The sequence below is a fragment of the Apodemus sylvaticus genome, chromosome 1 (genome assembly GCF_947179515.1).
Source record: "Apodemus sylvaticus chromosome 1, mApoSyl1.1, whole genome shotgun sequence".
Lineage (NCBI taxonomy): Eukaryota > Metazoa > Chordata > Mammalia > Rodentia > Muridae > Apodemus > Apodemus sylvaticus.
The window spans coordinates 187,851,429-187,916,023 of NC_067472.1; the positions used below are offsets into that span (position 1 = coordinate 187,851,429).

Below are 64,595 nucleotides of genomic sequence, written 5' to 3' on the forward strand. Positions count from 1 at the left end.
GTCTGTCTCTCTCTCTCTGTCTCTCTTTCTCTGCCTACTTTCTTATAGTATGCAAGACCACCAGTCCAGGGGTGGCTCCACCCACCATGGTCTGGCCCTTCCATCCTCAATCAGCAATGAACACAGTGCCCTATGAGCTTGCCCATAGCCCTGTCCTATAGAGGCATTTTCTTATTTAAGGTACACTCTTCTCAGATGACTTAGTTTGTATCACGTTAACATAAAACTGTCCATCACAGCTGGGGAGGACATAGCTCCTAAGATAGAAGCTGTTACTCTTATTTTCCTAAATTACCTTCTAACTATTTCTGCTTGTATCTATAAACCTGGGCTGCTCCCGGTGTTGGTCAGAGAAGGTTCTTTGTGCAGTAAGTAGCAATCAGCGTAGAGACTCATAATTGATCAAAGGGCTGAGAATAAGAGACTAGGTTCTCAGCCCTAAATGGGCCATCTTTATCAATCACCCCCCCCCAAGGCTCATGGAAGAGGGGTGTGGTGGTTTGAAAATGCTTGGCCTCTGGGAAGTGACACAGAAGGTATGGCCTTGTTGGAGTGGGAGTGGCCTTGTTGGAGGAATGTGTCACTGTGAAATTGGGATTTGAGTTCCTATGCTCAAGCTCGGTGTGGATGAGACCCCCACCACCTGGCTGTCTGCAGAAGAAAGTCTCCTGGCTGCCTTGGATCAAGGTTCCTCCAGCACCAAGCCTGCCTGCATGGTGCCATGCATCCTGCCATGATCATAACGGACTGAGTCACTGAAGGAATCTGTAAGCCAGCCCCAATTAAATGTTGTCCTTTAGAAAAGTTAGCTTGGCCATTATGTCTCTTCTCAGCAATGAAACACTAAAACAAAGGGTAGAAAAGATGTGTGGTGATTTAAATATGTTTGTCCCATGGAAAGTGACAGTATTGGGACATGGGTCCTTGTTAGAATAGGTGTGGCTTTGCAGAAGGAAATGTGTGCATCTAGGAGTGGGCTTTGAGGTCCTGTGCTCAAGCTCAGGCCAGTGTGGAAGGAGAGCCTCCTCCTGGCTGCCTGTGGAAGACAGTCTTTCTTGGCTGCCTGTGGATTAAGATGTAGAACTCTTGGCTCCTCTAGCACCATGTCTTCCTGTACACTGCCATGTATCCTGCCATGATGATAATGGGCTGAATCTCTGAAACATTAAACCAGGCCAAATCAAATGTTGTCCTTTATAAGAATTGCCTCAGTTTACAGCAATAAAACCCTAACTAAGACAGGATATAGGAGGCAGAGGATGGGAAAGAACAATGAGTTGCAAAGTTCTGGATATGGCATGGCTATCAAACTAATAAACTGACAGAAACTATGGACAAGGCTCACACAAAATCAAGTCACTGAAATTTGGCATAAAAAATGGAGGTGCTCACTCAGACCTCTTCTGTGCCTTACTGAGCAGCTATTGGGAGTTGATAGCTACAGGGGAAGGGACAATTATTATTTTTGATTGTGTGGTATGGTTTCCCATGCCCTAGTGGACATATGGGTAACACTAATTGTATTCTGTGGATAATCAAAAATATGAAGTTTTGAGGAAAATAGGCTACATGATTGACAGATATGGAAGGAGCTTGAGGAGGGACATGGACAGTGAATGAGATCATATTTCATCATATATCTACATTTGCATGAAATTCTCAAGAAGAGAAATTTTTCTTAATTGCCTGACTTAATTATATCACCATCCATCTAGGCACATCAATACTTGAAGTTTGAAAGCAATGGTTTGTAAGGTGAGAAACCAACACCAGCAGAGTATATATTAGCAAATGCAGGAAAGCAAATAGCATAACATCTGAATCATGAGATACTGCAAATGCAGAAATATCAGCTTTTGGAACGTAGACACTGTGTTTGAGTTGGCTATGTCTTCCGGTCAAGGTCAAACAAGGCTCTAGGAAGCTTTATTCTGTGTCTTTGCTATCCTCCTGCAGCTCTGATACAGAATCATAGGAAGACTCATGAGAACGTCTCTAATATGTGTGAAGAGTTTTCTTATGCTCTGCTTGTAGCAAGAAGGCCAGAGGAACCAGAAACCTTTTTCTTCTTATGTTCTCATGGATAGACATGTGAGAGAACATCAAACTAGTGAGTTCAGTGATCACTACAAAAGACCTATGGACAGGTATGTGAGCATTTCAGAAGCTATTTCCGAAGAAGTACCTGGGAAGAATGTGGCTGTAATTCCAGGAGTGTGGATGACCCCCCCCCCCAACAGCTGCATCATTGCAGAGCTTCATCCATCAGAGATGGTAACCTCATTGTTGTGTAACACTCTTCCTATAGAGATGTCAAGAGCTGTCTATTTATCTAGATAGATAATTGATGAAAAGCAAGAGTCATGAGACCATCAAAGCCAAACTTGGTGAACCACTGAGTTCACATATTAGTCACATATAGGAGTACAGGTGGAAAGCACAAGAGATGACTCAAAGGAAGCTACATCATTGAAAGCCCAGCCTGGCATGGGTGATGACTTGTATAAACTAGAACCCTGGAGTTCTCTGCATGACCTACAGGCATCTCCATAGGTTGAAGATTCTTCTCTAGGCATCTCAGTTGGTCTCTGTCTCCTCAACAGTCCTCAATGCTTTTATAAACTGAGATAAAAAAGATATAAAAGAGAAAAAAAGAGCCTTGTGCATCTGTTTAGTTTAACTGTAACTTTTGAGTTATTGAGTTAACTACTGAGTTTTTTTTTTAATATATTTTTGAAACAGACTCTCACAGTGTAGACCAGGCTGGCCTTGAACTCACAGAGATCCACAGGCCTCTGCCTCCAGAGTGCTGAGACTAGAGGTGTGTGCCACCACAGCCAACTACTGAGTCTTAATGACTTTTGTTTTAGAATGTTTGGAAGCTTAAGGAGTTTCTTTCCAGGACAGAACACTTTAATTCAGAGGAAATTGCTGTATATCATGGAAGATGTACTGTGAAGTTCACCTTTTGATTCACCTCTCATTGACTTTCTGTATTATTTTTCCTTTCCAGTTCATTAATTTCTGACCTGATCTTAAACATTTCTTCCCATTTACTGCTTTGAAGTTTGATGGATTGATTGATTATTTTTACAGAGCTTTAAAGTACATTATTAAATTGCTTATGAGTTCTTGTTAATTTTTATTATTAAGTACTCTTTGTTTTTTTTTGACATTTTTTTATTCGATATAATTTATTTACATTTCAAATGATTTCCCCTTTTCTAGCCCCCCCCCTCCCCGAAAGTCCCGTAAGCCCCCTTCTATTCCCCTGTCCTCCCTCCCACCCCTTCCCAGTTCCCCGTTCTGGTTTTGCCAAATACTGTTTCACTGAGTCTTTCCAGAACCAGGGACCACTCCTGCTTTCTTCTTGTATCTCATTTGATGTGTGGATTATGTTTTGGGTATTCCAGTTTTCTAGGTTAATAACCACTTATTAGTGAGTGCATACCATGATTCACCTTTTGAGTCTGGGTTACCTCACTTAGTATGATGTTCTCTAGCTCCATCCATTTGCCTAAGAATTTCATGAATTCATTGTTTCTAATGGCTGAATAGTACTCCATTGTGTAGATATACCACATTTTTTGTATCCACTCTTCTGTTGAGGGATACCTGGGTTCTTTCCAGCATCTGGCAATTATAAATAGGGCTGCTATGAACATAGTAGAGCATGTATCCTTATTACATGGTGGGGGATCCTCTGGGTATATGCCCAGGAGTGGTATAGCAGGATCTTCTGGAAGTGAGGTGCCCAGTTTTCGGAGGAACCGCCAGACTGCTTTCCAGAGTGGTTGTACCAATTTGCAACCCCACCAGCAGTGGAGGAGTGTTCCTCTTTCTCTGCACCCTCTCCAACACCTGCTGTCTCCTGAATTTTTAATCTTAGCCATTCTGACTGGTGTAAGATGAAATCTTAGGGTTGTTTTGATTTGCATTTCCCTAATGACTAATGAAGTTGAGCATTTTTTAAGATGCTTCTCCGCCATCCGAAGTTCTTCAGGTGAGAATTCTTTGTTTAACTCTGTACCCCATTTTTAATAGGGTTGTTTGGTTTTCTGGAGTCTAACTTCTTGAGTTCTTTATATATATTGGATATTAGCCCTCTATCTGATGTAGGATTGGTGAAGATCTTTTCCCAATTTGTTGGTTGCCGATCTGTCCTCTTGATGGTGTCCTTTGCCTTACAGAAACTCTGTAACCTTATGAGGTCCCATTTGTCAATTCTTGCTCTTAGAGCATACGCTATTGGTGTTCTGTTCAGAAACTTTCTCCCTGTACCGATGTCCTCAAGGGTCTTCCCCAGTTTCTTTTCTATTAGCTTCAGAGTGTCTGGCTTTATGTGGAGGTCCTTGATCCATTTGGATTTGAGCTTAGTACAAGGAGACAAGGATGGATCAATTCGCATTCTTCTGCATGCTGACCTCCAGTTGAACCAGCACCATTTGTTGAAAAGGCTATCTTTTTTCCATTGGATGTTTTCAGCCTCTTTGTCGAGGATCAAGTGGCCATAGGTGTGTGGGTTCATTTCTGGATCTTCAATCCTGTTCCATTGATCTTCCTGCCTGTCACTGTACCAATACCATGCAGTTTTTAACACTATTGCTCTGTAGTATTGCTTGAAGTCAGGGATACTGATTCCCCCAGATTTTCTTTTGTTGCTGAGAATAGTTTTAGCTATCCTGGGTTTTTTGTTGTTCCAGATGAATTTGATAATTGCTCTTTCTAACTCTGTGAAGAATTGAGTTGGGATTTTGATGGGTATTGCGTTGAATCTGTATAGTGCTTTAGGCAAAATGGCCATTTTAACTATATTGATTCTACCGATCCATGAGCATGGGAGGTTTTCCCATTTTTTGAGGTCTTCTTCCATTTCCTTCTTCAGAGTCTTGAAGTTCTTGTCATACAGATCTTTCGCATGTTTGGTAAGAGTCACCCCAAGATACTTTATACTGTTTGTGGCTATTGTGAAGGGGGTCATTTCCCTAATTTCTTTCTCAGCCTGCTTATCCTTTGAGTATAGGAAGGCCACTGATTTGCTTGAGTTGATTTTATAACCTGCCACTTTGCTGAAGTTGTTTATCAGCTGTAGGAGCTCTCTAGTGGAGTTCTTTGGGTCACTTAGGTAGACGATCATGTCGTCTGCAAATAATAATAGTTTGACTTCCTCCTTTCCAATTTGTATCCCTTTGACCTCCTTATGTTGTCGAATTGCCCGAGCTAGTACCTCAAGTACAATATTGAAAAGATAAGGAGAAAGGGGGCAGCCTTGTCTGGTCCCTGATTTCAGTGGGATTGCTTCAAGTTTCTCTCCGTTTAGTTTGATGCTGGCTACCGGTTTGCTGTATATTGCTTTTACTATGTTTAGGTATGGGCCTTGAATTCCTGTTCTCTCCAAGACTTTAAGCATGAAAGGATGCTGAATTTTGTCAAATGCTTTTGCAGCATCCAATGAAATGACCATGTGGTTTTGTTCTTTGAGTTTGTTTATGTAGTGGATTGTATTGATGGATTTCCGTATATTGAACCAACCCTGCATTCCCGGGATAAAGCCTACTTGATCATGGTGGATAATCGTTTTGATGTGTTCTTGGATTCGGTTGGCAAGAATTTTATTGAGTATTTTTGCATCGATGTTCATAAGGGAAATTGGTCTGAAGTTCTCTTTCTTTGTTGGATCTTTGTGTGGCTTTGGTATCAGCGTAATTGTGGCTTCGTAGAAGGAATTGGGTAGTGTTCCTTCTGTTTCTATTTTGTGGAATAGTTTGAAGAGTATTGGTGTTAACTCTTCTTTGAAGGTCTGGTAGAATTCTGCACTGAAACCATCTGGTCCTGTGCTTTTTTTGGTTGGAAGACTTTCTATGACTCCTTCTATTTCTTTAGGCTTTATGGGACTGTTCAGATGGTCTAGTTGGTCCTGATTTAATTTTGGTATTTGGTATCTGTCAAGGAAATTGTCCATTTCCTCCAGATTCTCCAGTTGTGTTGAGTACAGGCTCTTGTAGTAGGATCTGATGATTTTTTGGATTTCCTCAGTTTCCGTTGTTATGTCTCCCTTTTCATTTCTAAGTTTGTTAATTTGGATACTTTCTCTGTGCCCTTTGGTCAGTCTGGCTAAGGGTTTATCTATCTTGTTGATTTTCTCAAAGAACCAGCTCCTGGTTTTGTTGATTTTTTGTATGGTTCTCTTTGTTTCTACTTGATTGATTTCGGCCCTGAGTTTGATGATTTCCTGCCTTCTACTCCTCCTGGGTGAAATAGCTTCTTTTTGTTCTAGGGCTTTCAGGTGTGTCATTAAGTTGGTAATGTATGCTCTCTCCATTTTCTTTTTGGAGGCACTCAGGGCTATGAGTTTTCCTCTTAGCACTGCTTTCATTGTGTCCCATAGATTTGGGTATGTTGTGTTTTCATTTTCATTGTGTTCTAAAAAGTCTTTAATTTCTTTCTTTATTTCTTCCTTGACCAAGGTATCATTGAGTAGAGTATTGTTCAATTTCCACGTGTATGTGGGTTTTCTATTGTTTCTGTTGCTATTGAAGACCACTTTTATTCCATAGTGATCAGATAGGAGGCATGGGATTAGTTCTATCTTCTTATATTTGTTGAGTTCTGTCTTGTGACCAATTATATGGTCAATTTTGGAGAAGGTACCATGAGGTGCTGAAAAAAAAGGTATATTCTTTTGTTTTAGGATAGAATGTTCTACATATATCAGTTAAATCTAATTGGTCCAAAGCTTCAATTAGTTTCATTGTGTCCTTGTTTAGTTTCTGTTTTCCTGATCGGTCCATTGAGGAAAGTGCAGTGTTGAAGTCACCCACAATTATTGTGTTAGGTGCAATGTGTGCTTTGAGTTTTAATAAAGTTTCTTTTATGAAAGAGGGTGCCCTTGCATTTGGAGCATAGATGTTCCGGATTGAGAGTTCCTCTTGTTGTATTTTTCCTTTGACCAGCAAGAAGTGTCCCTCAGAGTCTCTTTTGATGACTTTGGGTTGAAAGTCAATTTTATCTGATATTAAAATGGCTACTCCAGCTTGTTTCCTGAGACCATTTGCTTGTAAAATTGTCTTCCAGCCTTTTACTCTAAGGTAGTGTTTGTCTTTGACCCTGAGGTGTGTTTCCTGTAAGCAGCAAAATGTAGGGTCCTGTTTACATATCCAGTCAGTTAGTCTGTGTCTTTTTATTGGGGCATTGAGTCCATTGATGTTAAGAGATATTAAGGAATAGTGATTGTTACTTCCTATCATTTTTGACGTTATTTTTTAAATTTGATTGCTTAACTTCTTTTGGGTTTGATGAAAGGTTACTATCTTGCTTTTTTCAGGGTGAAGTTTCCCTCCTTGTATTGGTGTTGTCCTCCTATTATCCTTTTTAGGGCTAGGTTTGTGGATAGATATTGGGTGAACTTGGTTTTGTCGTGAAATATCTTAGTTTCTCCATCTATGGTGATTGAGAGTTTTGCTGGATATAGTAGTTTTGGTTGGCATTTGTGTTCTCTTAGAGTCTGCATGAGATCTGCCCAGGACCTTCTAGCCTTCATAGTCTCAGGTGAAAAGTCTGCTGTGATTCTGATAGGTCTTCCTTTATATGTTACTTGGCCTTTTTCTCTTACTGCCTTTAATATTCTTTCTTTGTTTAGAACATTTGGTGTTTTGATTATTATGTGACGGGAAGTATTTCTGTTCTGGTCCAGTCTGTTTGGAGTTCTGTAGGCTTCTTGTATATTCATGGGCATCTCTCTCTTTAGGTTAGGGAAGTTTTCTTCCATAATTTTATTGAAGATATTTGCTGGCCCTTTAAGTTGTAAATCTTCACTCTCATCTATGCCTATAATCCTTAGGTTTGGTCTTCTCATTGTGTCCTGGATTTCCTGGATCTTTTGGGTTACAAGCTTTTTGCATTTTGCATTTTCTTTAACTGTTGAGTCCATGGTTTCTATGGAATCTTCAGCATCTGAGATTCTTTCTTCTATTTCTTGTATTCTGTTGTTGATATTTGCATCTCTGTCCCCTGATTTCTTCCCAAGGCTTTCTATCTCCAAAGTTGTCTCCTTTTGAGTTTTCTTAGTTGTTTCTACTTCTGATTTTAGATCCTGGATGGTTTTGCTTAGCTCCTTCACTTGCTTGTTTGTGCTTTCCTGTAATTCTTTAAGAGATTTTTGTGTTTTTTCTTTCATGATCTCAGCCTGTTGACCAAAGTTCTCCTGTATTTCTTTAAGAGATTTTTGTGTTTCGTCTTTCATGACCTCAGCCTGTTGACCAAAGTTCTCCTGTATTTCTTTAAGTGTTTTTTGCATTTCCTCCTTGTTGGCTTTTGTATTCTCCTGGATTTCTTTCAATGATTTTTGTGTTTCCCTTGCAAGGGCTTCTAACTTTTGATCCATTTTCTCCTGAATGTCCTTCATGTGTTCCTGTACCAGCATCATGACCAGTGATTTTAAATCCAAATCTTGTTTTACTGGTGTGATGGGGTATCCTGGACTTGCTGGTAGAGGAGAATTGGGTTCAGATGTTGCCATATTGCCTTGATTTCTGTTAGTGACGTTCCTGCGTTTGCCTTTTGCCATCTAGCTCTCACTGGTGTTACTTGGTCTTGTCAGTGCTGGACTCACCAGTGCAAGCTGCCCCTTCCCCGTTGGCCTCTGGTGCACAGCTTACACTCTGCACTGCCTGTAGACAGGGTGCTGTTGTCCAGGCTGTTCAGATCCCGAAGCAGGCACCTGAAGGCTCCCGCTGGGGCCTGCAGGATTTATTGGAGCACACCGACTTCTCCCAGCTGGCCGCCCGGAAGCCCCCGCTAGCCTCTTGATGGACCTGGAGATGTGGCGGCCACCCAGGCTGATCTGAAGCGGAAAGAGTTGACCTGAGGGCTTCTGCCTGAGGCCTTGCCCCAGATTGTGTCTGTGGGCCAGATGGAACCCGTGTGCACCCCCAGGGAGCTCCTAAGGTGTATGTTGCTGTGACCTCCCCTGTGTTCCGCTCACTCCGCTGGGCAGCCGATTTCCCCAACCGGGCTGGCGCACACTAGGTTAGCCTTGTCGCACAGGCCCTGAGTCCAGGCAAACGCCTGGGAGGCCAAGGTCCGAGCAAAGTTCCCCTAGGGCTATGACTGTTATTTGGGTCCGCCAGGTGACCAGGATGGCGGGCGTGTGTGCCAGCGCTCCCCGAAAGCGCCGGGAGAGTCTGCTGTGCTAACAGCCTCCTGGGCGGGTTGACACACAGATGGCCCAACAAGCCGCCCAGTTCTTGGGGTCAGTCCTGTGCCTTTTGGGGCCTAGACCCCCGTTTTGTTAGCCTCAGGCTACGCTTGTTAGCTGTCTCTGCCCTCCTGAGTACTCTGGCTCCTGTAGGCAAAATGGCGGCGCGTGCACCGACTGGGGAAAAAAAAAACCTCCTGGCTGGGTTGGCGTCCTGATGGCCACTCGAACAGCCCAGGGCCTGGGTGCAGGCCAACGCCCGTCTGGCTCAGACCCCTGCGGTGTTGGGCCTAGGATTATGTTTGTGTACCTCAGTCTGACCGATCTCTGGAGCCCGGGATCAAGATGGAGGTGAGTCTCTCCTGACTGGTGGGAAGCCGAGTTCTGAAGTGGCTTCCGTGCAGCGAAAGGCTCCGCAGAACCGCAGCTGCTTGCTGCCCGGCTGGTCAGCGAAGGTCAGTGGTCGTGGGCGCAGGGCCTAACTGGACCCTGTGTCGCCTTGGTTCCACCGCTGATGGCCCTTCAGCTGGAGCAGCCACTGCTACCGCCGCTGCCGCCGCCGCCGCCGCCGCCGCCCTGTTTTTTTTTTTTTTTAATGTAGGACTTATACCTGTAAACTCTACTGTTGAAACTATGTTCCTTGTGGCTACAGATTTTTATAAGTTGTGTTACATTTTGATTCAATTCACTTTAATTCAGAGGAAATTGCTGTATATCATGGAAGATGTACTGTGAAGTTCATCTTTTGATTCACCTCTCATTGACTTTCTGTATTATTTTTCCTTTCCAGTTCATTAATTTCTGACCTGATCTTAAACATTTCTTCCCATTTACTGCTTTGAAGTTTGATGGATTGATTGATTATTTTTACAGAGCTTTAAAGTACATTATTAAATTGCTTATGAGTTCTTGTTAATTTTTATTATTAAGTACTCTTTGTTTTTTTTTTTTTAATGTAGGACTTATACCTGTAAACTCTACTGTTGAAACTATGTTCCTTGTGGCTACAGATTTTTATAAGTTGTGTTACATTTTGATTCAATTCTAGAATTGTTTTCATTCCTTTTATGATTTTGTCAGTGATGTCCATTGTTTCCTTCACTGTTAATTTCTATCTTTAATCCATTATGGTCAGATAAAATACAAGAAGTTATTTCAATTTTTCTATGTTTATTTTTTCTTTTTCTTTCTTTTTTTTTTCTTTTTCCCTCCTATGTTTATTACGAAATGCTTTGTGTCTCAATATGTAGTCCATTTTAGAGGAAGCTCTATGGCTGCTAAGAAGAGCGCTTCTTCTATTGTGTGTGTTTGGAATATTGTATAAAGTCAACTAGGTCCATCTGATCTATGAGGCTAATTTCAGTGTTTTTCCACATTTTTTTTTGTCCAGATGACATGTCCTTTGATGAGAGTCTGGCTTTTTACTACTGCCTTGGGATTAATTATAGCAGAGGACTTTAGCAGAATCTTTGTAACTGCAATTGACTTGCTAAAGGTACCTTTTGTATAACAATAAAAAGAGCTTCAAGGGGGCTTTCTGGAGTTCAGTCCCACAGAGGCTGTTCCTCTGCTGCTAAGACACCTGAATTCATCCTTTAGTGGTTCTCTTTCTTTGACTGATTGTCTTCCTGTGGAACTCACCAACACCAACAATTAATCTTTAATTAGATCTAACAGTAATTTTTTTATGGAATTGCTTGCACCCAAACTTGATCTGTATATGTTTAGAATAAAAGTTTCTTCTTGATTGATTGTTCCCCTGGTCAATAAGAAGTGACCTTATTATCTATTCTTAGTTATGGCTCAAGTCTATTTAGTCAGTTATAGAATAATAATGTCTGGTTCCTGGTTCCAGTTACTTGAAATGCTTCTTTCCCCCTAATGCAGTGTCTATCTTTTATAATGGGATGCATTTCTTGTAGACAGAAAAATATGGAAAGATGGATCCAGTTTACCATTCGAACTGCTAGCCTATATCATTTGATTTGAAAATTAAGGTCACTAATAATCAGCTACTATCGAAAGGCATGTGTTAACTCTTGTCATTTTATTAATTTCATAGTTTGGGGCCTTCTTAATCATTGATTGCTAAATATCTGCTCTACACCACTTTTTTATGTTGGTTGGTTGGTTGGTTTTGTTTTTGGTGTAACCACTTTTAGCTTCCCATCTATACTGATCCCCTCTTCTCTCCTCTCTTCTCATTTCAAGACAGGTTATCAAGAACAGGCTCTGGAGCCCAGATGGTTTGAATAATTGATCTTTCTTGCTTCTGTCTAACTAGTGCTTAAATTACAGTGTTCTCTCTCTGTCTCTCTGTCTCTGCCTTTCTCTCTCACATACAGATAAACAGACAGACAGACAGTGCCTTTACTTTTAGTCTCTCTGTTCTTTTTATCTCTTATTCCGGACATGGAACGCAGTGGCTTTGCACATGCCAGACAGATGCTCTGTTGCTGAACTACATATAACCCTGCCCATTATTTGGTCTCTCAATTATCTCTGCAAATTGCCTTTGTTCTGGTAGGTTAAATCTGCTTATATTTACAATATTGAATGTTGGAATTGAAAAATCCTAAAAAATATTTGCTGATTTATTGAAAGATAGCAGTAGTGATGAAAGAATTTCATAGTTGCATAAAGACTATCTCAGCATCACTGCAAACATTTTGGCTTTGTACAGAGAGAGGAGGAAGGGCATGGAGTGGGACATAGGGCAAAGAGTCAAGGAAGCATGGGTGGAGGGGAAGGGAGGTAAGGGATATCCTTGGGTAAAGTCCAAAATTATCTGAGGTTATAAAAGAAAAAATAAAAGATAAAACTTGGAAAATAGCCCTTGCTTGGCTTTGATTATAGTTTCTGAGTGTTTGTAGGAACTGAGAGATGTTGAAATGTTGACAGAGTCCACTCAACTTTGATGTTCTTAATCATTAATGATCTGTCCATGGTTAGGAAAGTTATTCTTTATTCTTCATGTAGTCTTTCCAAACATTAAAGATTATGATCCTCACTAGAGTACTTCCCATGCTTTGTGTTGAGTTTATCAATAATCTTCACTAGGCATCTTTTATCAGATGTGCTTGGTCCTACTTAGCATCTAATTCTCTGATATTTTATCTACCCAAATGGAAACTAAAATAAATAAATGAAAGCTTTTTGCTATTGTTTTTGCAAAATTGCTTAAAATTACTTTCATATTTTCTGAAAGAGAACCTGGGGAGAGCGGGAATCTCAGAATAGATTTTTTTTAAATATAATATCATACTAAAATAGTTAGACAAGTTTGAAAATTTGAATATGAAGATGGGTCAAGATAGAATTTAAGTCAGATCTTCCCTAATTTCAGTTCTATGAATAAGTTTTCTTGGGTAAAACTATTGGGTAAAAGCACGTTGAAATTGTATATTTTATGGAGATCCCTTGAGGTTTTGTCAAATAGTATGCTGTCAGCAAGATGAACACGTTATTATCCAACAGCTCTGATCATTTCCCTGTATTTTCACAAAGACCTGTGAGTGTTGTGCCAAGTATCAGGTAAGATTAGGATAAAGTGGCCATTCATAATTTCAGGTATGATATGAAATGTTTAATTTGCCATAGCCTTTCTTCTTTAGTCTGAATCTAGCATCTTCTAAAGCTGTGTATCTGAATTATTATATAGGGTATTATTTATATTCTTTGAGAATTTCATATAATGTGCTATGATCAAATACAGCCCTATTCCTTCCCCTCTGATTTATTTCTACCCTCCCCAATTTATGTATTTTTTTAATCCATTGAGTCCATTTAGTGCTACTAGTATGTGCATGGCTACTGGACATGGCTAGTGGAACATGATTAGCCTCTTGGGAGCTACAACCTTCGAGAAAACTAGCTTTTCCTTTCCAAGCAGACATCAATAGTCAATGGCTCCTCTGATGGGGTGGTCCTTTTTAACTACCTCCTACTTCCATAGTAGGTTTTTGCCTGGCTTGATCTTTCAGTTCTTGTGCATGTTCTTACAGCTATTGAGAGTGTTTATGTACAACTGCTCTGTCATGTCCAGAAAACAGGCTTGCTGTAGCCATTCATTATCTTTGGCTCTCACAATCTTTCTACACCATCTTCTACAATGATACTCTGAGCCTTGAGAGGAACATAGATTATGCACGTAGAGGTGCACTTTCAGAACTGAGCTTGATACAATAAACCTCATGGAGCTAGAACACTTCTTAGAACCAAGAACACCGTGATTTGAGCAAAGACATAGCTCACAGAATGAGAAAAATCTTTACCAGCTAAACCTTTGACAGTGGTTTAGTGTATACTATATATACAAAGAACTAAAACGTAAACACCAAGAAAATGTATAATTTGATTAAAAATTGGAATATAAAATAATGCAACATGGGACTAAATGGAGAATTCTCAAAAGAAGCTACAGATAGCTAAGAAATAATTTAAATTTTTTGATAGTTTTAACTATCATAGAAATGCAAATTAAAACTCTTTTGAGATTTCATCTTATAGCAGCCAGGTGGCTAACATAAAAAGTGACAACAAATGCTTATGTGGCCATGGAGTGGTGGTGCACTTAGTCAGTGCTGGTGAGAGTGCAAACTGTTGCAGCCATAATGGAAATCAAAGTGAAGTGTCCTCACCAAGCTGGACAGTGAGCTACTGCATGGCCCAGTTATACAATTCTTGAGCATATGCCCAAGGGACTTTCCATCCTACTACAGAGATACCTACTCGCTCATGCTCAATGATGCTCTATTTGCAATAGCCAAAAAGTGGCAACATCATAGACTAGATTGCAAGAGCCAGAGGCCCAGAAGGTCTGATGTTAGAGAGTGCCTTCTAGACATGACAGAGATGCTGTACCCATGGCATCTTAACAATGTGGTTACCTGAGTAAGACCTGCATATGACAACACCTGTTGACACGGGTAGACATCACAAAACTACACTCATAGGCAAAAAGCTATAATCAACGTGGCTACAGAGGGAAATATGTTATTGCCATGGAGGAGTCCCCTGATTGGTGTGGGGCTTTTTGAAAATGTGCCAAAGAGATGTTTTATCATTGATTCATTGAATTGTCCCCAAAGACTCCCAAAGATCAGTGTGTATTTTTTGAATCATTTTCTGGTGGAAATGCCAAGGCTTAAAGTGCCAAAGCTCTATTCTTGGGGACTCTTTAGATTATGTCATTTTTAAAATAGTGACTTATGCTACTGGCCCCCCTCCCCTACTGGTTGAATCCTTGACTATGTGCAAGGTCTGAGCTGAGAGATTTGCATTCAGGTCACCATAAGCTACAAGCAACTCTGTAGACAAGATATTTACTGAGCTTTTTATAGATTCTGAATCTTAGCTTCTTGTCAGCTGTCCTGGATAGTTTTATGTCACCTTGACACAAGCTAGAGTCATCAGAGAGAAGGAAACCTCATTTGAGAAAATGCCTTCATAAAATTGTACTACAGGCAAACTTGTGGTCATTTTCCTAATTGGTGACTAATGAGAAAGGACCCAGCCCATTGTAGGTGGTGCTGGCTCTGGACTGGTGGTCCTTGGTTCCACAGGAAAGAAGGCTGAGCAAGCCATGAAGAGCAAGGCAGAAAGCAGCACCCTTCCATGGCCTCTGCATCAGCTCCTGCCTCCAAGTTCCTGCTCTTTCTGAATTCCTGTCTTGACTTCCTTCAATGATGGACTACAGTGTGGAAATGTAAGTCAAACAAAACTTTTCCTCCCCAACTTGCTTTTAGTCATGGTGTTTCATCACAATAGTAGAAACCCTAAGACAGATGTTAAGTTGTATTTGGGGAGGGGTGATTTTGAAGGGTGCCTCTTAAGTTCTCTTCAGTATTTCCTCTGCTGAGGAAAAAAGTGTAAATGTTATTAGATATGATACCATTTGTCTATTTTTTAATTTCTGTTGTCTCGGATTTTCGGCTCATAGTCAACTAGTCATTGCTCAGGTCAATGTTCTGAGTTTTCTTCAAATAATTCTAAAATTCAAGTGTTTTAATTCCAACTGAGTTATTTGTAATTGATAAAAGACAAAGGTCTATTTTCTTTCTTTCTTCAGGATGCAAGTACCTGCTCTTTCTGTACCGTTTGGTAAAATGATATAGTTAGGAGAATAAGTCCTGGTGGTCTTTAAGCGGTAAAGTGATGATGGTGAACAGTAATTACTTGAATATCTTAAAATAGATAGAAGAGGGTTTTTGAGTTTACTTATCTTAAAGAAATGAAAGAAGATTAAGGCAGTTGTGAAATATAATGTGGGGGGAGTAGGGGTAACTGATAGTCCCATGCCAAGTTGTCCCTCTGAGAAGTCATTCCATACAACAGATCTAGTATAAAGAAGATTTATTTGGGGGAATGTGAAGGAGTGAGGACTTGGAGGAGTGGGAGAGGCAGATGAATGAAAACAGAGCAATGAGGGCAGAGAAGGGGGAACAGAGGAAGACAGAAAGACGGGAAGGAAGGAAGGAAGGAAGGAAGGAAGGAAGGAAGGAAGGAAGGAAGGAAGGAAGGAAGGGGAGAGAGAAAGACCAGTTGGGAACACATGGGGACAGGAGAAAGGGAAGGAGGGAGAAAATGAGAGAGAGAGAGAGAGATGGGGTAGTGAGCAGTTCTTTTATGTGCAAACTACGCCTAAAGGCAGTAGGTAATTACTTAAGCTACTACTAGGTCCCTGGAAGGAGAGCCACTTGTAAGCCAACAAAGGTGATGGATTCATAACCCCTACGTGGCCATCACCCAGTATATACATGAAGGAACACTGAATTTTATCCTATACATGCATGGGCAGCTATGATGCACCCATAAATAGAAACTAAAACAAAAAGAATGTCCCACTGTTTTCCTAGGAAATGCTTAAAGGGGAGGCTCACTTCAGGACCATCAGTCTCCAAGACCACATGATCTTCTCAAGCAGGAGAGGATACAGTCCTCATGCCCCCAGTCCTTCATGGCTCTCATCAGCTGATGAGTCATCTCACTGCTGAGTCATCTCACTGCTGAGTCATCTCACTGCTGAGTCATCTCACTGCTGAGTCATCTTGCCACTCTCTCTTTTCCTTCTCCAGTTCTAACTTTTTATTACCATTTCTCCCCAATCAGGGTTGACTTTTATTCAGGGAGGAACAAAGGGAGCTGGGCCCCTCTTGAATCTTTTCTCAGTGACATCACTTTCATGATCTCCATCTCAATGTGAGTTTTTCCCCCCAATTCTACTTCTACTCTGTTTCTTTGGATTCTCTATTGGCTTCTTGTCCTGCTTGGCATTTACTCCTGACTCCTGGAAAATCTCAGCTCAGTGTTGTCACTCTAGTTTTGTTTCTTCTGCCTCTATCCTCTTGGTTTCTTTGGGTCTTCTCTTTCTGTTAGGAGCCAGTGAAAGAACTTATTCTAAGTACTATCATTTCATTTTCAGACTCCATTTAATCACAGGGAGAAACTAAATTCAGGGTCCCAGACCCTGGGGAAGCAGGGGACTTCCCTATAGCAGAACAGTTTCAGTTGTAAACAGTTATCTGAGTCTAGACATCTCAGGGACAACTTGTGAGGAAGCAGTTGTCTGAGTCCAGCCCTCTCAAGGATAACTTCTCCATCTTTCTGGCAGAGTTATCCAAGTTCATGTTCCCAGGCCTAGGAAAGAACATCAACCCCACTTCTCCTAATGTTTTCTTAATTGTCTGGTAATCAGTAAAGAATATAGAAATCCCTGCTACCTAAACCAAGGTACATACGTTATAAAATATATAATCAATTGCCTGTCATACCTAACATGCACTTGATCTGCTCATTTATCATTCTGAGCTCTGGAACTAATATCTACAAGAATAAATTGAGGACCTTGAAGCCAGGTGCCCTGGATATGGCCCAGTCTCCCTTGCTTAACCCATAATGTCAAAATACAATTGGATAACACTGAAGCTCACCCCAACTCACCCTTTGCTTTGTGTTCCCATCTTTTTAAAATGTACAATCTCCCTTTGAGGATGAAGTTCAGATCCCAAACTGGCAGCTTCCCTTAGTCCTTAGGAAATAAAGCTTTCATTTTTAAGCCTCCATATCCGAAGTGAGTTTTCTCAGCTTCCACCCAAACCAACATTTCCTTATACAACCCAGGACCACCTGCTTATGGGTGGCATCATTCATGGTAGACTGGGTCCTGCTGTGTCAATTAATAATCAACAAAACAGACATGGCCCAGCTATACCACTCTTGGGTATATACCCAAGATATCCCACCATGCCACAAGGGCATGTGTTACAGTATGTTACAATATGATTTACCTGAGTGAGGTAAATCAGACCCAAAGGACATGCATGGTATGTACTCACTAATAAGTGGATATTAGCCAAAAAAGAAGATTAACCAGTCATAGGGCCCAAGTGAGGGCACCTCAATCCCACTTAGGAGGGAGAAGAAAGCAACTGCAGGAGGGGGAGGGATAGAGGAAGGGACCTGAGTGGGAAAGGAAACAGAGAGGGGAAGAGGGGAACATGATCAGGTATTGGTTATGTCAGGAAACAGGACTAAAACCCTGAGAGCCAGCAGAAAGAGTAGGAACAGGCAACCTCTGGGAGGTAGGAGAGGGGGGACCCTCTAGAATGTACCAGAGACCAGGGAGGTGAGAGACTCTCAGGATTCAAAGAGAGGGACCTTACATAAAATGCTGTATAGTGAAAAGAGGAAACTTGTAGAGCCCACGTCCAGTAAAAAGATAGGGCATCAAGTGGAGCGATGGAGTTACTATCCCACAGTCAAAATCTCTGACCCAGAATTGTTCCTGTCTGAAAGAACTGCAGGAACAAAAATGAACAAGAGCCTGAGGAAAAGGAGGTCCAGGAATGGGCCCAAATTGGGATCCAGCTCAAGGGGAGGCCCCAATACCTGACACTATTACTGATGCTATGGTGTGCTGACAAAAAAGGGACCTATCATGACTTCCCTCTGAAAGACCCAACAAGCAGCTGAAAGAGTCAGATGCAGATATTTACACCCAACCAATGGACAGAAACTGGTGACCCCTGTGTTTGAATTAGGGAAGAAGCTGAAGAGGAGGGTGACCCTATAGGAAGTCCAGAAATCTCAACTAACCTGGATCCCCGAGATCTCTCAGACAGAGCCGACAACCAGGCAGCATACATAAGCCGATATGAGGCCTCCAACATATATACAGCAGAGGACTACTGGGTCTGGACTCGGTCAGAGAAGATGCAACTAACCCTCAAGAGACTTGAGGCTGCACGGAGTGGGGAAATCTGATGGGTGGAGGTGGGGGTGGAGACATCCTATTGGAGACCAGGGTTGAGGGGAGGATGTATGGGATGTGGAACAGTCAGAGAGTGGACTGGGAGGAAAATAAACTCTAAGCTGTACAAAAAAAAAAAAAGATTCAAGAATAAATAAAAAAAGAAAAGGAAAAGACCCACATAACCAAGGCAGTGCCCCAAACTCCCAGACTTCTACAGAAAACTCTGGGCTGTGTCAACTTGATAGTTGGGGCTAACTAGCAATCAGGTATCCTGAAATCATTACTTTGCTTTAATTTTCTTCTAGTTGTGAGTTCAGTCCCCCTTCTACTCCTGAATATCAATCAAGAGAAGAGCTGTGTCAAGGCTGATTTCTCTAGATACTGTCTTGTCTAATTGACTAGACACAGCTATCACCATGCATGTCCACCCATACTTTGTAGCAGATTTAAAAGACTATACCTGTGGTGCATGAGTGCGTGCGTGCGTGCGTGCGTGCGTGCGTGCGTGTGTGTGTGTGTGTGTGTGTGTGTGTGTGTGTTGGAGATAATCATTAAAAAGAGGCAAAACAAAACTAAGAATCAAGAGAGGGGGACTAGAGCTGGGTGTCACCTTATGAAAAACATCCTTGGGCCTGAAACAAGAGTCCTGTTTTCTTTTTCTTTCTGAGATTGTACAATCTCAATTAATATTATGTATTTGAAATCCATTCATTTTCCTGCAAATTTTGTGGTTTCACTTTTCTTTTAGGGCAGAACAGGATTTGATTTCAGGTACATAGTGGATTGTCACTGTCCATTCACCTGATGATAAACTTGGTTTCATTTCCTTGCTACAGTGTATAACAGGACTTTTGTGTGCCTGTGATAACGACATACAGGCTTGCTAATATTTAAAGCTTAGACCTTAGCTGAGTCGCCTCTCACCCACTCTTACCAGAGTAACCCTGACTCTATGTCCTGCCATTTGACTCGGTCTATCTCTCTGCTTCACTCTGGTTTGTCTACCTCTGTGTCTGCTGGCAAATCTCCTCTGATTTCTTCTCCCACAGATCCTCTTTCTGCCCAAAAGATCTCACTGCCCAGCTATTGGCCATCAGGTCTTTATTGCAGCCCTATGGCTCAGCTATTTCACTCCCGAGCATCTGCCTGGTGGACACATACAATCAGATACAATTCTAGATTACCTTAGACAGGTGAGGAAGAATGTAGATTTACAAAATATGAGACTGGTGATGCGACATAGAAATAACAATACCGAGATCCAACTAGCATTTATTTTAGCTCTCTGCCAATGACTATACAGAGACGGACCCTCACACAAGGTACCCCAACAATAATGGCTAGAGCAGTAATGGGCATGTAGGTGCAAGTCTCTATAGTAAACTATGGGGTTCACTGGGCAGATGCCCAGGGGTGAAATAGCTGGGTCCTATGCCATCTTTTGGTTTTTGCTATTGTTGTTGTTTTGCTTGTTTTGTTTTGCTTTGTTTCTGAGAAACCTCCAAAATGATTTCTATCATGCATGCATATATATATATGTATATATATATATATATATATATATATATATATATATATATATATATATATACATATATATATGCAAATGTACACACATGTGTGTAGTATAACGTGTAGAAGGTTGATGAAGAAAGGGTAATATTAGGAGATGAGGAAGGGCAGAATACAGCTAAAGGACACTTTAGTCCTGAAAAAGAATGTCAAGCTGATTTCTTTACTGGTTTCTTTAGAAACAAAGATCTCCTATAGCAGCCCCAAGGCAAAGAAAGTGACATATTCACTCTGCCTAGAATTCCCAGCACTTCTCCTGGACACAGGACACCTCCTCGGCTTAGCCAGCTAAACCTTCCTCATTCTCTCTGCTGAGTTCTCTTTACATAGGCCCAGGCCGGCCCTAAATCCTGCTTTAGCTGATGAGATTACAAGTATGGGGCCATGCCTGACTCCAGCTCCATTCTCAGAACTTGCATGTAAATAAAGGGGACTCCATTTCCAATGTGAGAACCCAGACATCTGAGAAGAGTGTCAGACCCATGTGACAGTGCCCATTAGACAGAGAAAGAGAACACTAGCCCGTGACTGTGGAGACAGGAAAGAAAATTTTGCAGATATTTGGCACAAAAAGAACTGGAAACTGCTTAGATTTTTAAGGACAGTGAATGTTAGGCACTTTCTCTAATGGTGACTCTTATCCATAAGGCAGGGTTCAGAGGGGTTATCTGCATCTTAGACATAACATCATGGAGTTTGCATAAATCAATATAATCTAATCTTATATCATTATTTGTATCTAGAGTAGATAAGAATTTGTATAAAATCCTATAAAAATGGGTTACTTCTTTTATAGTACTTTATTGAATACTTATATGTATTTCTATCAAATCCATGCCCATTGTTCACCCTCCTCTCTCTCTCTCTCTTCCTCTTCCCCACCTCTCTCTCACACACACAGACACATACACACACACACACACACACACACACACACACACACACACACAGTCTGTTTGGAATTGCCCAAATGTACATGGGTATGAGACCATCTACTGGAGCTAGGGCAGCCTCTCAGAGTCTGCATCCCTGCAGAAAACGGACTCTCTTCCAGCAGCCATCAATTATCAATAGCTCTTCAGGGAAGGATAGAAGTTCATGAGACACCCCATATGCACACATCCATGCTGGCATGATTTTATGCAAGCTTTCTGCCTCGAGTCCTAGCCATTGTGAGTTTATGAGTACAACTATGGCATGGCTAGAAAATACTCTCTCACTGCACACATCTACTCTGTCTGGCTCTTCTCCCTCTTCTGTGATGACTCCTAAGCCTTGAGTGTATGTGTGTGATATGTTTGTCCCATTTAAATCTGAGCATTTCACAGTCTCTTATTAACTTCATATTGATCAGTTGTGAATCTCTGTATTAACTGCCATCTATTACAAGAAAAAAGTTTATTTGATGAGGCTCAAGAGAGGCACTAGTCTAAGGGTATAAAGATAAAAACTTAGGGATCACCTTTTACAATTACTATGCCCATCTAGCAAAAAGATAGCAGCAGGTTCTCTTCTATGACCCATATTTTAACTATTAATGGGTCTTTGACCCAATTAATGCTGCCATGCATAAGTTTCATTCTGTGATGAAATCTGATCAAATCTTAACATTTGTCCCACTATTGCACCAGTGAGCCTATCTTGCCAGGCCAGTCATTGGCCAGGAGTTCAGAGTTGGGAAAAACTATTAATTGCCTTTCTCCCCAATAGCATACATAGAACCTTCCAAAATTATGAAAAATAACCAGTAAGACTGAAACTTCTAGGCAGTACCACCTTACTACCTGCAAGTTCTGTAACTCATGGATACAGTGCTTGTAGGGACGGGAGGAAGCCCCTAGGGAGGGAAGTCCTGAGTGACTTTGTATTGCTGATGTGGGCACACGGCATGTACCAAAGCCTCAGATGCATGGAAAATTGACAAAACCTTTATCTATATGGTACAGGCTTCAAATTGGTTAAAATTTTCTTCCCTTGGTCAAAGTATGAGTATTTATGGAAAACTGATCAGTGTGTACAAAAGCTAGTAATAGCAGTTTCCTCCTCCGAGTTGCTTATAGCCTGAGACAGCTCATCCACACAGAGACCTTCTACAGAGACTAGCTAAACCCTCCCCTGCACTGTACATAAGAAACACACTAAGGTTCTGAGTTACGCCATGATAAGTGCAGCTCCCTCATAGCATGCACACCCCACCTGACTCCAGCTTTCTGTGTGTGTGTAGGTATGCCAGTCCATGCTTCATCGCCTTGCCTCCCCTAATCAGGGTTCAAGACCTGAGACATATGGGTCAAGATGCAATGCCTTCATTGCAGGGTTTCACAGTTATTCTTAGGAGGGTACCCAAGGCAATGACAATAGCCTGTAATGTTTGGGCGAGTCTATGACACCATTGACAAGAACTCCAAAGAGATTAGTCACACCTGGCATTCTCTATGCTTGGTTTTGATACCTTATGGTGTCTGGGGAGGCACTGTCCTGCTAATATAGGTACTCCATTTAGATGTCCTTTTATCCATGTATATGTGTCTATCTTAGGAAGTGTCTACACTAGTAGATTAGATTTCAGTATAGTGTTTTCAACCATCTGTAACTTACTTTCATTGCAATCCTAAATTTTCAACTTTATTTCTTTCTGTTCTCCCTCTCTCTCTCCTTCCCTTCTTCCTTTCCTTCTTTTTTTTCCTTACCACAAACTAAAGTATGAACAGAATGATTCACTCCAGTAATTTGAGACAGTAAAAATAACAGTATTCCTATTTGACAGTGGGTGAAGTTAAAGGCCCCAAATAGATGGCTTCCCGGTGAATAAAAATGGCTAAAACTCAAACCCAGATAGTCCTTAAATGTTTGAACTCAATGACCGATGTTTGGTTGTATCTCAACTGTCTAGTGAGCAGTGTCAAGGAATTGAAATTGAATTTGAGATTCAACAGAACCAGGGGACTTACCACTCCAGAGTCCACCAGTGTTCTCTGGTGGAACCCTTAGCTTTATTCCAAGAGAGCTAAGGGTTCAAAGCTAGAACAGACAAAAAATGACAAATACAGAAAGTAATCCTCATCACTTTTGTCAAAGATGTTCACAAAGAGGGAAGGCTCAGGGCTGAGTGGGGGGACGTTTGCATAATGTCCTTGGACTTGCTAAACTGAGGAATGAAACATTTTGCCCCTGGCATTCCTTGGCAGGTGGAGGCATTTCTCCTAAGGCAAAAAACCAAAGTCTAAGAGAGGAAGGTTCACGCGGCAGGATAATGTAGGAAGGTCTATACTTTATGAAGATTCCCTATAAACTGATGCCACAAAGACTGTGAAGCTGAGGGACAGGTGGGAAAGTTGACTATGAAGAAAGGAGATAGCCCCTCGGGGGGTTTTCCTGCATGAAATCAATATATCTCTGCACAGGTGAGAGATTGCATAACTCTACACCTCCCAAACAATTTGTCTCATGATGGCATAATATTGGGATAATTGGACTCCCACAGGGTTCAGATTTCAGTATAAGCTGATCTCCTAGAAGCTATTTAGGCAAGCTGTGGATCCCAGAACACAAGCCCTCGACCTAGCACCATGGCGCTGGGAGGGGCCTTCAGTATCTTTATGGCGCTCTGCCTGTCTTGCCTGCTCATCCTGATCGCTTGGAAGCGGACCAGTAAGGGAGGAAAGCTGCCCCCCGGCCCCACACCAATACCGTTTTTGGGGAACCTGTTACAAGTCCGCATTGATGCCACATTTCAGTCCTTCCTGAAGGTTAGTGTGTTCCATTTCTTCTTACAGTGATAAAGGCCACAAATGGCACAGCTGAGGTCACACGGAAACTCATGGATTCTAAATGCAGTTTCAGAAGCAAACTTTAGGAAACATAGGATTCTGAAATTGCAGAATCTTAAAAGCAGAGGGGAAAAAAATCTTAGAAATTTTTGACTACACTAGGCAGAGACCCTTGCGACTTTAGCTCATGATCTGAGGATTGGGGGAACCTCATTTCATCAAGTACAACTTTCATCTTCAAATTGTCTTAGAATTTTAAGATGCTAGAAACCTAGCATCTCAAAAAGAGTGCCTGTAGATTTCAGAGTTCAGCAAGTCCAATTATTTCATAAACAAAACTAAGATGTACAAAATATTTGCGGTCCAAGGTCACAGGAGTCATTCTGATGTTTTCCCCCCAGTGGCCCTTCCAAGCTCAGGACCTTCCTCTAGTCTACATTTTCATTCTCCTAGAATCCCTGCCTTCTACACTGGCGTGGCTTCTATCCCTGACATGGCTTCTGCCATGCTTCAACTTACTCCTTCCTTCAATATCTTCCTTCATTCCTAGCTCCAGAAGAAGTATGGCTCTGTGTTCACCGTGTACTTCGGTCCAAGGCCAGTGGTTGTCTTATGTGGACATGAGGCAGTGAAGGAGGCCCTGGTGGACCAGGCAGACAACTTCAGTGGCCGTGGTGAAATGCCTACACTAGAGAAGAACTTCCAAGGTTATGGTAAGTAGCAGCAATAATCACAGAAATGATTGCCACGGACTCCGTGTGTTCAGGGGTCTCTGATAAGCGACTCATGAGAACTGCCTACACTGACTCCCTTGAGAAGGCTGTGACTGCTCTGCCAATTTTGGAAGTGCAAACACTGATGATGAGAATGGTTAGATAGTATCACACAGTATGTGCTTTGTTTTGGAACTCCAGAAATTGGACTCTATACTGCCTGCAGTGCTATTTTTATGATTACTTTCAATGAAAGACTATGTGATATCATTTATGTACTTCCCCCATAAACTTTCACAGCCAAGCATAGTTCCTATCTTCCCATGCCCATATGCATATCCACCACAGGAATATGTTCCTATCTTCCCATATCCATATGGCTTATCCACCACAGGAATATGTTCCTATCTGTCCATTTCCATATGCATAGCCACTACAAGAATATGTTCCTATCTGCCCATATCATATGCATAGCCACCACAGGAATATATTTCTATCTGCCCATATCCATATGCATATATAACACAAACAATTCTTGTCTAGTGTTATCCATGAATCCACTCATAATTGCCTACATATTTCAAATGAAGGAAGACTCACCTCCCTCTTTTCATTTATCTATGTATCTATGTATCTATGTATCTATCATCTATCATCTGTCTTAATATCAATACACACTTTCTCAATTATACCCATTTGCCCATAAATCCACCAACATATATTCATTATCCTTTGTATGCAAATATCTTATTATTCATATATCTTTTCAATGTTCTATTTATCCATGAATCCACCCATAGTTCCATTCATACAATGAACTTTATATCATTCACACACCTATTAATCTTGCTATCCAGCCACTCTTCTATCCACCCATCTATTTATTCATTCACCTTTTCTTCCAACCATTATCTGTTCATTTTAATCCCTCTATCAACTAACACTTTACCCAGCCATTGACTTTTTTAACCTCATAGACATACAGACAGGCAGACAGACATTTACCCATGCATTCACCACATTATACGCCAGTCCAGAGCACTGACTGCTCATCATTGAGTGCCAGCCCTCATATGGGGCTCACGACTATCTATAGATTCACTTTCAGGAGGTCTGATGCCCTCAGCTGACCTCCACTATTCCACTCTTCATTTCACTTACCAGTATATTCTAAAATGATCTTATTAAATTTCCAAGAAGTTCACCAATCCATCCATCATGTGATTTCCGCTATAATCTTCATGCAAGGTTAGCCCTCATCACTCACAGCTTGTTATCCTATAAGAAAACTTTCTTGCTGTCCCTGGTTATTCCTAGCCTTATTCCCTATTCTTTCACCCTGGGATAGTTTGCAAAGAATCTTGATTTCCCACTGAAGTCTTGAAGGTTGAACTTTCAGAATCTTGTCTGCCACAGACTGGAGAGCAGAAAGTAGAGAGGGGACAGAAGCCTGATCACTGACTTCCCGGCAGGTTTAGTTCTGTCCAATGGAGAACGATGGAAGATTCTTCGTCGTTTTTCCCTGACCGTCCTTCGAAACTTTGGGATGGGGAAGCGGAGCATTGAGGAACGGATCCAGGAGGAGGCTGGCTACCTACTGGAGGAACTCCATAAGGTCAAGGGTATGAAGATCGTGTTGGGTGACTGGGTGTTTACAGAGAGGTCAGTTATGAGTAGGCTAGCCTTGGTGGGAGAAAGACCTGAAATAGGAAAAGATGAGAACCATTAAGAGTTCGTAGATTAAGAATCTCCGGTGAGATTCCATGTTAAAAAAATAAACTGAAAGATTCTGAGAGAGAGCTTGGCCAGAAATGCTCATGAGCAGATCTCAGTGGTTTGTAACTCAAGAAACCATACGTAATTCTAGTGTGGTAGGTGAGCTTGTGTCAAATGTGGTGTGTTATACGTGCTTTGTTGTGATGAAGAAAACAGCATAGAACTTCCCATCTTCATCATTTTTTAAGAGTATGTAGAATTGGTGGGGCTTGAGAAGTGGCCCAGCTCTTTTGAGCAGTGGCTATTCAACCAAACGATCTGAGTTTGATTCCTAACACCCACAGGAGACTCACAACCATTTACAATTCCAGTTTCAGGGGAAGCAATGTCTCCATAGGTAGCAGGTACACATATGGTACAAAGACATATGTGTCATAAAAAGACAGACAGGCAGGCAAAACACCTACCCCCATATAAGCATTCAATTAAATCAAAATTTTAAAGAGAGTATGGTTTGTCAGTGGTAAACACATTTAAGTCACTCTGAAACAAATACTTAGAAATTTCTCATTGTAAAGGTCTTTAGTCACACCCATCTAATTTCTTTTTGCAAAATTACAATATATTTATACCACATTCTTTCCCCTCCCAACTCTTCCTAGATCATTCCCACTTCCATACTCATTCAGCTTCATCTAATTTCTCTCAAAATAAAATAAAACAGCAAAAATCAAACCACTCCTAATGGTAACATTATTTGCAATTGAAACCTGCTAGAAAGGGAAATCAAGTTTTCTTCAATGTCCTGTCAATGGATATATCAACCACACTCCAGAGAATGCATGATACCCAGGAGTAGTGGTGAACACAAAACAGACTCTGGGTTTGTTGTCATTGTTGTTTATGTGTGATTTTTGTTTTATTACAGTTTTTAAATGTATCTAGTTCCCAGTGTAAAATAAACTATGGAGCCAATAAAAGTCAAAAGAGAAAAGACAAAGGTTGAGAAATACAGAAACAAGTAGATAAGAGAAATAGACATATACCTCTTTAGACCCTTGTCTGTTCTCTGTAGACAAATAAGGAATCCACCCATGGCTTTGAATGGCCCTGTACCTCCAGAAGCAATCTGCTATGGTGTACATCAAGAATGGATATGCATGGTTCTGGAGAAATTGACTCCACACCATTTACTTGATCAGCATCCCATTTTAAAGATAATGCATCAGAGACCTAGTGAAATATTTTCTTTTTTCATATATATGAATATATATATATGTTTATTTATTTATGTTTAATGTGTGCATGTATGGATGGATGTTGACGTGTATCGATGCACATGTACTTGCTCATGTGTTTGGAGGCCAAAGGCTAACATCAGATGTCTTCCTTGATCCTTCTCAAATCTTCTTATTGATTTATTCATGAATTATTGCTGTACCCAGAGCTCATCAATACCACAAATCTAGCTAGTCAGCTTTTCCCAGAAGACTTCTGTCTCCACATTGCAAGTGCTAAATCAGAAATAGGCTGCTACACTTTTTTTTAAAAGGTCCACCTTGTTATTTGGGGGCTCAAGTTTCTAACTGCAATCTAAAAGGTTATAAAGCAAATGATTTGTCTTCTCTCCAGCCCCTGGAAGGATTTCTTAGTAAGCTACATGAATTTGTTTTAATTGATCTCAACTGAATTCAGAGTTTCTCTTTTAAATTATATTATTTCTATTTTTAGGTACAGATATTTTGCTTGTACACATGCCTGTGAACCATATACACGCCTGATGTGCCCAGACACGAGAAAATTCTTTGAATTAGAGTTACAGATGGTTCTGAGCTGCCGTGTGGGTGCTGGGGATTAAAACCCGGCTCCTCTGTAAGAGCAGCCAGTGCTCTTAACCACAGAGCCATCTCTCCAGCCCCTCGGGTGTTTTGTTTTTTCCCAGATGTGTCCTCTATCACTTTCTATCCAACACAAATTTAGGTAACAGTAACCAAATATCACGTTGAACTTCTCAACTATTTCTTGGGTGTTTATTCCAGAGGTAGCCATGCCTGGCATTTTACAAGCAATCGTTATACTGAACTCTCACAGATCAGTTGGGAGGTTTCCAAACCAGGTTGAAGTTTGTAAAACCTAGACTCAGATAAGATAATGGAGCACTCCTACATGCCCATAGGCAGCAGACTCAGGGCTCTGTGCCAGCACTGTGTGATCGCCTGTTCTAGCTCACTTGTGAAGACTGTCTCCAACATAGTCAGTTTTCCCCTAGGAGCTCCCATAGATCCCACCTTCTACCTGAGCCGCACGGTGTCCAACGTCATCTGTTCCGTCGTCTTTGGAAAACGCTTCGACTATGAGGACCAGCGTTTCCAGAGCCTCATGAGGATGATCAATGAGAGCTTTGTGGAGATGAGCATGCCCTGGGTGCAGGTACTTACTAGTCACTAGGCAACTCCCTGCCACCCTTCATTTTCAAAGCAAGCACATTCCCAGACTCTACATAACCTTTCTCCTCTCATTCCTTGAAGGCACTGGACCAAGTTGTCCAAGTATTCAAGAAGCAAACAGTAACACCCAAATCTCAGGCCCAACAGAAGATTATTTAGTGAGATGGGGTATCTTTGTGTAGCTCAGGCTGACCTTGAACTGTTGATCCCTTATCCTCAGTCTCCCTTGTGCTGAAATCAAGAGTGTACCCTTGCTCCAGCCACAGACTTTGAGCCCAGCTCAGTGACATTAGATCTCTGCCCATCTGGTCCCTGATGCCCATGACTGACATGTGTCCCCTTTGCCTCTCTCCTGCAGTTATATAACATGTACCGGGGAGTCATGCAGTATTTTCCAGGAAGACATAACCACCTCTACAACTTGATAGAAGAGCTTAAGGATTTCATTGCATCCAGGGTCAAGATCAATGAAGCATCCTTTGACCCCTCAAATCCTAGGGACTTCATCGATTGCTTTCTCATCAAGATGTACCAGGTACCTCTTCCCCTTACACCAGTCTTTCTGTCTTTATTCTTGCCATACCAAACCCATCTGCAACTGTGTGAGTTGGGAAACAAGAGAAAGTATTGTTCCATGTAGTTTACTTAGATAAAATATATAAACTATAGAAATGTAAGCCTTTACATTGGTATTAGTATTAGTATTGGTATTAGTATATTAGTAGTAGTATTATAGAACCGTAAGCACATTTAAAAGAAACTCCCTTAAAATTAATAAAATCATATTTATTTTAGCATGTGTTATGTATTCCTCAATGTTCTCTAAAGCAGTGTTTCTCAACCTTCCTAATGTTGTGACCCTTTAATAGGGTTCTTCATGTTGTGGTGACTCCCAACCATATATTGTATCATTGCTACTTCTTAAGTATAATTTTGTTACTGTGATGAGTTGTGACATAAATATCTGATATAGGACACCTGCTGGGGTTGTGACCACAGGTTAAGAACCACTCCTCTAAGAGAACAGAATTAACTCTCTCTCTCTCTCTCTCTCTCTCTCTCTCTCTCTGTGTGTGTGTGTGTGTGTGTGTGTGTGTGTATTTATGTATGTGTGTGTTTAGGATTCATTATGATGGCTTTCAGGCTATGGGTCATCTAGTCTACCCATGGAAGGTCCAAAAATCTAATAATTGCTCAGTCTGTGAGGCTGGATTTCTCAGCTGGTCCTCAATATATACAAGAATCCTGAAGAAATAGGCTCCAATGCCAGTGAAGAAAATAGACTTGTCAGCAAGAGTGAAGCCAAGCAGGCCAAGAGAGAGCCAGATTCCTTCTTCCATGTCCTTTAGAGAGGCTGCCAACAGGTGTGTCCCCGATTAAAGTGGATCTTCTCACTTCAAAGATCCAGATCAGAAGTAGGTCTTAGCACTTCAAAGGATGAACCTAAGAAAAAACTCCCCAACAGGTGTGCCCAGACATTTGGGTTTTACTTAATTCCAGATGAGGCCAAGTTGACAGCAAAGAAGAGCTATCATATAATAATTATGTATTAGGGAGCTTCTTTATAAGCAGACAGCATTCACTGGTCAAAACCATCTCCGTTCATCTTTGAGATCATGGTCTACTTTCAAGTAAATGTTTCCTAGCCTTGTTTGTAATAGACAACATGCAGTAATTGCCTCTGTGCCTGGCTTGTTTCGAATAATCTAATTTCCCCAGGTCTATCCATTTTGCTTCAAGGAACTATTTCCTTGTTCTTCGTGACACGACTGGGTATACACCATGTTTTTCTAAAATACACTTCGAATCTACAAAGTTTAGCATAAAGATATTTAAAATCTTACAGCTTTAAGACCACCCATTTAACAGGCATATTTTTGAAAACCAGAATGTGCCTTCAAAGACTCGAAATTGAGAAACTCAGAAGCTCACTTTTTAAAATTGAGTTTACACCTCAAAATCACGAGTTTAGTGTCTTAGAGATGTAGCAACATATATAGTCAGCAAACCTGTGTGTTGACCATTCGAACTCTAGAAAAAATCATTAGAGAACTTGAGTATTTCACAGTTGAAAGCTGTGTGTCTAATGCTTTTCAAACCTTCATTCTGGATTCTGCTTCCTTTTCCCATACTCTTCTTGCCCACCACAAGCACACTAGCCCCCTTCTGCCATTCCTCTAAAACACCAGACATCCGTGGCACCTTTGCTTATGTTGTTGCTTCTGAACTTACTGATTAACCCAGCTTTTACTCCTTTCACTAATGCACCCCCTCTCCATGAAGGAAAGAGGATATGGGGGCCAAGGGAGGGATTCTGTTAGCAACCCCCTTCGCTTTCAGGATAAAAGTGACCCACACTCAGAATTCAACCTCAAGAACTTGGTTCTCACCACCCTCAACCTCTTCTTTGCTGGCACGGAAACTGTGAGTTCCACGTTACGATATGGATTCTTGCTGCTGCTGAAGTACCCCGAGGTAGAGGGTAAGTTTCACTCTGAGCTTCCTTGGAGGGATGTCAATCTTGAAATGGTACAACTTTAGCCTCTCTTCCCTCCAAGGTCTCAGAACATGGAATCTTTACCTCTCTGATTGGTCCCTGCATTTGTTCTCTATGGTTGTTGAGAATTAGTAGCCTGTATTTATGATCTGACCCTCCTGGTCAGGACTTCTCAGAGTAGCTTCCATTAATCTGTTTTTGTTTTTTTTGTTTGTCTGTTTTTGTTTTATTTTGTTTTCTGAGACAGGGTTTCTCTGTATAGCCCTCACTCTGTAGACCAGGCTGGCCTCGAACTCAGAAATCCGCCTGCCTCTGCCTCCCAAGTGCTGGGATTAAAGGCGTGCCCAGTCACCGCCTGGCTGGCTTCCACTAATCTGATATAAAGGTGCTCTCACTCTTGCCCTTGCTCTTACTCCAGTTCCCAGAGCTTCTTGCCTTGAGTTCTTGGGCTCAAGACTATTTCCTGCATCTGCAAAGCAAGAACAGAACATCATTACGGCTCTTTGCTTCTGTTTCCACGTCTCCTCTTCTAACTCTCATCAACCCCCTTGTCTATGATTGAGATACATGACTACTCATGGCCAATACGGTTAATTCAGCTAATCTCCTCATTTCCCAGAAACCTAGTGAGAACTGGCAAGTCCCCTTGACCTTATGTTATCCTTATGCACATAACATTGATGCCATTGATTTGAAGGTAGATCTTTTCCCTTCCCATTTCTCTTTGAGATGGGATTTCTGCATAGTCCATGCTGACCTTGATCCCAGGAGTCTGGGATTACACGTGTACCATCACACCCAGGTGAGGCTATTTGAGTTCTATTGCTCAGCTGACTACAATGTCCATATCAAATAGCCTTCATATCTGGTAAACTATAATTTGATCTGCTTAGAGAACTACAGCAACCAAAAGTCATTTCTTGCTTAAGAAAGCTCTCTAATTTGACCTTTAATGTAGTCAAGTTCAAAACAAACCTTTGGTGAATAAAAGCAACATCTGCTTATACAGGTCATATGGAACCAGGCTATTGTCCTGACCATTATCCACCAGCTCATGGTGTTTTTAAATAAAGACCAAATTTCCATATGACATTCAAGGACCTAGGTTCTATCGTTCCTGCTGTCTGATGAGTGTTCAAGTACCAGTGATGGATGTCATTAAGGGTAACAAAGCAATCCAAACCCAGATTCTCCTTCCTGTAAGGCTCTCTGTTTTTTCTGGCTCTAGAAACAGAATCTTCATCTTAAGATCCGTGATGTCATGACATCTGCAAAGTGCAAAACATGACTTGCCCTAACTTCTCAACACATACATTCCCTGGCCAGATATGTGGCTCATACCTGGAATCCAGCACATCTGAGGCAGAGTAGAGAGGCAAAGCATTTGAAGCCTGCACAATCTAGAAAGTGAGTCCGGGTCCAACATGGACTACTGACACGGACCACTGGGGGTCCCTGGGATAAGGGTCCTCGAAGTCCAGGTCGGTAAGGATTCGGCAATAAGAGAAACAAACACAGAGACTGTTTGAATCTGAGTGTATTTTGCAACTCTCAAACGGGATTTTATACACTGAAAACCAAATATAACAACTCTTAGACATTGTATCCAGTGAAACAATGTTTCACTAATACCAACAAAAATCATTTGGCACAGTAAAGTACAAAAATCATCTGAGCATTACAACTCTGAAACTAAATGTTTAGTGAATCACACAGGTAATATCATTATTAATAATATAAATCATCAAAATATAACAATTCTAAAAGGATGTATTCAATAGGGCAGTCATCCAAGGCTAGTGGCACATTTCTAAGAACAGCTCAAAAAATCTTTATGGCCAGTGCTCTAACCACTGATCTAACTCTTTAACTCCATACCATCAGTTATTGTTTAACATTTAATGCCTGAGTTTTTATAAATCTTCAACACATACATTTAAACTGTTTTAATTCTTTCTAATTAAGGCTTTCTTTACCATATACCAAAACCCACCTCCGATGACACACGTGTAGCCATATGAAATTTTATTGTTGGGAAAATTTTTATCTATCATAATAATTTTGTAAATGATCTAAAAAGTAAAGTGTTGGTTTCTCCGGAGATAAGGTCACATGAGTGACCCCATCTCAAGAGATGGTTTCGTACCCATTATTCTTGCTTAAGATTGTGGTCTAGGCTACCAGGAACCTGTAACTAAGAAAAGGAATGAAAGAAAACAAAAAAGAAAAATTGCCAGGAGAACTACGGCTCAATGTGTTGGCTCTGGCCGAGAGTTCCACAACCGGTTCCAGGAGACCTCCTTATTTTGAAGTCTAACGCCTCCGTCTGTGGAACTTGTCACACAGATGCCACTGGGATTGGTGTGGCAGACTACCTAATGAAACCCCGTTGACGCAGGAACAAGCACATTCTCCCCCTAAGCACGAGTAAAAACAATGACCAAAAAAAGGACAGCAAACATCATATTTTCTGTCCCCTTTTCTGGTGTATTTTCTGCCATCTTATAGCCAAAGTCCACGAGGAGATTAACCAGGTGATCGGAACACACCGTGTCCCAAGAGTGGATGACCGGGCCAAAATGCCCTATACTGATGCTGTCATACATGAGATACAGAGGTTGACAGACATTGTGCCCCTAGGTGTCCCCCATAATGTCGTACGGGACACTCATTTCCGAGGCTACTTTCTACCCAAGGTGAGATTGTACCCCATTGTTGTCCTGTCACCCATTCCTGGCTTCACTTCCTGTTTGTGTATCCCTACCCCTATTGCCCAACACGACTCTAATGGCCTGTGTCTGTCTCCCAGGGTACAGATGTGTATCCCCTGATTGGCTCGGTTCTCAAAGACCCCAAATACTTCCGCTACCCAGATGCTTTTTATCCTCAACACTTCCTGGATGAACAGGGGCGCTTCAAGAAGAATGATGCTTTTGTGGCCTTTTCCTCTGGTAAGTAATTATACAGAAATTTCTGCCAGATAAGTTCTAAAAGAGTCTTTCCAAGGTCTATATTATAGAATTATAAAACTCCTAAAATCCCAGATCAGGGAATGTTAGAATCCATTCCCTTTAATGATTAGGAAAATAAGTTAGAGCAGAAGATTGTTGTCTATGACTAATGTCAGTATTCAAACAGCAGTGGTAATAAGATCTCAGGAGAAAGGCTAGACTTGGGTAACAGTAAGATCCTTACTTTAAAACAATTGGAAACAAAATAATAATAATAATGATAATAATAATAATAATAATAATAGTAATAAAGTGTTAGAGTAACAAACCCAAACATTTAGTAAACCTAACCATAGTATGTTAAGAATCAAATTAAAAATGTTTCATGTTTTGTCAGCCATATGACCCTTGTCTTAACCACTTGTGTCTGCCATGTGCTATGGACACCCATGGCCACTGATAACACATAAGTGAATGGTCCTGTGTGTGTGAAAATGTAAACGCTCTTATTCAAGGGCACTGGGACTCATTTAACTCACACAAGATTTTTTTTTCTCTAAGTATGTTCAAACATTCTAAAAGAGGAAAGGCATTCGTACCATACAGATATAAAGAAACACCATAGGTTCACCTCACCATGGTGAGGTGGCCAGGGAGAGGTCTTGGCATCATGGGAAGCCTGGAGCCTGGGTGACTTATTGCACCTCTCAAGCATGCGATAGAGATTAATCCCCTTCCCACTGTTGAAATGCCTCATGGAAATCAGGAAGGTATCCGTAAATACAATTCCCAGAGTTTTGATTTCTTTTTCCTGATCTGGGATGGAAGCACACACTCGGAGCAGATGTTCCCTGACACACATACCCCAACCTCTCACTGGTGTGACTCTGCTTTGAGTCACTCGCAGCCCCCATGGATCCTCTGGAACCTGTCCATCTGGTTCTAAGTCTGGTAGACTAGGTCAGTGAAAACGTAGCTGCCACCTGCCCAGGCTCCCTAAGTGGCAGGTAGCAGTGAGACCCCAGTAAGCCTTGATGATGAGCCCACAGTATGGATACAGCTGTGGGCTAAGACGCTGAGGAGCCCATCGACGCTGCGTGGGGTGGTTACGGTAGGAACATGATGCACACCTCCTCCATCGATTGTCTACAGGAAAGCGCATCTGTGTTGGGGAGGCCCTGGCCCGCATGGAGCTCTTCCTCTACTTCACCTCCATCCTTCAGAGATTCTCCTTACGTTCCCTGGTGCCTCCTGCTGATATTGACATTGCCCACAAGATCTCAGGCTTTGGCAACATCCCCCCGACTTATGAGCTCTGCTTCAAGGCTCGCTGAGGACACCCGGCAAGGCCAGCCCAGAGTCACCTGAGAGCCAAGCTCTGCTGGAGTCCACGCAACACCCCATCTCCCTTCAACCCTCCCTACTCCTCTAGGACAAGTTGCTGTCATTACTGTGCTGAGACCATGGATCAGGAGAGGTGTCAGCCAAAACACGGCTACATGGGTAAAGTAAGGTTCTAGCTGCAGTCCAGGGGCAGGGAAAGCCTGAAAGTTTAAATTTCCTGAATTTCTCAACCTCAGTCTCAGTCTCAGTGGGCACCAAACTTACAGATGCTGCCAGGTTACAAAGTCTTTTGTCTTTGCCCTGATATTGACCAGAATGTACTTCACAATTCTTTCCTGTTTACTTTTATTTCTCCTCCCCAATAAAGAACTCAAAACTATTGACCATAACCGGCTTACGGAGTATCATGTTGACGGTTGTATTGTTGCCAGAAATAGTCAAGGGCTGAGACACCTAAGCTGAGAGCCAGGAAGCAGTATGCACAACAGGCTCAGGGGACAATCACTCCAAAAACTGACCCTTGAATTCAGTTAAACAGAGCCCTTCTACAACCCCTACAACACAACCCAGAGTGACATAGACTTTGGGTACTTGTATTAAACTTGCATAACATAATATATTAAAACTGCCTCCCCCAGACAGAAGTTTATCATAGGCAAAAAAAAAAAAAACAAAAACAACTTTTTAGTGCAGAAGGGAGGGTGGAGGGCTGTTATAGAGGAGACACAGAAGCTCCCATGGGGTGCTGACCTGGTCTTTTCTTTCTTTACCTTCCAAGGGTGTCTTCTATCTCAAGGTGAAGTGTAAGACAGAAGTTGAAATGGGCTTTCTAACTACTTGTTACTAAATGCAATTCCCTGTCTCACATAGGGATCCCCTGTTGGTTTGGTCACCCCATGTGGCATCAGGCACCTTAGCTGGCTTAGTGCTTGTCCTCACTGTCATCTCTCCTGCTAAACCTGCTCTCCTGGTGGCACACCCTGAATCCTGTTTGAAATATACCTAGGATATTCCCAGATTCTGTGATTCTGCTGTTGATGAACTGCTCCCTCGCATTTCACTAACTCTGCTGCTATTTGTCAAATGCACAGGGTGTGTCCATCAGTGGATAAAACAAGAAAAACTCTCCATGGAGAGGCAATGTTTTGATTCAGTGGTAACTGCTGCACAATGCCATATATGTCTCTCTGTGACTGGAAATTTTTATATTGGCTCTGATTACATTATGAGCTATAAAGGAAGACTAGAGTATAATAAGAGCTGAAGACTAGGTTAGCGGAGAGAGTAAACTATTATGAGAGAATTTTAGAGATGCTTGAAAGATAGCAGAAATTAATATTTTTGATGTCTGCAAAACTAGACGGGCCTTATACGGGCAAGAAAAGATTGCTGAGGCATAAGATATATACAGAGAGTTTACTGCACTGAAATACAAGCTGAAAAACAACCATTTTCAAATATTTTTATTTATCTTCAGTAATTTTATGTACACACAGAATGTGCTTTAATGATACGGACTTCCATTCCTTCCCCTTACTCCTGCTCACTCTCTCTGGAACACTCCTTCTTCCCAATACACTTCTAAATCTCCCCTTCATCGTGCCCTTTATTTAAAAACAAACAAACAAGCAAGCAAACAAAACTACTAATAGTGGATTAAGTAGGGTTACCTGCATGTGCATGATTTTGGAGTTACTTACTGGATAATGTAAGGTAGCCACACCCCTGAGGAAAAATGGCTTCTCCTTTCCCAGTAGCCACTCACTACCCATAGGCCTTCAGCTAGGAGTTCAGCCAGATATGCCCTCCCCCATGTGCCCTGGGATGTTGGCAGGCTGCATCTTGTGCAGATAAGCATAAATGCAGAGAGTTTGTGAGTGCAGTGGTAGTACCATGCGCAGAAGAAAGCATTCCCCGGCATTCCCCATCCCCCATCATTGGGTTCTTGCATTTGTATCATCCCCTCATCCACAGGTTCCGTGGGCCTTTGGGGACGGAGGGATCTAAATGTCCTTTCGGGACCAGGTTTTAACACTCAACAGTCATTTATTCTCAGCACTTTGAGAAATTCCAAATCTTGGCATTAACTTCTAAGCACGGCAAAGACGAAATTTGTCCGAGATTGACAGCAGTACTGAACTATGGGTATAAACACAAGTACTCAGAAAGCAATCTGATTCCACTTCCATTTAGCAAAGCAACAGTGCCACATCCTTCCTTGGGCCCATAACCTTCTGAACCTTGGACTTTCGACCAGGTTTACAGTATTCACTATGAATATGCTCCTGTGAAGTGGGCATCAAATTGAGTCAAAAGTGGTAGTTACTACCATAATGCACATGCCACTGTTACCAGTGGGTTCAACCTGACTGTCGGATCACTATTGTAGCACACAGAGTCCACAGCAGGGTGAGACACTGGCGGCTTCTCTTCCCCAGCTGCCTGCACAGCACCTTCCAGCATGGAGAAAACTACCAGCAGGGATGAAATGCCCAACATGGATCCAAATTGATCATCAGCACAGAGTCTCACCATCTAGTGCTGATGGACAACCAAGAACAATGGTAGTATCTATGTTGTTTGGGGGCTTCTGGAGCCTCCTTGACCAACAAATGGTGGTATTCTCTGACCAAGATTTCATTTACCAACCAACGACTTATGGAAACACCATCATCTACCCATGCAGGATACCTTCATTCAAACCCATTTTTCTTTTAAATTGTATTGTTTTCTTAACTTATAAGGTTTGTATACAGCTTGTTCATGAAGCCTTAATTTTTGTAGACCCTCCACTCTGTCCTCACCCTCCCCGGGTCTTTGCCCCACCCTATTTAAGCCTGTCCACTCCTAGTGTCCACCCATCTTTCCCATCATGTGTGTTTTATTATTCCCTGAAAGACCATTTTTTAACCCTCACCTCTCACAGATCTTTTTTTGATTCCTTGCATCTTTCTGACAATCACTCCAACTGAACCACGTGAAATTTTAAATTGGCTTCTATATGAGAGAAAATATATATGTAGTGCTTTAGTTATTGTACTAAATATAATATATTCTAGTTCCATCCATTTTCCTGAAAATTTTCCTGAAATTTTGATAATTTTATTTTTCTTTAGCACTGAACAGAATCCCATTGTGCATATGTAGTATATTTTCAGTATCCATCCATCCGTTGATGGATCTCTAGACTGGTTTCCACTTCCTAGCTATTGTAAATAAAACAACAACAAACATGGATATACAGGTGTCTCTCCTGTGGTATTTGAAGTTCTTTAGGCCTATGCCCAGAACTAACGTAGCTAGTTCAGTCCTGGGCTGGTTGTAGGGTTATTTGAGAACTCTACATTGATTTCTAGAACAAACTGCCACTTGCTAGCATTGTGTAATGAGTTTCAACACTTGGGTTTTAGACACACGCGAACTGTTGTAAGCTGTATAATTTGCGCATGTGTTTGCTTGGAATGGCCTTGCTTTGTAGCAAATTTTTGAATGGGACTCCCAATCCTTTGGCCTCACTCTCCCCCAGACTTGGATTACAGCTAAGTGCTACAGTGCCCAGTGCCTTTTTGACATCTTTGACATCTTTTTTTAAATACTCTTGATTATTTTGGTTTATAGATAAGGAAGTTAGTCATTTTTGGTTTCTTTTTGTAAAGGGTGGGACACTGAAATGGATTCACATGTAGTCCAGTCTGGCTTCAAACTCTCTATGTAGTTCCTTCTTTTTTTATTATTTTAATATAATATTTTTATTACATATTTTCTTTATTTACATTTCAAATGTTATCCCCTTTCCTCAGTTCTCCTCTGAAAATCCCCTATCCCATCCTCCCTCCCTGCTTACCAACCCACCCACTCCCACTTCCCTGTCCTGGCATTCCCCTACACTGGGGAATTGAACCTTCACAGGACCAAGGTCCTCCTTTCTCACTGATGTCCAACAAAGCCATCCTCTGCTAAATATGCATGTAGAGCCATGGGTCCCTCCATGTGTACTCTTTGGTTAGTAGTTTAGTCCCTGGAAGCTCTGGGGTTACTGGTTGGTTTATATTGTTGTTCTTCCTATGAAGCTGCAAACTCCTTCAGTTCCTTGGGTCCTTTCTCTAGATGCCCCATTGGGGACTCTGTGCTTAATCCAATGGTTGGCTGTGAGCATCCACTTCTGTAATTGTCAGGCACTGGCAGAGCCTCTAAGGAGACAGCTATATCAGGCTCCTGTCAGCAAGCACTTGTTAGCATCCACAATAGTGTCTGGGTTTGGTAACTATATATGGGATGGATCCCCAGGTGGGGCAGTCTCTAAATGGCCTTTCATTCAGTCTCTGCTCCACATGTTGTCTCTGTATCTCCTTCCATGAGTATTTTGATCCCTCTTCTAAGAAGGACCGAAGTATCTACACTTTGGTCTTCCTTCTTGAGCTTCATGTGGTCTATGAATTGTATCTTGGGTATTCTGAGATTTCAGGCTAATATCCATTTATCAGTGAGTGGATACCATGTGTATGCTTTTGTGATTCAGTTATCTCACTCAGGATGATATTTTCTAGTTCCATCCATTTGCCTAAGAATTTAATGAATTCGTTGTTTTTAATACCTTAGTAGTATTCAATGGTATAAACCTACCATATTTTCTATATCCATTCATCTTTTGAGGGACATCTGGGTTCTTACCAGCTTCTGGATAATATAAATAAGGCTGCTATGAGCATAGTGGAACATGTGTCCTTATTACATGTTGGAGCATCTTCTGGGTATATGCTCTGGAGTGGTATAGCTGGGTCCTCAGGTAGTGCTATGTCCAATGAGTCTCCTACACCCTTCTTTTCCAGTTTAGCACATGGCTTGGCCCTTGACTCCTACTCTCCATGCAACAACAACTGTGAATGCCACATGAATTCCTTTACACCGATGGTATCATCTGTCAGTCGGCTTCACCGGATGCCAATTTCTCTTAAGAATATTGATGCAAAAATACTCAATAAAATTCTTGCAAACCAAATCCAAGAACACATCAAAATGACCATTCACCATGATCAAGTAGGCTTCAACCCAGGGATACAGAAATGGTTCAATATAAGGAGATCCATGAACATAATCCACTATATAAACAACCTCAAAGGAAAAAAAACACATGATCATTTCACTAGATGTTGAGCAAGCATTTGACAAAATTCAGCATCCCTTCATGGTAAAAGTCTTGGAAAGATCAGCAATTCAGGACCCATACCTAAACATAGTGAAAGCAATATACAGCAATCCAGTAGCCAACATCAAACTAAACTGGGAGAAACTTGAAGCAATCCCACTGAAATCAGGGACTAGACAAGGCTGCCCACTCTCTCCCTGCCTGTTCAATATTGTACTTGAAGTCCTAGCCAGAGCAGTTAGATAACAAAAGGTCAAAGGCATACAGATTGGAAAGGAAGAAGTCAAATATTACTATGTGCAGATGATATAATAGTATACTTAAGTGACCCCAAAAATTCGACCAGAGAACTCCTAAACCTGATAAACAACTTCAGCAAAGTGGCTGGATATAAAATTATCTCAAACATCAGTAGTCTTCCTCTACTCAAAGGATAAACAGGCTAAGAAAGATATTAGGGAAAGAACACCCTTCACAATAGTCATACATAATATAAAATACCTTGGTATGAATCTAACTAAGCAAGTGAAAGATCTGTATGACAAAAACTTCAAGTCTCTGAAGAAAGAAATCAAAAAAGATCTCAGAAGACAGAAAGATCCCCCATGCCCATGAATTAGTAAGAGTAATGTAGTAAAAATGGCCATGATGCCAATAACAGTCTACAGATTCAATGCAATCCCCATCAAAATTCCAATTAAATTCTTCATAGAGTTAGAAAGAGCAATATCCAAAATTATGTGGAAGAACAAAAAACCCAGGATAGCAAAACTATTATCAACAATGAAAGAACTTATGGTAGAATCACCATCCCTGACTCAAGCTATACTACAGAGCAGATCTGATTAAAACTGCATGGTATTGGTACAGTGACAGGCAAGTAGATTAATGGAATAGAATTGAAGACCCAGAAATGAACCCACACACCTATGGTCACTTGATTTTTGACAAAAGAGCTAAAACCATCCTCTAGAAAAAAGACAGCATTTTCAACAAATGGTGCTGGGTTAACTGGCAGTCAACATATAGAAGGATGCAAATTGATCCATTCTTATTTCCGTGTACAAAGCTCAAGTTCAAGTAGATCAAAGACCTCTACATAAAACCAGATACACTAAAACTAATAAAAAAGAAAGTGGGAAGAGCCTTGAGCACATGGGCACAATGGAAATTTTCCTGACAAGAACACCAATAGCTTATACTCTATGATCAAGAATTGACAAATAGGACCTCATAAAATTCGTAGCTTCTGGAAGGCAAAGGACACTCTCAATAGGACAAAAGAGCAACCAACAGATTGGGAAATGATCTTTATTAGTCCTACATCCAATATAGGGCTAATATCAAATACAAAGAACTCAAGAAGTTAGACTTCAGAGAAACCAATAATCCTATTAAAAATGGGGTAGAGAACTAAACAAAGAATTCTCAACTGAAGAATACAGAATGGCTGAGAAGCACCTAAAGAAATGTTCAACATCCTTAATCATCAGGGCAATGCAAATCTAAACAACCCTGAGATTTCACCTCACACCAGTCAGAATGGCTAAGATAAAAAACTCAGGTGACAGCAGGTTCTGGCGAGGATATGGAGAGAGAACAGTCCTCTACTGCTGGTGGGGTTGCAAGCTAGTACAACCACTCTGGAAATCAGTCTGGTGATTCCTCAGAAAACTGGACATAGTATGCAGTTCCTTCTACCTCTACTTCAAAAGTGCTGGGACTGCAAGCATGCACCATGACACCTGGGTTTCTTTCTTTTTTTTTTTTTTTTTTTTGGTTTCTTTGGTTTTTTTGGATTTGGATTTTTCGAGACAGGGTTTCTCTGTATAGCCCTGGCTGTCCTGGAACTCACTCTGTAGACCAGGCTGGCCTCGAACTCAGAAATCCTCCTGCCTCTTCCTCCCAGAGTGCTAGGATTACAGGTGTGCGCCACCACTGCCCAGCTAACACCTGGGTTTCTTATGAGTCTTGAAACTGTGTGTGTCTGTGTCTGCCTGCCTGCCTGTCTGCCTGTCTGCCTGTGTGTCTGTCTGTCTGTCTGTCTGTCTGTCTGTCTATCTCTCTCTCTCTCTCTCTCTCTCTCTCTCTTTCTCTCTCATCTTCTTAGACTTAGGATAAAAAGGTGTACAGACAGGTAGAGACAAAACTCTTAATTAATCCCTGAATTACAGGGAGTGCCAGTCGTGTGTTGTGCTCTTTCCCAGGACCTAAAGCCCTGCTGGCTAGCTTGCTTTTGAACAAGGCTTGCTCAGAGTTGAAACTGGCCGAGGATTGACTCCCTGAAACTATGAATTAGGAACTGTTAAAGTCTCAAATCAGGTGGAAAACCAATGATATCAGTGATGCCACAAGTAGGGCCAGACTCCCAGAGAAAGTCTGACCCCATCTGTCCTTATTTAATGATTAAAATGAAGTAGGCTTATTTTTTTCAAATTGAGCATTGTGGGAATCGATTTTCCTTAAGACTCTTCTTGCTCCTTTAGTATTTTCAGCTCAATGCAGTGGTAGGGGACCTAGTGCTGCAAACAGAGAGACCCAGACTCTAACCTTGACTGTGTAGTTTTCCAAGTTGATGAGCTCAGTGTCTTCAGCTATAAACTAGAGATAATTTCAACCCTCGAAAAGATGTCAAAATTAAATCAGAGACTGGAGAGACAAGTTAGTGGTTAAGAGCACCGGTTGTTCTACCTTCCAAGAGATCCAGATTCTAATCCCATCATCTATGTAGTGGCCCACAACCATCTGTAACTCCAGTTTCAGGGATCTGATCCCCTGTTCTAGCCTCAAAGGTGTCAGTCATACTCATATAGTGCACAGTCGTACATGCAGACAAAACACTCATACACATAAAATTAAAAGGCGGGCAAAATTTCTACATAGGATTTGGTCACATCTCATTTTCTCTGATTCTTTCTTTTTAGAGTTTCAACACCCACTACCAACCAGTGCTGTGATCAATCACAATGTGCTCTGATGCTTGGATCTAGAAATCAGAGAAAAAACAAAGTTTCTGTCTGGATTTCTGCCATTCCAGAAGGTGCAGTTCATGGCCTGCCCTTAGAACAAAACTAATAAAAAGCAAAAGTGGGGAAATCCCTTCCCCCAACTCTTTCACACTCTGCTTTTACTGTTCAATAGAAAATTCACCCAGCTGGTGGAGATTTTAAAGTACATTTTTAAGTGTGTAGTTATTGTTCCCTTGATTCAATAGGAATGCACTCAACTACTGCCAGATACAGAAATACCCTTAGAGTATTTGCAACATCTTCATTCTCATAAAAAAAATTATGTTCAAAATGAAGGACTTTGAGCACCATTGGAGGACTTTCAGCAGTAGGATGAGGAAGGGGCTTAAAGGGGGAGTATAAGGGGTTAGGTGAGTGTGGCTAGGCGGCGTGGGGGAAGGTGTCCAGGCGGGCCCTTGCCTGGACACCTCTGCCCCTGAGGGACCACACACACGCAGACATGGTGTAGAATAGAGTTTATTCAGAATAGGTGATGGGAGTTAGTGGTAGAGAGAGAGAGGGAGAGAGAGAGAGAGAGAGAGAGAGAGAGTGAGTGAAGGCTGGCCATGACCACGTGGGGGGGGGGGAAGAGCCCCAGGGGCAGAGAGGTCAGAGAGTATGGGAGAGCAGAGAGCAAAGAGGGAGAGGAGCAGCAAGTAGCCCCTCTTATAGTGGCCAGATCTCTGGGGCGGGGCATACCTGGCTATTGCCAGGTAGGTGTGGGGTGGAGCTTAGACAAACCCCAACACAAAAGACAAACATCACTTGATCTCACATATATGGGGAGACTTAGGAAGCTGATCTCGTAGGGGAAAAAACTGGATGATAGAGGCTGGGAGAGGAGAGGTGTTTGTCAACGGATCAGAATATTAGTTAAGGAGGAGAACTGTACAACATGAAGGCCAGGGTTAATAACAAGGCATCATGGTCTAGATTACTACTAAGAGATTCTCTGTCACAAAATCCCATGTGATATAGTCCATATTCTAATTACCCTGATTTAGCCATTCTAAAATACAGAACATGTCAAAACATTGTGTTGTATGCCTTAAATATATCCAGGTGTTATTTGTCAATTTTAAAAAGTCCCTAAGTGGGGAGGGATAATAGAAAGGATGTGACATTGAAAAATAAGGGACCATGGGAGTGGCTGCGACATTGGGGAGGGGGAGTAACAACATAGTCAAAGCCAAAACAAAGCGTATATAAAAGTGCTTATAATACAACCTTTATGATATATGATAATTATATTGATTTTGAGTCTTAACATTATAAATGAGGCAAATATCATTTTTAAAAAAAAAGTCATGGGGCTGGAGATATGGCTCAGCAGCTAAGAGTGCTGACTGTTCTTCCAGACGTCCTCAGTCCAGTTCCCATGGTGGCTCACAACCATCTATCACGTGATCTGATGCTCTCTTCTGGTATGCAGGTATACATGCAAATAGAGCACTCATACATTTACACACACACACACACACACGCACACACACACACACACACACACACGACATCAACAGTCTTGGCACCATTGGTGCTTTCCAGTCCTACTTCAAGGAGTGGGTGTGCTACAGTAGAGTCTCAGCTCCCCAGGAAGGTGCTGGCCACAGTGACAAAGATGAACAGCCTCAAGTAGTGATATATGCATATATACATACTCATACATATATGGATGTATATATATTGATTTATATATATTTATATAATGATTAATTTAAAACGAGGGCGTGAATTTGAATGAACTCACTGGGGTGTATGGGTGTGTTTGGATGGAGGAAAGGAAGTGGCATAATTATATTATAATCTAAAAAATAAGAGAAAAATGGGGGTAGGGGGAAACCTGAGAGCTGAAGAGTCATAAAAATTAAAACAAAACCTGCCAAGGTAGGAGTCAGCTCCAGCTGATGGAGACTCATGGAAACACAGGTAGGCAGTGAGGTGACCCAATCACAGAAGCACACACATGGAATGCAGTCACTGATGAGTGGATATTAGCCCAGAAGCTCTGAATACCCAAGACACAATTCACATATCAAATGATTCCCAAGAAGAAGGAAGGAGAAGGCTGTGGTCCTGGAAAGGCTTGATGCAGCATTGTAGGGGATACCAGGACAGAGAAGTGGGAGGGGGGTGAGTGGGGAATGGGCAGAAGGAAGAGGGCTTATGGGACTTATAGGGAGGAGGGAACCGGGAAAGAGGAAATCATTTGGAATGTAAACAAAATGTATAGAAAATAATAAAATTAATAATATTAATTTCCCGTGTCTTCCCCAGTACGCTACGGGTTCCTTACAGAGAGCTGAGAAAATGCCAGAAACAAATTCCATGAAATAAGATCTATCTCTATGCACCAGAGTTTGTTATCTGCCTCATATGGCCGTGCAAATATGCAGATTACGCTTTTGAACAAAACTGGGATTGCTGGTAAATAAATAAAAATCCGATCTTCTTCCAGGCTGTTTCCATCCTGATCATCTGTCAAACCTGTTTCCCCATGCATTCCACAGCATACCTGTCCTTTGCCAGGTGAGGAACCAGGGACCTGCTGTCTTCCCAGCAGGAAGCACTCCAAGACCCTGTTGTTTCCCTGGTGAGAAACCTGAGCCCTGTTGTTTTCCTGGTGGGGAGCACTCCTGCCGCCCAGAGCAAACAACCAGACAGAAATGGAGCTTGACTTTTTATCCCTCTTCTGGTTTTCCCTTTTGCACTGTTCCAGCCAACACTCCCCAAACCCTGCTGTAATCCTTGTCACAACTATGAAATCTAAGGCGCCAACCTTTTCCTTCCCTGACTGCAGCCTTTTGTCCTCTGGGCTCACTCACCACCTGGCTACCTGGTGTGGTGGGGGTGGTGGTGTACTCTGGTTGATCAGCTCATGATTGGTTAATCAACCAAAGACCACAAAGGTGATAAAGGTCAATTATCTCTTTGATCAGCCATCTTTTGCTTGTTCTTGTCTGATTCTGGAGGGTTTTGTTTGGGGTTCATGGCAATGGGGTGTGAGTCTAAGAATCATAGGTGTTCAGGGACAATTTTCTGATGCCTCATAAAAAATAAAAACAACAACAAAAACAAAATCAAACTTTCCTACCATATTGGAGTTATCATCTCTCTCTCTCTCTCTCTCTCTCTCTCTCTCTCTCTCTCTCTCTCTCTCTCTCTCTAGCCTTGGCTGCCGTGGAACTTATTCTGTAGACCAGGCTGGACTTGAACTCAGAAATCCACCTGCCTCTGCCTCCCAAGTGCTGGGATTACAGGCATGTGCCACCACCGCCCAGCTATCATCATTTCTCAAGACCTAGACAGACCCTCAGATGTGGTCTCTAGTACTGTGCCAAGTTCCAGTGAAATACGAATCTGGTCTTCCCTACCTTCCTCACATCCTATGTTCCAGCTCCATCCTAGACTCAGAGACTTCCTCAGGGTTCTGAGCATTAGGAGAGAGCACAGAGCCAGTACCAAAGTACATCCAGGCCTGGGCAGGCGCCCACTCCCAGATCCCCCTGCAGTTTCAGTGTGACCCTCCCAGGCACTCCCCCATCACAGCCATTCTTCCCTCAAGATTCATAACCTGTAGGCCTGGAACCTCCATTTCTCTCATCCTTAAATTCAGGACCCTCTTCATTGAAAGACTCCCAAGAGTCGGGCGGGTATGGTAGTGTAGGCCTATAATCCCAGCAGTCAGGGCAGACACAGGTGGATCTCTGTGGTCTACGTACGGAGCTCTGGGCTAGCCAGGACTACATAGTGAAAGTCTATCTCAAACAGGAAAGAAAAATGGTCTTTCAACCTCATAGGCATTCATCCCATTTCAAACGAATGGACTCACTCTCTCCTAAGACCCTCCTATCCCTATCATTTGGGCCCTTCTCAGAGGAAGGGTCTCTAGTATCCATGTTATGAAGGATCTAGTTCTGGCTTCTTTCTACTGTCCTCTGTAATGTTATGTTATGCCTTGTTATGTAGCACTTCCTCTTAGATACCACAGATTCAGTCTACTCCCTGTTAATCTTTCATGGGGCCCTCCTCCTCCTTCAGTGTTGGCTATGTCCCAAACTTGGTGCACAACAGGGGGGTAGTCTGGAGGTGAAATGAGACAGTTGCATAATCAAGACCAAAGGCCAGTCTTCCGTCTCTGGATGTATAAAAGCAAGCTACTTCACCCATCACTGTCGTCTGTCTGTCTGTCTGCCACCCGACCGCCACCATGCTGGCCTCAGGACTCCTCCTGGTGGCTACAGTGGCCTTCCTCAGTGTGCTGGTCCTGATGTCTGTCTGGAAACAGAGGAAGCTCTCAGGAAAGCTACCTCCGGGACCCACCCCACTGCCCTTCATCGGGAACCTTCTTCAGCTGAACACAGAGCAAATGTACAACTCTCTCATGAAGGTGCCACAGCGCGTGGAGATGGGTCGAATGGGGGCATGAAGGGATGCCCAATTTTGGTTGAGGCTTGGCACTAGGGTATTGACCAGGTGGGAGTGTAATTTTAGGCCAGGGGAATTGCCAAGAAATCAGCACCACTTCCTAGGCCTGTGGGATCACATCTTGGGACAGCTGGTCTGAGAGGCGTTAGAACTCTAGCGAAATGACTCCCAGACCAGCTATGAAAGCACGAGCTGTCCCCTCTAACTTCTCTCATCATCCACCTCCATCAGATCAGAGACCGTTACGGACCTGTATTCACCATCTACCTGGGACCTCGCCGAATTGTGGTGCTGTGTGGACAGGAGGCAGTCAAGGAGGCTCTGGTGGACCAAGCTGAGGAATTCAGTGGGCGGGGCGAGCAGGCTACCTTCGACTGGCTTTTCAAAGGCTATGGTGAGAGGGACTTGGCACAGGGGAACGTGGCAGAGGACATTTGAGGGCATCCTTTCCCCAGCCTTCTCTCTGACTCTTCCACCCCTCCAGGCTATCGCTCACTTTTGTCTGTAGTTTCTTGGTGCCATCTTGTGTTTTGCACTTGCATTTCTAAGGATCTGTGTGCATCTTTCTCCTTCTGGCCCTCCTGTTAGCAGACCGGTGCAAGGGTGGTCAGGGGCCAGCCACGCCCCTCTCCTCTGACTTCTCGGGGGCTTCTCACTCACCCTCGCAGGCGTAGCCTTCAGCAGCGGGGAGCGAGCCAAACAGCTAAGGCGCTTCTCCATCGTCACGCTGCGGGACTTCGGCGTGGGCAAGCGTGGCATCGAGGAGCGCATCCAAGAGGAGGCGGGCTTTCTCATCGACTCATTTAGGAGAACGAACGGTAAGCTGAGCACCGCAAGTTCTTAGGACCTACCCAAGGTTGGACACCCTAGGCAAAGCAGCACCATGTCCCAGGAGAGGAAACTAGGCTAGGGAAGAGCATGCTGGTCCCCGCTGTGGGATCTAGTGTCAGGCGTTTGGGCTCAGTGCTGTAGCCAGTGCCCTTTTTAAATTCTCTCATTCAAATATCTGATGCTAACACCCAGGCAATGCTTTTTTGCCTAGTTCCAATATCTCCCTCTCCTTTCTTCTCCTCCTCCCCACCCACAGGTGCTTTCATCGACCCCACCTACTATCTGAGCCGAACAGTCTCCAATGTCATTAGCTCAATCGTCTTCGGGGACCGCTTCGACTATGAGGACAAAGAGTTCTTGTCACTGCTTAGAATGATGCTGGGAAGTTTCCAGTTCACAGCGACCTCTATGGGGCAGGTAACCTGTTTCAACCTGTCCTACCATGGCCCCTACCTCTGCTGCCAGCTCACTCCCAAACTGCTTCCCGCAAACACCTTCAAACTACCCCTAGCGGTTGCACAGGAACAGATGTCAGACCACAGACAGTTGTTCTCTCAACAGCCAAGCCTGAGACCAAAGCCAGCAGTCACTCTCCCTTCCTCTCCCTCACCACACTCCCCTCTCTCTCCTCCCCTCTGCCTCTCCCTGTCCCTCTCCCTCCCTCCCTCTCTCTCTCACACACAGAGCCACTCAGCTCTTTCTGCTGGTCATGCATTACCATTACAATTCATTTTAATCTCTAACTCGAGATCGCTGTAGGGAGGGTCCGCTGAATATCCTTCCTCTCTTCAGTTCCTGGGCATTCGGTGCTGCAGACTCAAGCTCACTCAAATCATGTGCGGTCTGCAAAGATATTCAGAGCTAGCCCCCCTGTAGTGTGTAGATGAGTACCCCTTACTTGGGCACGGAACTACACAAGCATCTGTGGCTCTAAGCAAAATTTCTACACAGTGTCCCCCAAACATCCAGCTAAGGGTCTCCCAACACAGCTCATTCACACACCCAAGTAGGGCCATCTGTGAAGCCAGCTGAATAACAGAGCAGGTGAACACATGAATATCAGCACTACTTAAAATAGAAATTAAAAAAAATTGGACAAGCGTATATTGTGTATTGAACCTATTCAGGCCCATACCCCTACTACCTTCCCTTTTCTCACACCTCCTCCTCCTCCTCCTCCTCCTCCTCCTCCTCCTCCTCCTCCTCCTCCTCCTCCTCTTCCTTCTCCTGTTATTCCTGTTTGTCCCTGAGTCTGTTTTACTTACAAGTGATATACATGTACAAATATATGCATACGTGTGTACACACGTGATTTGACATAGGTACCACAGATTGAAGGAACACATACACAAGTTCTGGTGAGATTTGTCTCATATGATGATCTCCCATTGTACCTGCTTTCCTGGAAATTCCATAACATTGTTTTTAATGGCTGAAAACTAACTCAGTGACATAAATACACCACACATACACACACACACACACACATACACAAACACACACACACACACACACACAAAGAGTTCCTGACACTGCTTCCGAATGCTGCTAGGAAACTTCCACACATTTCCACCTTCATCCCCTTGTTTTTGAACACTTCATCCCCTTGTTTTTGAACACCGAGGTTGAGTGTGAAATTCAGCTAATGTGACTATCCAGGACCGGCTTAATACTGGAAAACCTGTTAACCTTCACCAGTTCAAATCCTGCTAGTGTATAAACAGCTGCCTCCAGCTAAAGTCACCCAAATACCTATGCATCTACAGATGTAACGTCAGCCCAATTGGATGTCATCCAATGCAGCCATACTTAAGAACCCCAAACCCACATACACAACCAAATCCACCTCACTTAAAATATTGGACAATAGCCCTCTCACTTAAAGTATAAGAAAACCATGTTTCCACATTGCCCCACCTGATTACCTGATCTCCAGGACAGGTGACAGAAAGGTCCCTTGCCTAAAGGCAGCCGCCACCTCTTAGATTTTATGCAGACTGCTTCCTTAGTGCTTCCTCCCTTTTCCACCCTCAGCTCTACGAGATGTTCTCTTCTGTGATGAAATACCTGCCAGGGCCCCAGCAACAGGCCTTTAAGGAGCTTCAGGGGCTGGAGGACTTCATAACCAAGAAAGTGGAGCACAACCAGCGCACGTTGGATCCCAATTCCCCAAGGGACTTCATCGACTCCTTCCTCATCCGAATGCTGGAGGTAAACCCAGAAGCTAGGGAACTTCAGGGTGGAGGGAGGTTCAAAGCCAAGCAGGACGAAATCACGTGTGGGGTAGCCCCTCATTATAAACCTCACATCTTGTCACTCAGCACCACTGTTCCGCCCACTGCTCAGTCTCAGGAGGATGGACAGACTGAGGCCACCACCAGTGTATTAAAGGCTTAGTGATAGCCACTTATTTATTGCTCACACTTCTTCGGTGAGGTTGTGTTGTGACTTCCATTTTACAAATGAGGAGGCTGCAGCTCTGCGTCACAGCAGGTGGGCCATGTATCCTGCCTCAGTGTCTCAGGCTGATGCATTTACGTGACGTACCCCTTAACTTTGCCTGTCCGTGTTGCCATTCACATCTGTGGAACAGGTGACCTAACTTATCTGGGACTTTCTCTCACCTATGCAGAACAGAGGCAGGGGTGATGGTGGTGCTTTGTGACAGGAGCCTGTCATGTAGCCCTGGTTAGCTTGAAACTTGCTGTGTAGGCCAGGCAGGTCTTAAACCTGCGGTGGTCCTCCCATGTCTGCTTTCTCATGTCCTGGATTATCAGCATGTGGTATCCAGCTGTGATGGAACTTTATGTAGTCTGAGTGCAAAGGATTGTGGGAGGAAACTGCTCTAGAAAATATTAAGGTTCATAATGAAGAGATGAGATCTTGCTGCCTAACACTCATTGTCTGAGGGCTGAAAAGATGGCAGTGGCTAAAAGCACTGGCTGCTCTCCCATTGTGCCAGCATCTACATAGCAGTTCACAACCATGTAACTACAGTCCCAGTAGATCCGATGCCCTCTTGTGGCCTCCCTGGTTACTGCACACACTGTAGTGCTCTGATGCCCATGCATGCAAAACACTCATACACATAAAAATAATTTTTAAAAAACTCTATATCTATCTCAGACAAAAATATCTTTAGTTTTCCCTGGCTTCCTCCAACATGATGTCTGTACCATTGTTTCTCAGAGTCTTTCTCCAACCTTAACTTTCCTAAAATAGTTCTACCATTTAAAAATTGACAACTGAGTTGGTCATTATCAATCAGACAGCCAGCTAAGTGATGAATGACAAAAGAAGATTTAGGGCACTGGGTCACTTCCGAAGGTCTGGTACCCAGAGAGAACTTGTAATAGCCAGGGTTCCTCTTTTCAATCTTAGGTCTGGGCCAAAGAGAAGTGAGTTCAAGTTGGGGAAAATCTAGAAGGGCACCAAGAGTGTAAGGAGTGGATTTGACTTGAATATTCCCCTCCCTGCAGGAGAAGAAGAACCCCAATACTGAGTTCTACATGAAGAATTTGGTGCTGACGACACTAAATCTCTTCTTTGCTGGCACAGAGACCGTCAGCACCACCCTGCGCTATGGCTTTCTGTTGCTCATGAAGCACCCGGATGTTGAGGGTAAAGAAGGCTTCAAGGAACGGGAAAGCAGGGGTTGAGGGGAACACAGCATGGATATAGATTCTACACCTGCATCTCTTGTCTGCCACGATGTCCGTTACCTCTCTCAAGAAACTGGACTCTCAGATAGCTAGCTACTCCCTGCTGTGCCTAGACAGAGCCACAGCTGGTGGGGTTGCTCATCTGTGCTTCAAAGGAGCTACTTCCTGCTCCCCCAGGTCACCAGCTAAATTTCCTTCCATGCAACTCCCATATAATTCTGGTATGATCCATCCAGTTCCTAGGAAGTTCCTTCACTGATGCATGACTTGCATGTACTGAAAGTGATCTACAATGCCATACAATGTTCCAGGGCATCCATCCTGTCTTAGTTTCTGAACTATCATCTCTACTATGAAGTTCCTGGATACCTAAACCCATCCCTGTTCTTCTCAGCCAAGGTCCACGAGGAGATTGATCGGGTGATTGGCAGGAACCGGCAGCCCAAGTATGAGGACCGAATGAAGATGCCCTATACAGAGGCTGTAATCCACGAGATCCAGAGATTTGCAGACATGATCCCCATGGGCCTAGCTCGCCGGGTCACTAAGGACACCAAGTTTCGAGAGTTCCTCCTCCCCAAGGTGCTGATTCCCCCAGCCTAGAGTGACCTCTAGCCTTCTTCCGGGGCCTCCAGGACCTCCTCCTCATTAGAAATCACCAGGCCCCTCTCTCAGTATCTCAGTGACAGGCTTTCTCTGCCACCACACCCTTCTGCCCTCTTACTTAGAACTCCTATATATTGGCTTTCCCCTGAGACTTTCCTACCCAAGAATGTTAACTCTATGCCTCTCAAGAAGTATAAGCTTAATTTATCTAGATCCCAACTGTGTTAAAGACAGGAGTCTCATGTCTGCCATATATCCTGTTTAGGGCTACATAAATCCAATACCCCTCCAATCTTGACTTGAGAGACACAAATTGCTTGTCTTTTAACCTCCCACCCCAGAAGACAGAGCCCATGTCATTCATTCATCCTGTCTAATAGAACATGAGCCTCACATCCCCCATATTTCCATCTCAAGGATAACCTCATATTCCTAAAAGTTCCTCCCTCAAAGGCCCCCCACTCACATATGTTATCTTCATCGTCACCTGGGATACCCCAACTCACCCTTCTACCTCCTGTGGGCCAGCACGACACTCATCCAAATCTACCTCACCCAGACTCTTCTTCATCAACAGGGTACTGAAGTGTTTCCTATGCTGGGCTCTGTGCTGAGAGACCCCAAGTTCTTCTCTAACCCCAATGACTTCAACCCAAAGCACTTCCTAGATGACAATGGACAGTTTAAGAAGAGTGATGCCTTTGTGCCCTTTTCCATTGGTAAGAACCTACTGTCTAGTGCCAGGCTACTGCTCACACCAACAGAGATATCTTATTCATTGCTTCCATCTGATGCAGCCAAATACCTCTCTCCATCTTGGAATATTCCCTTGTATCTAACTCTGAGCTGACTGACTGTAGCTCCCATCATTCCCAAGTACCATGTATCTGAACCCTGGAGAAGTGATGGTCGAACTTTAATGATAGGTGAGGGGAAATGGAAGCTCAAACTAAGTCAGAGGGCTTTCTCGGGTCACACAACCAGTTCTTAGAAAGGATGTGGCTACATGGCAGCCGTACTGTTCCTCATCACTGTAGGGAAAGGTGTAAAATATTTTTTAATCTCCTTATGTAATTGTAGTCTCAGAGGCTTACTGCCTCTCTCTGCTAACATAGGCTTAGTCCTGGAAGCTTCAAACCTCTGTACAATCTTTTCTAAGCCTAGAATGTTTTCAGTCTCTGAGACTTGCGGCTGAATAAGGTCACCCCTTCATAGTTGTTTCTGATCGCTGCCTGGAAGTCAACTCAGTTGTTCTGGCTCAAACTCCTCTAACAGATTCAGTCTGGTTTCTCTCTCTTGGCCTCTCCCTGAATTGCTCTGCTTGACCTCATACTAACTTTGGCAATATGTTCTAATCTTCTATCTCCTTCTCATTCTCTGGCTTATTCTGTCTTTACCTATGACTAGTGTGTTCTCTTTCTACAACCTGCCTCTACACAATTGTCCTAGTAAAACTGCCTCTTTTCTCCATTTTTCTTTCTCTGTACTGCTTTCTAAGTAGCTTCCCTTTCCTGTCTCCTCTTGTGAGAGCTGGGCACATCCCATTCTGTCAAATCTTTCTCTGATTCGTCACTTTGTTTGCCAGTCAATTAGACATCACTTTCGAACATGGATGCTTCCTTCTACAAACTATCTTGTTTGGGATTAAAAGTGTATACTGAAGGTTTATTGTATTCCAGCCAGAGGGATTAAGGCTGAGCCACACAACTAGAAACAGGTTTTTTTTTCAGTAAATAATACAATCTCGGGGTCCACAGTGTGAACAAATATCTTGCAACAGAAGGGAATCCACATTTCTCATTGTTACTGCCTGGTGTGGATCAACCCACCTCAAGTAAAAGTACAGCTGATGCTCAGGGATTAGAGCTTTCCTTAAAGGTCTCAGCTCTTCCTTCCATGGAGAATGCAGCCAGGGATTTTCTATTGACATAAACTAACTTCACATTCCCCTGTCTTGTCTCTTTAGGAAAACGGTATTGTTTCGGAGAAGGACTGGCTAGGATGGAACTGTTTCTCTTCCTCACAAACATCATGCAGAACTTCCGCTTCAAATCCCCACAGGCACCCCAGGACATTGATGTGTCTCCTAGACTTGTGGGCTTTGCCACGATCCCACCAAACTACACTATGAGTTTCTTGTCCCGTTGAGCCAGGGCTGTATGAGGGTAAAGGGAAGGATTGAGATCAGACAAATGGGGAGTTGAAACTTAGAAAGGGTGAGAGGTACAGAAGAAACAGAGGACACAATGTAGACTTGCAGAAGGTATTTCAAAGGTAGCGGGGGGGGGAATTTATACTATGTTGTGAATAGGAATAATAAAATAATAAACGTAGATATTATTTATGGCATAAGTAGTCTTTGTCAAGTTTATACTAAAGGGCCTTGTGATCTCAGTTAACACTCAAAAGTGCGTGGGAAGGGGAAGAGAGTTCATGCTCATTTTATTGGTGAGTCACATTCTTGATTGTATTTTCCTTAATCTAAGTTTACCAAAGTCTCGCAGAATCTAAGAGCTCAGTAATATTTGGACAAAGATTGCTTATTGGCTAAATGCATTGGCCTTGGATACATTTTCAAACATCACCACCTCTCAAATAAAACACAAAAGTTCATGTCTATTGCCACATCATCCTATGCAGAGGTATTTCTAGAGCTCTGGATGGGCAGTGGGCCTGGCTCCACCTCTCACCCGCCCAAGCTTTGATCTGCTTACAGAGAAAACCAGGGCCAGTACATTGACACGAGTATGTGCTGATTCATGGATGTCCACATAAGTGCGTTGCAGGGTTTCCTCAGGTTATGCATGGTACATCTTCTGCCATGAGTTGGCGTCCAAACGTCAAGCGTTTGCTCACTGATCTGGGGTCAGAGCCAGTTACAGAGTTTGAAAAGCATATGCCCCAGTGCACTAGTGTAAATCTGGTGAGTGGATGCCAGTGCGATGCACAGTCTCAATAGTAGTGGACTCAGCAGTCAGCACTTTTTAGGCTTCTTACTTCCATGATGTCAGTATTGGGCATACCCAGGAGCAAAGGAAAGGTATAAGAGTATCAAGATGACATCTTTGGGATCTGTATTACAAGCCTTCCCTGGTGGTAAATTTCAACCCTACAAGCTGCAGATTCTTCTTGGGAGAATGAAGAGAGGATGGAGGGAACAGGGATGGTGAGGGGTGGGGTGGGGACAATGGATTAATTGGAAAAGTACTTGCCAAGCAATCATGAGGACTCGAGTTTGTATCTCCCAGCACCCCCCAAAAGTCTGGCATGATGGCACAAGCCTGTCACCCTGATGCTTGGAGGTGGGTGAAAGATGCCAGGTCCCTGAAGCTCAATGGGCAGCCCAGTCCAGCCAAATGGTGAACTCTGGATTTAAATTAGAAATCTCAAAAACCAAAGTGGAGACAGGAAAATCAACAGTCAACTAACCTAAGGGCTAGTGAACTAGACTCCTGGGGCTCTCAAGCATACATAGGCTGGACAAAGGCCCCAGGCATGTATGTAGCAGATGCACATCTCAGTCTTTATGTCGGCTCCCCAACAACTGGAGCAGGGGCTTCCCTAAAGCTATTGCTTGACTGTGGAATCCATTCCCCTAACTGGGCTGCCTTGTCTCACCTCAGTGAGAGAGGATGTGCCTAACCCTACAGAGACTTGATACTCCGGGATGGGAGGATACCCAAAGGGGCCCCCATACTCTCAGAGGAGAAGGGAATGGGATATGGGGGAGGGGTTTGTAAGGAGAGAACAGGATGTGAGCATCAATCAGGATGTAAAATGAATAAATAAATTAATTAATGGGAAAAAGTGGAGAGAGACTGAAGAAGATATGCAGTGTTGATCTGTGGCCTCTACATACACATGTACACATGCACCTTCATGCACATACAAATACACACACACACACACACACACACACACACACACAAGGATGGCTCAGTTTTAACAATGAGACACACTTTTGGGAGAAAGGAAGAGCAGCTAGAAAGCCTTTGAAAGTGAGGAAGGGAAAAATCTAACAAATTCTTTAATGTTGGAAAAATTTAAAAAAAAAAAAAAAAACCCTCCTAAAACTCCTGACCTGGGTTGGCTGAATGTGAGAACATATTCTAGCCAACAACGCTATACTAAACAGCAGCAGAGTTTATGACCTTCTAAAGTGCATCCAGAACATTCTTTAGGCTAAGCTGTATGTTAGGTTACAAAGTTTTCAATCACTTTATGGATATTAGGTTAACCAGAGTAACTCTGGTGAACAAGATGGACTTCAGCCAGAAATCAACAGCAAAGTCAAAACCACAAAAAATCATAGATGTGTGGCAATTAAGAGACATGCCCATCAAAATTCTTTCTTTCCTGGACAAATACATAGGTGTTAGAGAGACAGTTCAGTGGTTAAAAGCACAGACCGCTCGTGCAGAGAACTTGAGTTAGGTCCCAGCACTCAAGTATGGCAGCTTAAAGTCACATGTATCTCAAGCTCCAGGGGATCCAATGCCTTCTTCTGGATTCCATTGGCACCTGCCTGTATATGCACATTTACACACACACACACACACACACACACACACACACACACACACACACAAATACACATGACTTTAAAAATAAGTCTTTTTTAAAAACATAAATAGTAATGAAGTACAATTGATGTGCATACATGTATAAATTACACAATGGTTTAATCACAACAACAAAAACAATGTAGACTTACACAACAGTGGTTCCAAGAAATATCGTATGGTAAATCACAAATACTTAAATAATGGAATAATTGTTCCATTATTTAAGTATTTGTGATTTACCATACGATATTTCTTGGAACCACTGTTCCAAGAAAACAGCCATAGCAGAAGGTATAGGTAAAATCATAGCATGGCATTTAAAGAACGTCAAATTCATAAATACTGTTTTAAAAATTTTCCCCACTGGATAGAAAGATTCACCAAAATGTTTTTTTCTTTTTTTTTTTTAATCTTAAAAGTAATTTTTAGAGACTTTTTTGAGATTATGATATTATTACATCATTTCCCCTTCCCTCTCCTCCCTCCAAAACCTTACAGCCATGGCAGCAAAGGAGAAACCATATCCCAAGGAAATAATGAAGAGATGAAAAACTTAACAAGAAGAGGGAAAGAAGACGCTCGAAGACAATTCAGCAAAGTACAAAGTCACACCTCCAAACCAGGCTACCCATCAGGGGGTGCAGCAAACGGGTGCACCTTGCAAACTTCCCTAAGGATCTAGGCAGTAATCCATAGAAAATCTGCAAGTTAGAAATCTTGGATATCAAGGCTCTTTAAGCCATATCCGAAGCTGCCATTACTATTTTTGAAGAACTGTCCCATACTTCTGACAACTGTGATCCTGAGTTACAATGTCCAGTTCAGCCAAAAGTCCTACTGAAATTTCATTCCAGTCTTCCACCCCTCCGAGGGCTCCACATGAGCTGTGGAGGTTCTCTATTCCAAAGAGGTCTCTGCAGGCAAGGAGAGAGGACGTGATGGAGGATGAGGTTGGGGATTCATCCCGGACTTACTTCAGAGCTCTTATAAGGGAAAGAGAAATTGTGGCCAAAGGTCAAGCAGGTCACAACCACTAGACACCATGGTCACTTCAGGGATACATTCCAGAGTCCTGGAACATAAAAACGGAGGACTTAGGGTCTCTATGGAGGAGCCCTGATGCCTTACCTTCTTGTGTTTCTGTGTTGCGATCTCACATTTGTTGGTTTAGATCTGTCTTTCAGTTCCAGTTTGGGAATATTCTTACTGAACAACCACTCTAAAGACCCAGTTCTTGGTACAGTAATAATAGCCATGCAAGGTCCATTATAGCCACTAAGACATCACCAACGAGTACAAACCTGAACATGGAAGAACAACGTTAAATAAATACAAGCAAAAAGAGTGTGGAAGCGTGTTATGGAGAGGAAGGCAATAGATTGAAAAATTAGAAATCAGCAAAATGAAAAAAAAGGAAAAACAGCAGATTTCTCCAATAACAAAATAAATAAAATTAGATAAATTTTAAAAACACAATAAAAATAACATGCAAGTTTTCTTTGATCTAGAGAGACAGTTTAGTAGTTAAGAGCACTTGCTGCTCTTGCAGACAACCTGGGTTCAATTCCCAGCACCCACATAGTGGCTCATAGCCATTCATAACTCTAGTTCCAGGGGATCTAACACCCTCTTCTAACCTCTGTGGATACCAGATACATATATGGTGGTCAGATCAGACACACATGCAGGCAAACCACCCATACACATTAAAAGTAAAGATTCTTAAAAGATCCATTTTTAAACCTACGATAAAGTCAAGATGCTAAATAGTAATAAACATTTTTCTAAAACTATAATTCAAAAAACCAGTAATCTCAAGGGTCAAAAGAAAAAGGTGGGGTGGGGAGTGGGGTGGGGGGAGGGTTGAGCAGCTCCATTCTGACCCCTTGAAAGCTTGATACTACCAGTTATGTACATGGGGTGGAGGAGGGACAGTCAAACTTGTGGATTCTCTCCTGTTGTTCCCCTCTATCCCAGCCTCCTATCTCCCCAGTCTCATCCTCCACCCATCCCCTCTCCTTGCCTGCAAAGACCTCCGCACATTGGTAGCTTGCCTTCTTGCATAACAGTGGCCTCTGCTGGCCACATTTAGCTTTGTGGTCTGTGAGTATGGCATTCTTTCTTCCCTCCTCCTGAGACCAGTCACTTGCAGTGACTAGGTAAGAAGTTTGTCCAGGTGGGAGTGTGGGCAGCAGTCCCAGCACTGAGCTTAGTCCTGGAAGAGAGCTTTCAAGACCTCCTAAGTGTTAGGCACCCTTCTGGAGGAATGCCTCCGTGGGTATATAGCATCATGCAGTCCCTGGATCTTCAAAATTGTCAGCATTCCCCAATGACATATACATAGCTCCAGAGGTCAGCTCAATAGGCGACTTCAGGTTTAGAGCTCTCAAGCTCAAGTTGAGAAAAAGCATTCTCAGGTGATGAAATGTGTTCCTAGCCACAGAGACTGAAACAACCATTCCCTATGTGCTTTCCTGCCCAAGCTGAGCCTCCTGCTACCTGCACCGTTCAACTTGTTGGTCTCTGGACCTATTGCTCTCTGCAACTGCTTTCCTCAGTTTCCCGGTCTTTTCACCAGGGGCTAGGACAGGCCAGCTGAGGCTCCATGACTTGTGGCTACTTCTTGTTTGTCTGTTTTTGGTTTTATTTTCGGTTTTTTGAAACAGGGTTTCTCTGTATAGTCCTGGCTGTCCTGGAACTCACTCTGTAGACCAGGATGGCCTCGAACTCAGAAATCCACCTGCCTCTGCCTCCCTAGTGCTGAGATTACAGGTGTGCACCACCATGTCTGGCTTGTGGCTACTTCTTAATCTCAAGTCCCCAGGGTAGGTTAGTAGGGGTACTGGTGTGTGTGTGTGTGTGTGTGTGTGTGTGTGTGTGTGTGTGTGTGTGAAGAGAGAGGAGGGTTAGAAGAGAGTTAGAAGGAGGGTTGGAGGGAGGGCCTGGAGGATCAGACAGAGGGAGGGACAGAAGGAGGGAGGGAAGGAGGGAGGGAGAGAGAGAGAGAGAGAGAGGAGGAGGAGGAGGAAGAGAAGAAGATGAAGAAGAGGAAGAGGAAGAAGAGAAGAAGAAGATGAAGAAGAAGAGGAAGAGGAAGAAGAGAAGACGAAGAAGAGGAAGAAGAGAAGAAGAAGAAGAGAAGGAGAAGAAGAAGAGAAGGAGAAGAAGAGGAGGAGGAGTAGAAGAAGAGAAGGAGGAGAAGAAGAAGATGAGAAGAAGAAGAGAAAAAGAAGAAGAGGAAGAAGAAGAGAAGAAGAAGAGAAGAAGAGAAGAAGAAGAGAAGAAGAAGAAGAAGAAAAAGAGAAGGAGAAGAAGAAGAGAAGGAGAAGAAGAGGAGGAGGAGGAGAAGAAGAAGAAGAGAAGGAGAAGAAGAAGAAGAAGAAGAAGAAGAAGAAGAAGAAGAAGAAGAAGAAGAAGAAGAAGAAGAAGAAGAAGAAGAAGAAGAAGAAGAAGAAACAAACAATAAACTAATTCCTGGTACAGAAACAAAAACAGCATGAAAATCCATGACCTCAAAACTTTGTTTCCTCCAAAACTTACCAGTCCCATCAGAATGACCTCCAATGAGAGTGACTTAAAAGAATTTCCAGGAAGTTCAAGAGAATGACTATAAGTATGCTCAAACGTCTCAGAGAAGATGTGAACATGGTCCACGAGACTAGCAAGAAACTGCAGGAAAAGCCAGTGTAAGACAGGAAAATAGGAGTCAGTCAGAATTGCTAAAGAAACTGAACCAACGCTGGAGATGAAAACTCAGCTGACTCAGTGGCTGTCCTACCAATGGAATGAATCATTTGGAGGGCTGGAAGTCAAGGCTCAGAAAAGATGTGAAGGACCATTCCGTCAATGGAAATATTAAGATAAAAATGTAAATGGAACGTGGGAGAGCTTTGGAACTAAATGAAAAACAAAAAAGATCTAGAAATTGCTGTCATGAGAGAAGTGTTTCATGACAGAGCCATAGAAGGCATGTTCAGTAAAGTCATAGAAGAAAAGTCTCCACACTTGGAGAAGGACATGCCCACCAAGGCACAAGAGAAAGAGAACACCAGATAGGCAGAGCTTCCTAACCATATCCTCAAAACACAAAACCCTAGAACAGAGATCATTGAAAGCTGCAGGAGAATAAGGGCCAAGTTTCACATGGAAGCAGGCCAGTTGGGAGAACAGATTATTCAACAGAAATTTTTAAGGCCAGAAGGATTGGGCAAGATGTACTCTAAGTTCTGAAAGATCACAACTGCCACCAAAGACTATTCATATCCAATAAGTCCTCTATCATAATTGGATGACAAATAAAAAATTTTCACAATCAAAACAGACTAAAGGGATTTATGACCACTAAGTCAGTTCTACAGAGGTTAATAGAGGGAATACTTTGGTCTGAAGAGAAGATTAAACACACCCAAGGGACCACAGAGGACAAATAAACAAAATCAAGATGGTTAACTAAAAGGGTCTGAGAAAATGACCTAAACCTACAAGTCATTCATTCTTCAATGACAGGATCCTAAAAGGGAGGAACGGGGAGGTGAGAAGGTAAAGATTATTTTTAAAAAGTAAACAAAACAAAAAACTGGGGTCAGATCTTGCACAAGCTGTGTCTTATGCCAAAGAAGCTTAAGATGACAGCATCTTATCTGGTATGCAGTCTTTCCTGAAAGGAAAAATGGACCAGGATCAACAAAAACTGTCACAAAATGAGACAGTCAGTGGGAAGTAATCAAGCACTGTTGAGCAAGGGAAACACATGTTATCCCAAGGACACACAGTCTCCCTGGGACTGACACACACAACCCCTTAGGGTAGGAAGAACTGGGTTGTCAGGATTCAAGGCCTCAGCTCCCCTCAAGGACCTGGCCCCGAGGCCATCACTGGTCCTGCCAAGCATGTTCCTTGTTTAAAGAAGGAAGTGTGTTTCTTCTTCATGTATCATGGCCTCAGAGAAAGCCTCCTGTGTTCCTAGACCTCCACAGAAAGACAAAAGCAACAATCTTTCAATTTCAGTACACATCTTTCAATAATAACTCTCAATGTAATGGTCTCAGTCCCCTCAATCCAAAGCAATAAAGAAGTTCGAAATATGCTAAAGGACCTGTAATTTTGCTCTCTGTAAGAAACATAGCACTATCAAAGAGAGAAGGTACCTTAAATTGAAAGGCTGAGAAAGGTACTCCAAGCAAATGGAACTGGGAAATGGGCAGGAATGGCTAATAGACTTCATAGACAAAATAGACTCCAACCCCAAACCGATCAGAACTGCTCCATGACAACCAAGAAAAAAAGAAGAGATTGAAATTCTAAACATGTTAGTGGAAGTCAGGTACTTCCAACTGCAGATAGCATATTTATGAACATAGCCACAGATGCTAGACCACATCTTAGGGCAGAAGGTAAGTCTCAAGAAACATAGAAAAGTGAGGATAATATAACTATGTGAAAAGAATAAAATAAAGACTAAATAAAGGAACTTCAGACAATATAAAGACTCTCAGAAGTTTACAGCACAGCATTGAATAATGGGGTAGAACATATGAGGGAGTCCATTGAAGAAATCAAGAAGAAAAATTTTAAGACTCCTGTAATTAAATGAAATGAAAAGAGAACACATCAAAAACTTATGAGTTATGTATGATAAGGAAAAAACCAATAGGGATGTTTGCAGCTCTGAATGTCTGTGTTCAACAGTTAGATTCTTGGGCTAGAGAGATGGCTCAAAAGTTAGTGTTCTTACTGTTCTTCTAGAAGACCAGATGTTGGGTGGCTCAAAACTGCATTAAACTCTAGGTCTTTGGGATCCAACATCCTCTTCTGGTGTCTACTGGCACCTGCACACATGTTGTGTTCACAAACAGAGATACATGTGCACACTCAAATAAAAAATAATTAAGTCTTTTTAAAATATCATACAGCATGAGAATTTCACTTCACCCAGCACCACTGTCTTCCCTCTCCTTCTGAGGACCTGCACTGAACCTGCTCACTCCACCCTTGACAGCTAGGAGATGGAATCAACACCAATGATCACCAAACAAAAACTGTAGAGTGAAAACGAGTTCCTTTGCACAATAAATTCTTTTGGCAGTTCTGCAAGTTTATTTGACATTCAGCAGGTTAGTTCTCATCTACATTGACCATCTGTAGATTTTTTGAATGTGGTAACAAGCATGCAAATTACCAATGTGTAGAGTTTGTTTGGTGACTCTTCATCCTCATTATGTTTTCTGGGACAAACATACAAAATATTCCATATTCCTTTGGCCCAGATGGCTTTATTGAGCCTGGTCTCCTTCACTGCAAATTTCTGGATTTCTTTAAGTACACAAAAGACACGCTTCTTAAAGCCCACTCTGTGGATGTATTTGTGAATGTTGACAGTTTCAGTTCACCACTTCATTGATGGCAGAAAGACCCTTCCTTTTCCCATCTGCCTTTGTGGGAGCCATTTGTGTTCAGCCCAAGTTGGAAAGAGCGGGTGCAGGGGATTGTGGGAAGAAAAGTCCCACAGTGGAATTCTATTAACACTAAAAAGTAAAATTGTGGGATCATTAGGAAAATAAATGGAACTGGAAAAGCCACTGAGAGAGGTAGCACAGGCTCAGAATGACAAATGCTACATATGGATCACAGATTTGAAGTTTTGAAATTCTGTGTTTAGATTGGGATGTGTATCTGTTAAGTCTAGGAAGCAAGAAAGGAATTCCTAAGGCAGTTGATGTCTCAGTGGGGGATAATATACAGACATAGAAATATATGTCATATGGAAATAGACTCTGGAAATACCGGAGGTGGAAGGAATGAGTAAATGGGAGAAAGACTGAAGAAGGAGGGTAGGGTGCATAGTGAGGAAATACTTGACCAAAGCACTACCAAAAGCCAGGTGGGTAAAATCC

General features: G+C 42.5%; 2 protein-coding genes across 2 annotated transcripts; both read left to right on the forward strand.

Moving 5' to 3' along the window:
* The first annotated feature begins 23,590 nt into the window (after positions 1-23,590).
* On the forward strand, positions 23,591-35,449 carry LOC127683031 (cytochrome P450 2G1-like). The gene is made up of 9 exons (XM_052179886.1): positions 23,591-23,770; positions 24,342-24,504; positions 25,977-26,126; positions 28,490-28,650; positions 29,026-29,202; positions 31,008-31,149; positions 33,673-33,860; positions 33,974-34,115; positions 35,268-35,449. Exons 1-9 carry the CDS (start codon positions 23,591-23,593, stop codon positions 35,447-35,449), a joined length of 1,485 nt encoding a protein of 494 aa, XP_052035846.1.
* Positions 35,450-47,820: 12,371 nt separating this feature from the next.
* Positions 47,821-55,391, forward strand: LOC127683041 (cytochrome P450 2A5-like). Its single transcript, XM_052179896.1, has 8 exons — positions 47,821-48,010; positions 48,707-48,856; positions 49,126-49,286; positions 50,904-51,080; positions 52,349-52,490; positions 52,926-53,113; positions 53,715-53,856; positions 55,104-55,391. The coding sequence occupies exons 1-8, from the start codon at positions 47,821-47,823 to the stop codon at positions 55,283-55,285; spliced, it is 1,332 nt and encodes a 443-aa protein (XP_052035856.1). The 3' UTR covers positions 55,286-55,391.
* Positions 55,392-64,595: the final 9,204 nt, after the last annotated feature.

Bases quoted from the DNA above. Each gene is read 5' to 3' on its own strand.
- LOC127683041 (XM_052179896.1), top strand. From the start codon at position 47,821: ATGCTGGCCTCAGGACTCCTCCTGGTGGCTACAGTGGCCTTCCTCAGT. The intron at 48,857-49,125 runs GTAAGCTGAGCA...CCCCACCCACAG, and splicing joins CTCATTTAGGAGAACGAACG to GTGCTTTCATCGACCCCACC. The intron at 49,287-50,903 runs GTAACCTGTTTC...TTCCACCCTCAG, and splicing joins CAGCGACCTCTATGGGGCAG to CTCTACGAGATGTTCTCTTC.
- LOC127683031 (XM_052179886.1), top strand. From the start codon at position 23,591: ATGGCGCTGGGAGGGGCCTTCAGTATCTTTATGGCGCTCTGCCTGTCT. The intron at 26,127-28,489 runs GTATGAAGATCG...GTTTTCCCCTAG, and splicing joins GGAACTCCATAAGGTCAAGG to GAGCTCCCATAGATCCCACC. The intron at 31,150-33,672 runs GTAAGTTTCACT...GCCATCTTATAG, and splicing joins GAAGTACCCCGAGGTAGAGG to CCAAAGTCCACGAGGAGATT.